This window comes from Pongo pygmaeus, chromosome 7 (assembly GCF_028885625.2).
Source record: "Pongo pygmaeus isolate AG05252 chromosome 7, NHGRI_mPonPyg2-v2.0_pri, whole genome shotgun sequence".
NCBI classification, from domain to species: domain Eukaryota; kingdom Metazoa; phylum Chordata; class Mammalia; order Primates; family Hominidae; genus Pongo; species Pongo pygmaeus.
In genome coordinates, this window is record NC_072380.2 from 94,011,794 (window position 1) to 94,083,882 (window position 72,089).

Consider the following 72,089-nt stretch of genomic DNA (forward strand, 5'->3'; position numbering starts at 1 on the left):
AAGGGATTCTGTTTTATTCACTACTGTATTATCAGGGCTTGGTATATAGAAAGTATTTTTTTTTAAGTGTGTTGACTAAATGAATGATACCATTTTTATAAAATAATGACAGAAAAACATTCTTTATGCCTTTGCACACATATACAAGTAGAATACATTTTCATTTATGTAAAATGATATACACACATATAATAAATACACTTACACATATACATATATACATGGATACAATACACATGTATATATTATACATGTAAGTATGTATAAACACAGACACCCACATATATCTCTAGTGTATCTATGCTTATACACACACACAAACATTAATAATAAAGGGAAAAACTTTTATCTACAAACTTATAGAATGCTTTATGATATATTGTTAAGTGTGTGAAGAAGATGGTTTGTGAAACCCGACTGCCTAGTTTCAATTCATAGTTCTCCAATTACTAGCTATGTTAATAGAATGTTAATCTTTTTGGTTAAGAGTTAATAGTGCATAACTTATAAACTTGTTGCAAGGATGAAATATGTTGGCAGACTGCTTCAAAGTAAGTCTTGTAGAAGTTTTTACTGTTATGTTTTAAGCAATAGAAGAATTGCAAAGTAATGTAAGTATTACTGAATACTTGAGAGCAGGTCTTCTCAACTTTGTCACTATTTACATTTTAGGCCAAGAAAAAATTCTCTGTTGTCGGCCTTGTCCTCTACAATGTATGAATTTAACAGCATCTCTGGCCTCTACCAACTAAATACCAGTAGCACCCCATTCCCAACTGTGACAACTAAAATTGTCTCCAGACATTGCTGATGTCCCCTTAGGGAGCAAAACTGCTTTCAGTTAAGAATCGCTGCTTTAGGGGATGGAAATGGATGAGAGACACAGGAGCGTGTGTTTTTTCTCCATACGCATCTTTTGATAGCTATACTTGTTAAAAGCTTATACTACCTTTGCAATTTTAAAAAATCAAATAAAATTTCAAAAAAGGAAAATATCAGGGGTAGTCAATAAAACAAGAAAACTGTAATCAATTGTTTCTAAGCCATCAGAACAAATTCAATACAAAAGGAAAGAGAAAGAGTCAAAGAAAAAGGGTGATGAGCAGAAAATGTATGATGGAAGAAATATGTTCAAATACACCAATGACCACCATAAACAAGAAAGGATTCAACTCACCCACAAAAGAGAGATACTATCAAATTGGTTTAAAAAAAACAAAGTCCAGCTATATGCTGCTTACAAGAGACACCCTAAAACAAAACAACAAAAAAAGTTGAAATATAAAGGGATGAAAAAATTACATACTTGTTAAATATTCACCAAAAGAAAGCTAGTGAAACAATATTATAATTCAAAATAGGTTTAAAGGCAAAATTCATAAAGAACATATAACAATGAAGAAACTCTATGCACTTGATAATACGTAACTCTACAAACCGTTAGAGTTATATAAAAAAATTAGCAAAACCACATCCATAGTAGGAGATTTTAACCTGAGAAAGTGATAAATCAAGTGGACCAAAAATTAAGTACACACATATACATATGGTACACAGACAGAGAGAGACAGCAGATGATAAAGCAAACAGGGCAACATAAAAATAATTGGTACAATTGGGTAAAGAATATGGAAAAGTTATTTGTACTATGTAACTTGCCTGTGTTTGAAATGGTAACAAAATAAAGACACCAAACAAGTATATTGTTACACCTAAACAAGTATATTAAAAATAAACAAACTGCCAGGCACGGTGGCTCATGCCTGCAATCCCAGCACTTTGGGAGGCCGAGGAGGGTGGATCACGAGGTCAGGAGTTCAAGACCAGCCTGACCAACATGGTGAAATCCCATCTCTACTAAAAATACAAAAATTAGCCGGGTGTGGTGGTGCACGCCTGTAATCCCAGCTACTCAGGAGGCTGAGGTAGGGGAATCACTTGAACCTGGGAAGCGGGGGTTGCAGTGAGCTGAGATCGCACCACTGCACTCCAGCCTGGGTGACAGAGCGAGACTCTGTCTCAGAACAAAACAAAACAAAAATAAAATCAATAAATTACCATTCTATGTGAAAGGCTGGAAAAAGGTCATCAGAGAAAAATCTAAACAAAGCAGAAGGAAATAATATAAAAGCAAAAATTAGTGAAACAGAAAACAAAACACAGAGGTCTTTAAATCCAAATCATGGTTCTTTGAAAACACTAAGAAAAAATAAGGATAAACTTCTAGCTGTTCTGTCTAAAGGGGAAAGAAAGAGAAGTACAAATGAAAAATATTCAGAAAGTAGAATGACTAAAGACACATAGAGATTCTGAAGTATAACAGAATAACCTGAACAACTTGATAATAATAAACTGAAAAATCTACATCAAACAGTTTTTTGGAAAAATATTTACCAAAATTGACTTCAGAAGAAATAGATTATCCAGATAAAGCAAGATGTAACACATTGGAATAGTATTCAAAATTCTCCAAGAGTTACTACAACTGAGTGTTACCAAACCTTTAAGAACAAATAATTCCCACCCTCTACAACTACCTCAAAGAATAAAAGAGAGAAAGCTACTCAACTAATTTTTGAGCATAATCTTGCTATTAATGTCACTAACACACACTAAATAATATGTTAGCAAATCAATTTCTCAGTGCATTTTAAAAGAACTATATACCAGAGTCAGTGACTTATCCTGAAATATTTGATGATCTAACAACAGAAAAACTGATTGATAAAATTTATTACATTGATGAGGAAAAAATGATCATCTTACTAAATGTAAGAAAAAAATTTACAGTAAAGTTTAATATCCATTCATAATGTAAATTCCTAGCAAACTAGGAATAGAAAGAAATAATAGTATCAAGAAAAAGGCTACTTACAGAAATTTACAGTATATCTAATACTTGATGAAACTTTAGATACATTTGCATTAAAGTCAGAAACATGATGAAGATTCCTTCTATTGCCCATATTATTCAACATTGTTCTGAAGATCTCAACATTAAGACAAACAATGCTAATGAACAAAAGAGAAGAGAAAATCTGTAGAAAAAATCCACAAAAATTGGCATTTGGAGAAGATATGACTACACAGAAAATAGCCCAGAAAATCTACAAAATATGGGAACTATTAGGAATTTATTTGCTGGATAGAAGGGCAACATAACATTAACCAACAATAATTAGCTAGGAAAATGTAATTTTTTAAAAAAGGTATTATTTATAATGACAGCAAAAATTATAAAGAGCCTAAGAATAAAACTAAGTAAAGGTATGTAAATATTTATGGTAAGCATTACAGAATGTTACTTCTATAATTACACATAAAAGAAAACCTAAAGAAAAGTTGGAAAGGTATACCACAGACATAGATGAGAAGAGTCAAAATTCTAAAGATGTCAACTCTCTAATCTAAAATTCAGCATAATTCCTATCAAAATCATAATTTCACCGAACAGGGCAAAGTGATCCTAAAATTTTTATTAAGGAATAAATGGCCAAAAATAGACATTGTTGGAAGCACTAATAGAAACAGACAAATGAGTACAATCACGGACAACAGGAAGTTGACCATATCTAGTAAAGCTGAAGATCAGCAAAGCCCATAATCCAGGTTTTCTATTTCTAGGTATACTCACTAAAGTAGCATTTTTTAAACGGTAGTCTCAATCCATCAGGGATTGGAAAATCAACCTAATAGGTTCTAACAATCTTTTTTGTTTGTGTGTTTGTTTGTTTTTGGTTGTTTTTTTTTGGATGGAGTCTCGCTCTGTCGCCCAGGCTGGAGTGCAGTGGTGCGATCTCAGCTCACTGCAAGCTCCACTTCCCAGGTTCACGCCATTCTCCTGCCTCAGTGTCCCGAGTAGCTGGGACTACAGGCGCCCACCACCATGCCCGGCTAATTTTTTTGTATTTTTAGTAGAAATGGGGTTTCACTGTGTTAGCCAGGATGGTCTCAATCTCCTGACCTCATGATCCGCCCGTCTTGGCCTCCCAAAGTGCTGGGATTACAGGCCTGAGCCACCGCGCCTGGCCACAATCTTTAAAACATAATAACAAATACCATAATATAACACATATAACACTCAACTGTGTTAAGGTATGTGTGTGTGTGTATATATGTGTATATATATATGTGTGTATATATATATACACACACACATATATATATGGTTGTTATATAAAATAATTGATATTGTGAAGTTTTAAAGGAACAGTCCTAGAGAAACTCTTCTACATATACACAAAGATGGTCACCATAGACAGTTTATAATAGCAAAAAATTGAAAAAAATCTGAATTTTGTTGACTAAATGTCTCAGCATGGATAAATGTTAACAGCACATCCCAAGTGGGGAAAAAAAAAAAAGAAAACCTCAAAGAAGGATATGGTTCACTATCATATGGTTCACTATCATGTCTATAGAGTGAAAAAACTCATAAAACTGTGTATTATTTATGCAGACATATACCATGCAACATTAAGAATGATACATACCAGGTTTAGGTTAGTTGTTAATTGATGGGAAGGAGGAATACAAAGAGGACTTCAACTATATTTGAAATTTTTGTGTTTTAAAAAATCTCTAAGACCAACCTGTGGTAATGACTTATCACCATCAGCATGCATCTTTAATTTCATCAATGCAACCTTTGCAGCTGTTTCACTATTTTTGGCACCTTTCCGTCGTTTACTTGCTGTTTCTCCTGTCTTGGAATCTAAGAAGTGTAAGCATGTAATCACATAAAACTTTCACATTACAAATAGAGTTTTATTATAATACACTTATTAATTATGGCTCTGAAACATATATAAATTATACACAAGAGAGATATACAGAGACCACATTCATTGTATCGTTATTGTATTTACATGGTCAATGGAAAAATATCATTGAGATTGATCTAAGCAATCTCCACATCAAAAAATTCACTATAATGTGCTTCTTTCCAATTTAAGCCTATTTAACCTAAAGCAGTCATTAATGCTTCTACAGACAACCTTAAGATTTGGTTATGCAAGATTGTAATAAAGGTACTAGCCTTAATATGGAATAAAAATTCTGAGCTAACATACTGGCAGAGAGACTGATTTAAGTCACAGATACATTCATTCCTGGTATCTCTTATTATCAGCAGCATTCACAGAACAGCTGACTAGGCTTAGAGTTTAGTCTGTAGAGAAAGCAGCCGACTACTTCAATCTCATGAATACCATTTCTAGCCCGATGGTTAACTAGCTAATCTAAGTGGCTCAGCAAAAGAGATAAGTACTTATGGTGGAGTACCTCCAAATAATTTCCAAATTTTCATTGGTCAGGCAGACCTCATAAGAAATACTGTCACAAGAATATCATCAAAATACAAGTTAATACGAATACCACTGGGGTTATTAATGATGCCTCCCATAACTGGAAAGTAGACATAAGAAGCAGGAGCTTTGGAACTAGGAAAGCAACAAAACACGCTTTCTAGATACTTACCAACAATGCCTTTAACAAGTTTCTGAGTGGCAGCCATGTGAGGCTTTGGGATCTCCAGTTTTTCACACTCATGATCTGACTGATGACGGTGTCTATGAGCAATAGAAGAGGGACACTAGTTCATGTGTTTGTATAGTACTTACACAGATATACAAAGTGTGAACAGCCTAAGTGATCAATCACCTCAGGCAAAAATTCTTCTCACAATAAGGACATATAACTGCCACAAGTTCTCTCTCAGCACAGTCTTTGAAAGAGCATGGGTAAGATGTATGTTGATCTGTCTTCAGTCTCTCATTGATTACAGTCACCTGAAAATGCAAAAAGGAGGAAATGTATTACATTTCAGACCTAAACCAAATCAATGTGTCTATTCTAGAAGGCAGCATTCATATTATTTTTGCTTAAACTTATTAGAGCAAGTTACTTACTCTCACATAAAGATTATAAAGAATGTTTTGTGTGACAAATGATTACTATGCTGACTGTACCACATTCTCATAATTTTCCTACTGTGGTATATTTGTCTTCTAAGTCAAGTTGAAATGACTATGTAATTACACTCTATAATTTTAACCTGCTTTGTAACAGTCTCATACAAAGATGTCCCCATGATATGCTCAGGTAATTATCTCATCAACCCTCAAATGGCAAGTCAACCTAATTTCCACACTAATTTTAGGAGATCAAACACTTAACTCAGAAAATAAAACACTTAAAAAACATTTATTTATTTGTGAGATAAAAGGTTAAAGACAGTTTTCATAATCATGTATTATTCTCTATGCCCTATTTCATAGTTTTATTACCAGCAAATACTCCACCACAGGAAGAAAAGATTTTATAAGACTAAAAAAAAAAAAAAAAATTCTAGATCAGCCAGGCTATTCTGAGCATTAACAAACTAGGTTTCTAAAGATGAGTAAACTTAGGGAAATAATTGCTTGAAAACTACAACCAAAGGGAATTCCTTTTTATAAATAATAGTTACATCTTGTTGGAATTAATTTAAGTATCTTTTTGAACTTGTTGCAATGGCCTAATGATGTTTCAGTATTTAATTAATGAGATCTAATTATCTGAGAGACATTCAGAGAAATCAAATTATATCCTAAGAAAAAAGAAAACACAGGATAGATTTATAAACTGCAAGAAACTTCAGTAAGTTTTACTGTATGACTGAATATTTCCTCCAATTAATGCTGCATAAAATCAACATGCTAGGTAATTCAAATTTTCCTCAAATAGATCACGTAAACTTCAAAGAGTCAGATTTTGACTGATCATTTAAACTCGAAAGAATCAGATTTCAACTGAACCTCATGTAACTTTAATAACTTTCTATAACTGAGAGAAAAGATGTGAAAATATTTGGTAAAGCACTTGGTAAATGGTGAGAAGGAATAAATGTCCACAGAAAAGTGTTAGAACACATTGAACATGGTGGGCTTAGCTTTCTGTCTTACTCTTGGAACTGAACTGCCTTCAGGGAGAAAGCCTAACCTGGTCCAGTACTGCTGTGACTGCTGGGCAAGTCTGCCTAATTCTGGATTTTCTTTGCAAACCCATTTGGCTCTATGCTGAGCTTCATCATTCAACTTATCTTTACCAGTAATAAGGGTAATATTTTGACTTCTATTTGCCAGACCTTTCTTAACTTATGATTTGTGCAAAATTAGGGTAGGAATTTTATTAAACTATAGGTTTCTTCCTGGTTGTCTTAGGTCAACTGAGCCAGAATGATTTACTACCACAGATCCTATCAGCAGGCATCAGTGAAAATGTACACAACAGTGAAGGACACAGTGAACTGGAGGGAATATATAAGGAGGACATTAACTTAAGTATATATTTATAAATATATAGCCTTGGCCGGGCACGGTGGCTAACACCTGTAATCCCAACACTTTGGGAGGCCAAGGCGGGTGGATCACCTGAGGTCAGGAGTTTGAGACCAGCCTGGCCAACATGGTGAAACCCCATCTCTAGTAAAAATACAAAAATTAGTCGGGCGTGGTGGCGCATGCCTATAATCCCAGCTACTTGGGAGGCTGAGCCAGGAGAATCACTTGAACCCAGGAGGAGGAGGTTGCAGTGAGCCGAGATCGTACCACTGCACTCCAGCCTGGGCAACAAGAGCAAAACTCCATCTCAAAAAAACAAAACAAAACAAACAAATATATAGCCTTATACTGTAAGTGGACTACCTAAACAAATGTTAAGGAATAAGAATTATGAGGGTAAAAATTTACAAACACCAAGTAAAACAATTTTTCTTTCAAACAAAGAAAAATAATATAAATGAAGCAAAAGCCTCTTTACCTAATCAGTTTAGTATGCCAAACTTTAATCTGTGATACTGACTGGCTTTAAATCTAATCAAATTCTGAATGAAAGTACATAAATACAAATACATTTTATCAGATTGGAAAAATATTAACATACCTCAGGACAACCATGAGACTCCTTGCTTCTGTGTTCAAGGCTTAAATAATAATAGTAAGTGTTTATTTAAATAACATACTTAAAGATAACTGCAGTAATTTGTGATATTTTAATGTTCAGTATTCTTTACATTATGCTCATACTACATTAATAACTTTGAATATGAGAAAAAACTGAAATGTCAGATAAATTAAAGATGGAGCATCTATAGTCTCAAAAGTTTTAAAACACAAATGTTCAACTTCAATATGAGTAAAAACAATTCACCACCCTAAATTACGTTTACTTTGAATGCTTGAGGTTGAATGAAAATATAAACATATCTTTCAGCTCTTTTTATTTCTAAAAGATCATCAGTAGTAAAATATGAAAAGTTCTCTAATTCCAAATAATTTAAAAATATACACTACTTTTATTTACTTCCAACAAATCATTCTGAATTACATTCTGAAAAAAATTCATTCTTTCAGTGTTCTATTTTATAAATTAAATGCTTGATATTTTAAAGTTTAACTGTAAGGAAAATCCATTTTCCAAAATTCTTGATTAATTCCCAGGTTTTACTTGGCATGTAATGTAGTCAAATGCTGTGATTCCTATTTTAAGGCATTTATAGGTTGGGCTCTTTTCATTTTATTAATTAAAATAAAGAGCAATAATTATAACTGGATTTTTACCATATTCTTTATATTGTGAATATTATTTTCTCCTTGTAATTAAAAGACAAAAATATAACTTTTATATAAAATTCACATACATAACCCCACTTTTGGAAGTTTAAAAATCAGTCACATATATGAAGAAGTAATCAGAGCCTATAACTATACTAAATATCAATAATCAATGGCTAAAGTAACAATTATTTTAAATCATTCTACTTTTCAGAAATAACCTCATATTAATAAACACTAAAATTACTCCCAAATCCTGCATAAAAACTTAACTTACCAAAATATTCCTGAACAATCATCACACACAAATGGAAGAAAATCTAAAATTGAGAGAAAATGTATATACTGGTCAGTATCTGATTTTGATTTAGTTTTCTTAAGCAAGACGACAACCTCTATGGAAAAACTTCCCATTTTGACTAATATCCTAGTGTAGCAAGCACTATGTAACCACTCTAACAAAATTAATCACAACTTCAATAACTGTAACAGAAAGTAATTGGATTAACATAAGGTATTAATAGATGTTACTTGTAACTTTACTAAGTCAGACAAAAATAAGTTCTAGTGGTTTTCTTTTTCTTTTTTGTTTTGTTTCCCAGATTTACTAGGTGTTGTTTTTGATGACTGTATACTGCAAAAATTCCACATTTGGAGTTAAAAACCTGGGATTCAATTCTGATTCCACTGCTTACTAAGTAACTTACTAAGGCAAGTTACTTAACAGTAAAACTTTGGATATATATATTTTTATATATATCCAATAAATATATATATTTATATATATATCTGTGTACTAATATATATCTGTGTGTGTACATATATATATATATAGCCAAAGCTTGACTATATTCAAATATATTTATATATACACCTATAAGATTTATGGTATTTCAAATATATATAATTTGATGTAATATATAGTACAGTTAGTATAAAGTATATGTGTGTGTGTTTCTATATATGTATGTTAATAAACATATACAAAACCAAAGCTCTATTATTGGGTAAAAAAAATAGAAAGATATAGACAGGCAGATACAGAGACAGATATAAAGATATAAGCACATCCTTTCTGTGTATATATGTCTATGTGTGTGTATGCATGTGTATCTATATCTGTGTCTATGCTGTATGCCACACCGAACTCACAGTGTACTTACAGAAACCAAATGAGATATAAAAGATCAGAATAGTAATACAGTAACTATAATTAATAAGAATAATACAACAATTAACTTCTTTTGAGTATACTCAACTCAGAACAATACTGCAAGGGGCCGGGTGTGGTAGTTTACGTCTGTAATCCCAGCACTTTGGGAGGCCGAGGGGGGCGCATCATCTGAGGTCAAGAGTTTGAAAACAGCCTGGCCAACATGGCGAAACCCCATCTCTACTAAAAAATAAAAAAATAAAAAACACAAAAAAATTAGCTGGGCGTGGTGGTTCATGCCTGTAATCCCAGCTACTTAAGAGGCTGAGGCAGGACAATTGCTTGAACTCAGGAGGCGGAGGTTGCAGAGAGCCAAGATCGCGCCACTGCACTCCATCCTGGGCAACAGAGCCAGAGTCCATTTCAAAACAAAACAAACAAACGAAAAAGAACAATACTGCAGTGACTGGGTGGAGGTGCTTAATATTTTGAGACTTTTAATAATGAAGCATTAGATGCAAACCAGAAGGACCCAGGTGAAAGAATTAAGTCAAGACAATTTCCCAGCACCTAATACCATCCTTCAATCCCTCCAGAAGGTAGATAAAATTTAGGATATACACTTGACGTAGTCTAAATCTTAACTGCTTTCCACTAGTCCCAAAACAGATAGGCCTGGCCTCATCTCAGTTATTGACACTAAAGACATATATAGCTGGAAAGGAAAATGAACTATGTCATGAATGGCATATAATGTGTATTGGACTTACTAGCGGGGGATCAGGCATAGACACGCATAATTTACAGTCAAAACCCAAATGGCTAAGCTTCCACATGAAAAAAGTCACACTGGCTTGTTATTACAGCCAGTGGTGAAAGATACATAGATAGAGGGCTATAAGTAACAAGAACCTAGAAGGGATTGTGTCACCTGTCCTATCACGCATTCCCACAGTAGAAATCACTAATCAGTTATGGAACTCCACTGAAACTGGGCTAAATCTCAGAGTCCTTGACACAGTAATTCAGGCACTTGATACCAATGACTGAAGTTGCAAGGGGAGATTAAACCTGTTTGCTACCTTATGTAGTGTGTGAAACACAGTAACAACGACTGAGCAGTCTGTGTGGTTTTAATGCTTCAAAAACTTGTCCTTTCCAGGTGTATGGCATCCTGAAGCCAGTGCCACATTACCTTGGACTAGGTATATCTCAAAGTCTCAGTGCAATGGGGAGAGCCCATTGCCATATTATTAATTAATTCTCTCTAAAATGCAGCTTACTAGTTGGAAAGGTCTTCTGTGTAAAAGACTGTAGTTTACACCCTTGTGTGGTCCAAGCACCAAAATCAATAATCTGTAAATGTTTGTTCAAATAATAATAATGAGAATCAGGGAATGACAGAGCTGGGAGAGCATGATGACCATTTGGTGGAATAATCTGAGGATCAGGATGCCTTTGATAATTTGATGAAAGCTAAGGAAGGGCCTTCTTCCGGACACACATCCACGTGAACACTAGTTGGGCGAGTTGATCTCGCCCAACTCCTCCTGACAGCTACGTAACAGATAAGTAAACAAAAAGTTTGGGAAAGTAGCTGGCCGTAGGTCGCAGTGGCAAAGTCAAAAGACAACAGTCCCAGACCAAACCTACGCGTCCCCATACCCGCGCTCAGCAGAGTAAGTGTGCGTCACGCGACCCAGCAGTGGGCTTCGTGCACTGCTCGGACACGGCACACTCGAAAACCAAAATAAACACTGCAAGGTACGTTTTCAGGAATTGCATGGCTTCCTTCCAAGGAGACCACAAGTCATTTCAAAGGCTCACGGCCAAAAAAAACCCGCACCAGCCGATCTCACTGCAGCCCCAGAAGAAACGCTCCCACCCCGCTTCTCAGGCCCTGCCCAGCCTTGTGGCCTCCCTTCACCCGCCGCCACCATCCGCGGAGCCAAAGCGGAGCCCCGGTCTCCCGCGGCCGGGGATGGGGGCTGGAAGCTCTCCGATCACCTCGCTGCCGGCAGTGCTCCACCTGGCAGTGCTGCCCGATGTCCAACTCCGCCATCTCTTCGGCGCCGCAAGGGGCGGGGCACAGCCTGAGGGGCGGGGCAATGAGCGCGCGCGGCGCCTGACGGGAGAGTGGCGGACCCAGAGGCGGAGTCTACAGGTGGGGGCGGGGCCCGGAAACCAGCTATGCATTTGTCCTAGGTGCTTTCGCCCTGACAAGGAAAGGCCGCTGTTCTGTGAGTGTTCTTCTCGGAGCGGAAGGCCTGTCGCCCAGTCCTTAAAGAAATACCCACCTGCAGCCGGGCGCAGTGGCTCACGCCTGTAATCCCAGCACTTTGTGAGGCCGAGGCGGGCGGATCACCTGAGGTCAGGAGTTCGAGACCAGCCTGACCAGTGTGGAGAAACCCCCGTCTCTACTAAAAATACAAAATTAGCCAGGCGTGGTGGCACATGCCTGTAATCCCAGCTACTCGGGAGACTGAGGCAGGAGAAACGCTTGAACCTGGGAGGCGGAGGTCGCAGTGAGCCGAGATTGGACCATTGCACTCCAGCCTGGGAAAGAAGAGCGAAACTCCGTCTCAAAAAAAAAAAAAAAAAAAGAGAGAGAAAGAAAAAGAAATGCCCACCTGCCTTTCTGGACGATTGCATACCGCGGTTCCCTGCATAGGCCACGAAAATCGACAACGGCTTCACAGGAATTGTCTTTTATTTATTTTTTTAAAAGTTAATAGAACTCCAGGAACCATAACAGTGCCGGGCACACAGTGTTGCAATAATCAAGCAAAAGAGACAGACATGGGTTATTCAATTCCCGAGCCATCCCTCAACCAGTGTTACTTGATTATATAGTGTAACATACATGCTCCTTGCAAAACAGTCATCAGGCTTTTTAAGAAGTTAATATTTCTTTATCTTGTACTTTTTTTTTTTTTTAATTCTGGTAGGGGGAAAAAAAAAAGTCTTAACTCCTGAGCCCTTGAATGTGTACTGAACCTTACATAGTTCCTCAGAGAACCCAGACTCATTTAGCACAACTACCTGAAGAAAGCTTATGGGATTCCACTGGCATGTAGGGGAGTATCAGGTGCCTGGTGAGCTACTGCAAAGGTAGTGAAGGAGAGGTACTTCTGGGTGGGGTACATATGAATGCGATTCCACCAATGTGATGCCAGGCACCATTCAGCGTGGATGGGTGACAAGCACCTGCACTCCTGACAGGAACTAGAAAAGTATTCGATGCCTCCTATATACCTTTGGAGATTCCCAATCAATAATCACTGAGGAAGGGGGAAGGGTGACACTAGGAAAGAGGAATCATTTCTTCTGCATTTGCTGTTGAGTCAATCTATTTAAGATTTCCATCACAGAATTGCTTGAGTCTCTGGAGAAACTTTAAATTTTAGAGCTGGAGGCAACCTAAGATGTCATCTGGCTATCCCAGCTTCCATAGCTTTTCTTTTATTAAGATGAGAAAACCAGTTCATAGACATTAAATGATTGGCTCACATTAGTGGATGAACCAGGACAAAAAATGCAAGTACTAAAGACTTTTGGTATTCTTGGATCTAGGGACCAGTGGCTTACCTAGATTTTATGTTTAAGTTGATCAGATCAGTCAATAACAGGTTTCCTGGAATTTTACTAGCTGTTTGGAATGTTCTAGATACGTGGCAAATATATGTTTTATCAGTCCAATTATTACGGATATATTTTTATTTTTTCAGTTATTGGACACCTCATAGAACATCAGATGATTAGCGTAGCCAAGATTGCAGTTGCTACCTCTGCTTTCTCTATTTAGTCTCCTTTGCTGATTTCTTCTCTAGGTGCTGCTTAAACACATCTATTTCACTACGTTTATGTCTTTGGTCCATTTATCAATTTACATCCTCATACAAGTGAAATTCCCATGGCTTCCATATTAAAGCCTCTCATACCCATATTCTCAGCCCTGAGAACACTTTACCAAACATGAAGTAACTATCTCCAACTGTCTGATAGATCTATCTATGTGCCATCATTTGTCATGGTGTCTTAAGTCCAAAATGGGATAATTTCCTACGATATCATCCCCTTTCTAACAAAGGCAGCCTACCACATACTTGTTTCATTCAACCAATCAATCAATCTTGGATTTATTCTCCACCTCTCCTTTCTTACTTCTCATGGAAGTAGCCATTAAACACTATCAATTCTCCCTCAGAAATGTCTCTTAGGCCAGGCGCGGTGGCTCACACCTGTAATCCCAGCACTTTGGGAGGCTGAGGTGGGTGGATCAACTGAGGTCGGGAGTTCAAGATCAGCCTGACCAACATTGAGAAACCCCGTTTCTACTAAAAATATAAAAATTAGCCAGGCATGGTAGCACACGCCTGAATTCCCAGCTACTCAGGAGGCTGAGGCAGGAGAATTGCTTGAACCTGAGAAGAAGAGGTTGCAATGAGCCAAGGTAAAGCCATTGCACTCCAGCCTGGGCAACAAGAGAGAAACTCCATCTCAAAAAAAAAAAAAAAAAAGAACTTAGTCTCTGTAGTTATCCTCAGTGACTATCAGTGACCATCCTTTAAAAGAAAGTTATGATTGCTGAAGAATAACATTTAAAAATTAAAATTAAGAGGGGAAAAATGCCTCATGTGTTGTCATACATTTGAAAAGAAGGCCGTGATGTTTATATTAAAATTCCATATTATAGTGATCACTCACTATAAGTTATATTATTATGTATAGATTTTAAATCTCTCATATGAAAAATTTCTGCTAAATATTAATAAATGTGGATAAAATAGAAGATAGTTGTTAATTGAGGTTATTATCCCTTAATATGAAATTTAAAAAGTGTTATGAACTAGCAGGTGTGACTTTGAATTATGGGTCAGCAAATATTTCTTTCCATCCCATTGAGGGCAGAGTGTACTTTACCATCTCCTTAATTTTGAGCTTGGCCATGTAACTTGCCTTGGCCTATAGAACATTGGCCGATTTGACCCAGGTAGAGGCCTTACATGAGGTTTGGCTTGGCCCTTGTGCTCTAGTGCTCCATCATGGGAGGAACATGGAGCAAGTAGCTACTGCCCTTCAATCTGAGCCCTAGAATGAACACATGTGGAATACACCTGAACCCAGCCCACAGACTGGAAGTAAGTTCAGTCAATCCACAGACTGTAGAAGAGCTACCAAGCCAAGTCTTTTCTAGCCCAGTGAGATCTCATTAGACCTGCAGGTCTGTGAGCATGAATATAAATCCTTTTGTTGTATGTCCTGAGGTTTTGGGATGTTTTGTTACACGGCATCATCATGGCAATATCTGACTAATATACAGGCAATGAATAAAACAAATAAAAAGAAAGATATTCCATAGTTCACATGACAGAATCATTTTTCCTTTCTGGATATCAGTTTATCTTGCATATTATGTTCAAAATCAAATCTTGAAGATTCTAAATTCAAACTTTAATAATAACAGCTGCAATTCTTGTTATTACTTACTATGTACCAGGCACTTAAAAGGATTATTTTATTTAATCTTCACAACAACGCTTTTAGATACGATTATCCCCATTCTATAGAATGGCTTATAAAAATGACTCAGCTCCTGGCTCCCTCTCTCCCACATCTAAAACTACTCTCTCCTTTCATGTCCCCATTGACCTCTTAATTATTTGGACTTACTGGTTGTCCCCCTGCCCAACTTCAGGGACCAGTCTATAGTCTAGAATGCTTTCTTCTTTCCCCACATTTGTTTGGTTCTGAGAACCATACTTCAAATGTGAAAGAGGCAAATTGGGGCATATATTTAAAGGAAGGCAGCAGGATGGCGAAGGAACTAAAAACTATTATGAAAAACTGAGAGTTTATAATGTTTACAGCTGAAGCAGTAGAGATAAATAAGGGTGTCAAGCAAAGGAAAACCTATCATCAAAACTACAATCCCTACTATTATCATGGCAGCAGTTGGGTGGGTGAGTTTTGAAAAGCATTATTTTTTTTAAGCAATAGTTTGCCTTAGCAGGTAACTTTGTAACATTTTCTCAGGTAATTATTCTTTAGAGAGATAAATTTAGTAGTCCTGATAAGCATACATAAAATTATTTTGAAATGATGGCTTAAATTGCATTTTGGCACTAATGGGATATTCAAGATAATTAATCTAACTATAGAAAAAAATTCTGATGTTGCAACAACACCTGCTATTAATGTTACTCCTTAAAATTCTCACCAATGAAAAGAATCAAATATTTAAAAATATGAACTAGTTTCTAGAGAGTATATTTCCTTCTTCTTCTTTTTTGTTTTTTTGAGAGGAGTCTTACTGTGTTGTCCAAGATGGAGTGCAGTGACACAATCTTGGCTCACTGCAACCTCTGCCTCCCGGGTTCAGGTGATTCTCTTGCCTCAGCCTCCCTTCTCCTGCCTCAGCCTCCCGAGTAGCTGGGACTACAGGTTTGTGCCACCACACCCAGCTAATTTTTTTGTATTTTTGGTAGAGATGGGGTTTCTCCATGTTTGCCAGGCTGCTCTCAAACTCCTGACCTCAGGTAATTCACCTGCCTCGGCCTCCCGAAGTGCTGGGATTACAGGTGTGAGCCATCTCGCCCAGCCTAGAGAGTATATTTCTTATAAGAGAAAGTGATCGCCTCCTTCTCTAATGCTAGGTGCAATATCTGTCCAAAGTTTTTTTTTTTTTTTTTTTTTTTGTGGGGTTTTTTGCCCAAATTCAGGTGGGCCAGACATTTTGTGAGAGTCTTTGCAAACTGGTTCTAAGATTTGATGCTTAGAACTATAGGTGTCTTCTTTGTATTATCAGAATAACACAGATTCTTGGATCTAGGAAATGTGTTTCCAAATATTTTCATATGCTGTACCATCATTTGGATATTTTATCACTTATGTTGTATTTCTTTATTCATTCATTTATTCAACAAATATTGATAGAGTGTCTACAATGTTGCAGGCTCTGTTGTAGGAACTGGGAAAATACTGGTGAAAATAAAACAAATAAAAATTCCTCCACTCAGGGCCAGGATTCTGGGGGTGGTGGGGAAGCAATGGAAAATAAAAATTTAAAAATGCGAAACAGCATAAGATAGATAGTGGTAAGTACTATGGAGAAAAATAAAGCTGAGAAAGAGGATTAGAGTTCTTTTGGGGTACAGAAGTGAGACGATAAGGTTGCAGTTTCTGATATGGCGGTACAAAAATATGATAAAGATCTAAAGAAGGTGAAGAAGTGAATGAAATGGGTGTCTGGTGGCAGGTTTCTAGGCAGAGGAGCAGCCTGTGCAATGAGAGTATGCTTGGTGTACTCCAGCCAAAGTGAGGACACCAGTGTGGCTGGAGCAGAGTGGATGGGGATGTATGGAAAGGGAGACACAGGTGAAGTAAACTTAGGGGTCAGTATTATTTCATGTAGGAGCTTGAAGATATTTGTGAAGACCTTCGCTTATAATTGGAGTAAGGTGGGAAGTCACTGGAGGTTTTTGTCTCAGTCTCCATCTGTTTGCTATGTAGGGAAACTGTAATAGGGTCAAGGTGCTTGTAGGATAGTCAGAAGTCTAGTGGGATAATCTGGGTGAGAGATGACAGTGGTTTGAAGCATGGTGTTAGTTATATTGGTGGTGGCTAGCGGTCAGGTTTCCATCATAGTTAGAACTTACGGGATCTGCTGATGGGTGGGATGTGGGTCAAGGTTGACTCCAAGGTTTTTGGCCTGATAAAAGGGAAGCCTGGAGTTATTAACTAAGAAGTAGAGGAGCAGGATTGGAGAGATTAGGTGTATTTCTTGATTAGGTACAAATCTCGTGATTGTACTCAGGTATAGTGAAACTCTAGAGGTAAAGGAAAGTTTAGAAATCAACTTTAAGTAGGTAATGCAATAAGAGTAACATTGAGGTAGGGGGCTATATTTCACTTTATATCCATTAAATGGTTTACATTTAAGTTTGATGAACCTTAGGATCTTTTTTTTTTTTTTTGAGTTGGAGTCTTGCTCTGTCGCCCAGGCTGGAGTGCAGTGGCACGATCTTGGTTCACTGCAACCTCCAACTTTCAGGTGCAAGCAATTCTCCTGCCTCAGCCTCCCGAGTAGCTGGGATTATAGGCGCCTGCCACCACGCCTGGCTAACTTTTGTATTTTTAGTAGAGACGGGGCTTCACCATGTTGACCAGGCTGGTCCCGAATTCCTGACCTCAGGTGATCCGCCCGCCTCAGCCTCCCAAAGTGCTGGGAATACAGGCATGAGCCACCGTGCCCAGATGAACCTCAGGATCTTTAACTTCTTTCTGATCAGGGATGAACAAAAGTCTGAAACACATGAATAAAGAGCTATGCAGGCAAAACCCAGTCATAGGCACCATCTATCTTCATTAAGAATTAGGATAATCAAACTTTTAATTTTGCAAAATTACAATTTTTTAAATCATAGCTACTTTTGTACTCAGGTGTGATTGAGTATTATATACAATGGCTATTTGGTTCTAAGAAACAAAACTGCTGATAAAAAGAATGTGTACATGCTTTTTGAGCTGCTTAATAAATAACTATTTGATGATGAATTCTGCAGTATGTTTAAAGGACAATCCTTCTTCTGCTGCTTTAGAGAGTTCATTTGGCATTGTAAAAGTGGACGTAATTTCAAGAGGTGGCCAAAATGTATCAATTAGCCTGACAACTAGGTCTTTTTAACAGATCTATAAATTTTCAATTTCCTTTGCCCTGTTAACCATGGCAAATCATCCTGAACAAGATCATTCTTTTGAACAACAGCCTCCTTATTAGCTGAGATCAATTGAGATTAGAAAATGAAAAATACACTAGATGCTAAGAACTCTTTATGAAACCACATTTGTAGGATGAGTATTGAATGAAGATTAATGTGTTATTTTCGGCTACTAAATCAGTGATTTAAAAACTTATTTTCTACATCCCACCGCTGGATTAAACACTAATATATATTTGGTTGGTTTACTTGCTTGCAAGTATTATCTTTTCCTCTTTGAGCTTATGTATTAATGGAAGGAAATGAGTTTTAATTTAAATGTATCTTGCTTTGCACACCAATGTGTTTCTGAAAGAGCTACACATTAAATTGGTTAAATTGATTATTTTTTCCTATGGAATTACAAATTAATGACTAGCTTCTTTGTTTTAATGTCTGATTGATTTTCATTTGCTTTTTGAATAAAATACAGGATCCTTAGCACATCAGGTGGACCTTATGTGATCTGGACTCTGTCTACCTTTGTAGGCGACCTCACCACACTCTCCTACTCTCCTCTTCTGTCTCCAAGAGCCAGCGACAGTGACCTTTTCTCAACCCCTAGTACTTCAAACTCAAGATTTTTGCACATATTGTTTAAAATTTTAATACTCCAACATTCTTTGCTTTGTTTTTTAAAATATAGTACACATAGTACATTGCTTTCTTAATTGTCCACTTCCCTTAGCTAGAAAGTAGGCTCCAAAAATGAATGTATTTTTGTCTTTTTATTCACTGCTGAATCTCTACATCTAAAAGTGATGAATAAATGAATGAATAAATGGGTAAATGAATAAGGAATTCCTTATAATGGAATACAAATTTCTCTTCTCTAAAACCAGGTATCTTCTATTCATCATTCAAATTCTAGCTTAAATATCACTTTTTCAGGCCACTCTTCTTTGACCCCAAGACAAGGTCGAGTTCCTCTATTATTTATTCTTATAGATCCTGTACTTCTCTATATAATGTATTAGAACCCCAACTTATGAAGTTTATTGTTTGTGAGATAATTTGCTTAATTTCTGTGTTCTCCCCTAAGCTGTAAGCTCTGTTGGGACAGACAATGTTTCTAACTCTTACCTGTATCCCCAACACTAGCACAATGCCTGGATCCTAGAGACACCCAATAAGCATCAGTTGAATGAAACCATGGATGTGTGGATTAAGCAATTCCTCAGTTGTAACTTTGTCTCTCTGTTCTACTGTCCAACGTTCTCACAACAAAAAAAGTAATTAATGAACCCCAAAGAATGGGTTAGTATTCTGGATAAGTTCTTATTTAAATGTACTCCTCCATGAATTCAATAATGCTTGGAGGATCCCTTAAAGATAATGCCTAATAATTACCTCTTCACTGCGTGCTATTTAATTAAACAAATACTTAATGAGTTTTTCCTCTAGTCCAAGTTGCACAGAGGGAGATACCTTCATGTAAATAGTGAAAAGACCATGCGTTTTCAAACAGAAAGATCTCTTTCACTTTTGCTGCCTGTTAAATTTGGTTAAGTTATCAACTGAGCCTTGGGTTCTTCATCTGTCTAACAGAAATAGCAATACCTATTTTGCAGGGTTTATGTAAGGATTAGTGATAAGCATATATTTATTGATAAGCCTGACACATAGTCAGTGCTCAAAAGATGGCAGCTGTTATTACTGTCAATGGAAGGTAAGTTCTTAGAGGGCAGACTATACTTGCATTCCCTGTACCTTACACTCAATGAAGGCTGGTTAAACTGACTAGCAATGGGAACAATAGCAGAATACGTGCTACTTCTCAACTCTCAAGGGCCTTAAAAATCTAATCAAGAAAATACACTTCAAAACTTACTCATGAAATATTTAGATAATAAAGAAAAACAATACTTATTACAACTTATAATACACATGAAATTAGAGCAAAATGTGTGTTATAGACCATACATACTTTACATGGCCAGCCAGGAAATGATAGGAGGTGGCTGGCTGCAGTTACTGTGAAATGATAAGTTCACATGTTTGTGTGTTAGAAGATGTTTACTGTAAGGCTCCTATGAAAGTGTTCAATTTCTTTGGCAAAATTTTATGCTATCTATGCCAATGTTGGATAAATAGATTAACTTGCTGCTTTGTGTTCGTATGCTTGCAGACAAAATTGGGTTATTGATCTTGGGTATCAAGGTGAATTTGTCAGAGTAATGGGTGTTTTTTTTTCCCCTCTTAAACAGTGGCTGGCTAACAATTAAAAATAGGTTCTGGTAGTGTTGGGTAACGTTGCTCAAATAGGGCTATATTATGCAGAGCACATGGCAATCCTTGAAAAGTAAAACATAGATAATTCCACTTCTTTGTAGTGTGCTTGGCACAGGTTTGCAGTAGTATTGCATCATCTATAAGCATTACATATGGCTGTCCTTTCATCTTACTAAATTCTTTGCCAGCAGATCTAATAGATGGGCTGAGATAGCGAGCATGAACAAAAGAATGTTTCTCTTCTCCAGAATATTCTCTACTTTTTGTTACTTAGGTATCTATGTAATAGCATTTGACATAGAGCCAAACACAAGGGCAGCCCCATTTAAGGTTTTTGATACATTGACGATCATTCAGAAAACTTCGGATTCGTAGTTATAGAATTGAATCCAACCACCAACACACTCCACAAGTCCTGACATTAGGAAAAGAGATGGCCACCATCTTTCACCCACTTCAAGTCCTGTAAGGATGATCTAGAATCTACTCTGTGCCAACTAGCATCCAGGCACACATCAACCTGCCCGGACTATCAAATGCAGAAACAAGCCCAGTAGGAGCGGCTGCTCCTAGCTTGCCCACACATCTGCATCCTAGTGGCAGACAAATATCCTGGAAGCCTTTGTGCCCACACACTCATACCTACATGACATACACTCTAAGTAGAGGAAAAGATCTGAATATTCTTATTCCCAGGAACAGAGGCCTGAATACAGGAACACTATGCTCACGCACACACAAAAGACACTCATGGAATAAAGCATTTTGCATGTCCAGTCTTGCGCACTTAGACTTTCAGGTCCTGCACAAGACCCCTGGACATCCGTTTGCTTTTCTTTGAGCCATTCACAAACTAGTTCCTCGTTCCTGGGACCGTCCCTAGTGTGGATAAAAGCCAACTTCCCACAGTCTTTGTCGGTCTTTTCAACTTTTCTCTGCTCTCGCTCAACTCCCAGAGGGCCGGGTGGCGCCGGCCAGCCGACGTCCCAGCGGTGCCCTCCCCGCCCAGCCGCTGTGCCGCGGGGCGGGGCCGAAATGGCAGCCAGGAAATGCCCTGGAGTGTGTGTCACCTGTCCAGGACGACTTGTTGATTCCCAGGAGCGCCGCCTTTCCGGTCTGGGTCCCCGAGAGGACTGCCTTGCTCACCTGTCCCCTCGGCGCGGCCCCGGGGAGCTCCCGAGAGGCCCCCGGGATCGCTCGCCCTCCCAACTCCACAGCAATGAGCAAGTTGGGCAAGTTCTTTAAAGGGGGCGGCTCTTCTAAGAGCCGAGCCGCTCCCAGTCCCCAGGAGGCCCTGGTCCGACTTCGGGAGACTGAGGAGATGCTGGGCAAGAAACAAGAGTACCTGGAAAATCGAATCCAGAGAGAAATCGCCCTGGCCAAGAAGCACGGCACGCAGAATAAGCGAGGTAGGCTGAGGTCTGGCCCACAGGCGGGAGCCCATCTGCCTCTAGCCTTTCCTTTGGGGACAATGGGCCCACACCACCGAGGTCCCCAGGTGGCCAGGCTTCCTCCTGCAGTCTTTTCTAGGAACTGGTAAGGGGCCCCTAAAAATCTCAGTAATCAAGATGAACAATACTTTAATGCAATACCTAAAGGACTCAGAACCAATGCCAAAAAAGAAATGATGAAGAAAATATCAAAATTTTAAATAAAGACAGGATTGGTATTGATTTTTTTCATTTGCCTCTAGCTCTTATATTGTTATGTACAGCACTTCTTTATTTAACATTATTTTTTATAATGTGATGATTTGTTCATTGTGGACTTTTTAATATTAATTTTGAATTTAAAAAATATTGCATTAAAATATTATTTGTCTTGATGACTGAGTGTTTTTGCACCCCTGTAAATTTTGCTCCTGGTTCAGCTTTTTGTAGGCCAGCCTTGCTGACTCCAACACTAACCATGAAGTTTTCTGCTGTATGTTTGTATATTAAATTACACATTTTAACTTGCATGTGAATCTTCAGAAAAGGATATTCTAGTACGTTGTGGTTTACCTTGCTCCTCAGCTGTGGAAAGCTTTAGCTGGACGTTCGGCAGTTGAAGTCTTAAAAAAAAAAAAGGTAGAGGAATTAATTATTAAATTTCCTATCACTGACTTTTGGCACACACAAGAGACTTTGAGTCAGTAATGATTCTTGGTGTTCCTGTTGCACCTTGAACACCTGTTCTTTGCCAGAGTTAACTGATTTCTTCAGTATACTGCTCCTTCTGTTGGAATACCTCTAAACAGCACCTGTGGCACAGATAAAAACTCAGTGAGAAGTTGAAGTGATTTGCTCTTGTAACACCAGGTTAATGGCAGACCCAGAAAAGGAAGTGGCAATATAGAACTCTGCTTACCACCAAACCCAAACATTTGCATCCTCAAGTTGGGCTTCTTTAGTCATAATGAAGCCTTGGGGAGATTTGGCTCACTCTACAGGATGCTGCCATTGTTTAATGCAGGAAAGGAATGATGTCTCAAGGAGGTGAACTTGAGAACTCTGCCTCTTTCCGTAAAAGTGTGCCAGCTGCGTTTATGCCCACTTACTACCAACAATAAAAAGGCCATTATATTGCGTATAACTTTTGTCCATATTATAGCCTGTTTTAGAGGTAAGTACTGATTTCTACTTTTACTTTGTGTCTGAAAATATTCTGGGAAGTTATTCAATGGCAACTTCTAAAGAAAGACCGTGTCATTATGGCTTGCTAAAAATGTTGTTGGTCATTTTGTTACTTGGCCCTTCCTCTTCAGTCTGATACACACTCTGACATTTGCTTAGTGTCTGTCAAGGGTTTTCTTCCCTTTGCCATCTATTTGGATCTGTGTATAGCTTTGTCTACCATGGTTGCTCAGCAAATATTGGTGGTTGTTGTTGTTGTTTTGAGACAGAGTTTCACTCTTGTTGCCCAGGCTGGAGTGCAATGGCGTGATCTTGGCTCACCACAACCTCTGCCTCCCAGGTTCAAGTGATTCTCCTGCCTCAGCCTCCCGAGTTGCTGGGATTACAGGCATGTGCCACCACACCCAGCTAATTTTATATTTTTAATAGAGACGGGTTTTCTCCATGTTGGTGAGACTGGTCTTGAACTCCTGACCTCAGGTGATCCACCTGCCTTGGCCTCCCAAAGGGCTAGGATTACAAGTGTGAGCCACCGCGCCCGGCTGACGTTGGTTTTAAAAATCTGAAAAATTGACCATTTCCTTCTAGGAAGTGGTAAAAATGTAAATTTTTGTTTTCAAAGACAGAGTGTAAAATAATGTGGGTTTTATTTATTTTTTTCAGAAGTACTCTTCAATTGGCAATGCATAAAAAATCATCTGAATTTGACTTTATGAATAAAGACAAAAAATTTAAAGACAGTGCTAATTAAGACTACCAATCTAACTTCCTTAAATCAAGAACGTTATAGATGCAAGTATGAATGGCAAATAACTTTTTTTTTTTTTTTTTTTTTGAGATAGGATCTTACTCTGTCTCCCAGGCTGGAGTACAGAGGCAGGATCTCAGGTCACTGCAGCTTCCAACTCCTGGGTTCAAGTGATTCTCCTGCCTCAGCTTCCCGAGTAGCTGGGATTACAGGTGTGCACCACTACGCCCAGCTAATTTTTGTATTTTTAGTAGAGACAGAGTTTCACCGTGTTGGCCAAGCTGGTCTCAAACTCTGGACCTCAAGTGAACCTCCTGCCTCAGTCTCCCAAAGTGCTGGGATTACAGGTGTGAGCCACTGCACCTAGCCCCAATTTTTAATAGAAAAGTCATTAACTCTGTCCTCAGAAGCTTCATTGGTGTTAGTGTCTAGAAACTCCCAGAGCTTCTAGAATGACTCTGGGAGTAAGAAGAGGCTGGTTAGCATGAGGTCATCTGTAATCTAAGCTATGGAAAGAATTCAATCTTAGGCTCACACGTTGGTAACACGCTCAATATCAGAAACTTCTAAATAAACCAGATAACTTAATATACTTCATAACTTCATATACACAGTTAACTGTCTTCTATTAGCCACCAGGTGATATAAAATAGTAAAATAAAACCTGATATACTTACTACTAAATGGCCCCTGTGTGGCACAATGCAGTTGCTAGAATGGCTGTAATTTATATGATAATCAGGGTGACATAATTTATGTGCAATTGAAGTTTTATTATTGGAGATGGTTGGTCAGCTAATATATTCTCTGAATGGCCAGGTAGCATTATATCAGAAAAGGCCACACTCCTAGCCACTTCAGATTCTTCAAAGATCAATTTCTTTACAACAACAGAAGCTTTGACAGCATTCTAAACGTCAAAATGAGTTTTACTGGTAAAATGAAAAATTTTAATTAGCATAATAAATGTTAGAAATGGGGCAAGACATGGTGGCTCATTCCTGTAATCTCAGCACTCTGGGGGGCTGAGGTGGGCAGATTACTTGAGGTCAGGAGTTTGAGACCAGGCTGGCCAACATGGTGAAACCCCATCTCTACTAAAAGTACAAAATTAGCCCAATGTGGTGGTGCGTGTCTGTAATCCCAGCTACTTGGGAGGCTGAGGCAAAATAATTGCTTGAACCTGGGAGGTGGAGGTTGCAGTGAGCAGAGATCGCGCCATTGCACTCCAGCCTGGGTGACAGAGTCAGACTATGTCTCAATAAATAAATAAATAAATAAATAAATAAATAAATAAATGTTAGAAACGGGATCTCACTGGTGAATTTTTTGAGACAGGGTCTCGCTTTGTCACTTAGGCTGGATTGCAGTGATGTGATCAGGGCTCACTGCAGCCTTGACCTCCGAGACCCAAGTGATCCTTCCACCTCAGCTTCCTGAGTAGCTAGCACCACAGGCACGCACTACCACACCCAGCTATTTAATTTTTTTTTTTCTTTTTGTATAGGTGAGGTCTCCCTATGTTGCCCAGGCTGGTCTCAAACTCCTGGGCTCAAGCAATTCTCCTGCCTCGTCCTCCCAAAGTGCTGACAAGAGCCACTGGGCCTGGCCTCACTGGTGAAATTCTACGTATTCTAAATATGTGGATTGCTAAAACAGTTTAGAGACACTTCCGATACCCTCCCCACCCACCCCATGTATGAACAGGATGAATCTATTAGGTGTGTAATTAACTGAACACTAGAATGGTGCCTGAAACTAGATCTCAAATCAGTGCAGTGTCCAGTCCTTAGTTTAGGTGGGTTTCTGATGGTGTGCACCTCTAATAGGGCACAGCGCCTGCCAGGGAACGTTGCTGTCTTCCTCAGTGAGCCTTTCATGCAGGGTGAATTGGAGCACCTCAAAGTACCTAGAGTTGGGACTTCATTGAGCTCATGGGACAGGTTGGCAAATTATTTTTTATGCTTGCCAGTGTATGTTTGTTTAATAATGTATATGCGGAATTTAGTCTGAAACTTGCTTTCATTACAACTCATAGCAAGGTAGTACGGGGGTAGCTAATTCTCCTCCCTTCAAATTTATTTGGCAGTTACCATCATCATCCAGCAAAAAGAACTTGAGTAAACATGAACAAATTGATTTTTCAACAGTTGCTATCCAAGGCTCTATTGATCCAAAAGAGTAACAGTTGGAGCTTGAGTTATAATTTGGTTAAAAACTTTAGGAGGCCAGAGATTCTTGAGTTTATTTAGATTACTGTGCTATAACTCTTGCTTTATAGGTGGTAATCTACTTTGTGCAAAAGCAAACTTTTTATATATTACTTAATTTTTTGTTCTACTTCTTCTGAGCACTGTATCTTAAAGTCACCTGGATGCATGGGGCCCACCCCCATTTATTCTGATGTAATCGACTGGAGTGGGCATCAGGCATCTGTTTTTTTTAAGTGCACCTGATTCTGACCTGTGGGCCAGGGTTAAGGATGGGAAGCCTAAACCCATAGGAATGTTAAGGAGGTGGAAAAACAAGATCTGTTCCTATCCCAGTGCCTCCGGCCTTGGGAGCTAAAGGGTATCAATATCTCAGCACACTGCAGAACTCTCCTGCCACACTGATCTGGCAATACACACCGATCTGGCAATACACACCTTACAGGTCACTATTCCAGCTTTATTTATTTATTTATTGCTTAAATATAATATCCCAATCCATTTTTTGCACATTTAATAGAAAGTATCTTGGTGTTGTAGTTAAGAGCCTGGGCTTCAAAGCGGACAGCCAAATAAAGTCCTACGTTTGATTTCCATCCCTTCCTGGCCACTTAGTAGCTCAATGACCCTAGACCAATAATTTGGTTTGTCTAATCCTGTTTCCTTATCTGCATAATGGCAACGATGACATAAATCCTTGGAGTTGCAGGGATGAATGACATTATTGGGTAAAGCATTCAGTGCAGTGCTTTATAAACATTAGCTCTTGGTATAAACTAATTACATTTTTAAAAGCTGTACTTGGCCCAGTTTTTGGCCAAATTTGGTCTTCTGGAATACCATCAAATAAATCTACTTCATCTGTCCTCTGAAGGCCTTTCACGTATTTTATGAGAGCAATCAATTCTTCAAGTCTCCTGTTCCTTGCCTACCTTTTTCACCCTCCTCAGTGACTCCTTACTGTGCTGAGGTTTTCTCACTAGGGGCAGGTCAAGGACGAGGCAGGTGAGATGCCTAGGACACAATTGTGTGACCCTGAGAGTGAGTGCCTCCTTGCAATTTGCACCCTACCTGCCTCTTTTTCCCCCTCATCCCAGTCCTAGCTCTATTGCTTGCCATATCCCAGGCTTAGCAGCAACTCCAAATATGTAAATATGTGAAAATGAGTGGATCTAGTCTGGGGTTATTTGTGGACTGATAAGGATTAAGGGTTGAGATGGAGAGAAAGCAAATTTGGCCAAAACCCCTACTCAGTATCATTACACACGATTCCAGTGAAAATTGGGTTCAGAAGCTGTTCTACCTCTTCATCAGGTGTCTGTTTGGTGAAGTGAGTCTCCAGGACAGAGAGTCCTCTATTGAATAAGCTCTCTCACTTTGAAGCCTGGGCTGTATTGGTAAGGAAGAATTTGCTTTCAGAATCATGATGTGGACTTGATCTTCTTTGGAGAGGAGTGTGCACAATCCCACACTCAGCTCAGTGGGAAGAACCTCCTCGGTCTCCTAATTTTGCTTTTTATCATAGTTGTCATAGAGCTCAATTCTGCAGTCCTCAGACACTGCAGATCAGAAGGACATCTGTGTAAAGAGATCAGCTAGTTGAATGTCAAACTAGTGATAGCAAAACCATGGCTCAGGTAAAACGACACAGCCATAGACTGCAAGAGCTTGATGGAAGTTCCCCTGGGAGATATAACTTACCTAGTAACCTCCATTCTTAAGACAGTCTCTCAAAATGTGGTACTCAGATCACCTGCATCAGAATTCCTTCTGTATATTTCACTCATAAGTATTCACTAAAGATTCTAATTTTTAGGTTAATTATAGGGTCCAGAAATTTGGACTTTGAACAAGTAACTCAATGACTGCTCCCCACTTTGAGAATCTATGAAGTATTATTCAATGAGCTGTTAAACTGGAAGGGATTACTATTTATTCTATTTTCTTCCTCACCCATTCGTATTGTTTTTCCCTTCCTCTATCATCACTCAGATAACTGGATGAAATATCTATCCACCTTTCTCTCTGCTTACTCTTTTTTTCTTTTTTTTTTTTGAGACGGAGTCTTGCTCTATCACCAGGCTGGAGTACAGTGGCGTGATCTTGGCTCACTGCAACCTCTGCCTCCTGGGTTCAAGTGATTCTCCTGCCTCAGCCTCCTGAGTAGCTAGGACTACAGGTGTGCGCCACCAAGCCCAGCTGTTTTTTTTTTTTTTTTAATTTTTAGTAAAGACAGTTGTCACCGTGTCTCAGACTTATCCACTATTCAAATGAGAATCAGTCATTAAAATACATTGCTTTGTGTGCCTTTGATTTTCTGATTATTTTGTACCATACTCAGTATTCTAAGGCCTGGAGGGTGGGGGGGTGGAAAAAAAAATGTCTTATCCCTGGGGCATTAACAACCAATACCTAGGCCAGATCTTACTCCCCAGTCAACTACCTCTCTCCTGGAAAAGATAGATCAATGGAAACATGATCCTCCCCTCAACCTTCATCCCTAATTTCCCTCCCTTACCAGAAGCTCCGCTTGGGCTTTCATCCCACAGTGGGGAAACCTGAGACCTGGGCACCTAGCCCTGGGAGCCCTCTTCACTTAAGTTGTTGTTTTAAACTTTGAGCTTCCCCACTATCTCCCTCTCTTCTCTGAGCCGTTGCAAGGATCCAATACAGACTAACACTGCACTTGCACCCTTAGTTACTGGCCAGCACAGAGTGGCCTGGGCTTGTTATTTATTTTGTTCTGTTAATACAGTCTCAATTTGAATATGATTTTTCAGATACCCATTTCACTTGCTTTTTTCCCACTGGATGTGGAAAGAGTTAAAACTCCCAGCCAAATTACTCCCCACACTCCCATGGAAATCAATATGTTCAGCTGCATTTAGTATTTGACATTTATTTCTATTAAATATCCTCTTATTTTCAGTTGTTTTAGAATTAAGATTTTAATTCCAATTTTATTGTCTTATATGCAAGCTATTTCTTTGAGTTAAATTAGCCACAAATTTGATCTGCAGCCTCTATTGTTGTTGTAGAAGTTGTTGTTAAAATATTGAATAAGATGGAACCAAGGACAGAACCTTGGCATGCCACTAGAGACTTCATTTCAGGATGGCCTTTGCATGATAGCAACCGTGTTTCATCCGCTGAGGCGGCAGTCTCCAAACCTTTTGGCACCAGGGACCAGTTTCATGGAAAACAATTTTTCCATGGCTGTTGGGCGGGTAGGGGGAATGGTTTTGAAATTAAACTATTCCACCTCAGATCATCAGGTACAGGATTATCATAAGAAGTGCACAACCTAGATCCTCGCATGCGCAGTTCACAATAGGTTTCTCGCTCCTATGAGAATGTAATGCCGCTGCTGATACGACAGGAGATGGAGCTCAGGCAGTAAGGCTTAATGGCCTGCCGCTCATCTCCTGCTTTGCAGCCCAGTTCCTAACAGGACATGAATGGGGGTTTGGGAACCCCTGGAGCTAAGGCATAATCCCAGTTAGACAGATCAACACTCAATGAATTCAGATGTTCATCTAGCTATAAATACACCTGACCCACATTTCTAGTCCTTATCATCTTATTTCTCCAGCTTTTTCTCTTTTATTCAGCAATGCCCTCAATATTCCTTGTGAATAATATTCCTAAAACTGAACTATATTTACACACCTGGGGTTCACAAATGCTGGCTTCTGAACTGATAGTGTGTTACCTTCATCAGATTCTCCGGAGAGCTTTTTAAAAATGTCACACCAGGAGATTCTGTTTCAAGGGATCTGGAATAAGGTTCAGGATCTTGGTACTCAAAGACTGAGTGATTTTGAAGTGTGTAATGCTTGGAGGCTAGTGGATGATCTACAGTTTTTCCTTGAGTCAGTATCCAGCAACCAAAAGAAAAGAAGCCTATGAAATTATTTTGGTATTTTTCGTAGCTGTGAACTCATATTGGCTTAGAGTAATCATCATCTTCTAACTCCTCAGAAACTGGAGTATTTTTGTTCTAGAATTTTGCTTTTAGTGTGTGTGACACAGTTTGCTGATGGATTGTAGCAACTTCTAGAAGGGCAATTGCTACTGTTTCTTATGTTACATAACATTACATCTAGTTTTTTTTCACGGATTTGGAGCAGTATTGTAAATATTTAAACATTTATTATTATTCATTTAAATTCCACAAGGATGAAAGGCACCACATTTTGGGGAAATATTTACATTAAGCAAATAATATAATTCCCTTCATTTATACTACCTTGCAGTTTATTGAGTCAACGAAAATAAGGTAGAATAAGTTAGAAAAGGTATTACTAACACCATGATTATGCCAAAGTCATAGGATTTACACAGTTTCAAGGAATTATGGCAAGAGAGTACTGTGAGCTTACCTACAGATGTGCTTAGTACTACTGGTTTATTTCTCAGTACTTAGGACCACTTATTTCAGGTGATTTTTTAAGATAAGGGAAAAGTACCAGATACTCTAACCAGTGGTAAATAAGACAAGGGATCTAATACTCAGTTAAAAAAAATTATAAGGTTTGGCTTTGGGGGTCAGCTTTGGAATGGGTAAGAATGATCTATTTTGACATTCATTTTTTGTACTATGCCTAAGTACATGTGAATCTATATGTACTTTTAAGGAATAAAATTATCACAGAACTTAAAATATACAGATGATATTGTTGATTTATTTTTAAATGTCACATTCTCAATCTGCTTTAGTAAACTTAGCTAGTTTCATACTTTTCATGCGTACTGGTAATTTTAGTTTCTCCTACCTTTTCTGCTTATCATTTGATAGAAGTTTTAACAAATACACAGTTAGTTTAAAAGTTTGTAGAAGAAGAAAAAATAAAATTAAAACAAACAAAAGTCTGAATTAAATATGAAACATACAGTATGCCACTCTTTGAATAATTGACTTTTCCTGTACTAGACATTTTGATTCTTTACTTCAAGCAACTGGTGCTGATAGGGAATTGCTTGTTGGAAAGATTTAGGACCCTGTCCAAAGCTTCTGAGATCATGGTTTAAAGCAGTAAGAGCTATTATACCTAGACCAATGGCTTTTTTAACCACCGCTAAGCCCTTTTTTCAGGTATTTCTCATTTGTAGGAATTTCCAGGTAGCTAGAAGCCCCCACTACTATCGCTCTGCACAACCTCCATCATCTCTTCCCCAATCTACGAATCTAGTGACTTAAAATACCAACACTGTAATCACTACTTGCAAAACAAAACAAGCCCCAAAAAAGCAAGCAAACGAGAATGGTAATTTTAAAATTACAGGCAAGGGAAAGTAGGTCATTCTCTGTTAACAGTTTGGAAGCCTTGCATTAAAAGTTAAATTCTTGATTTAAAAATTAAAATTCAATGTCAACTATCCAGCTTAAATGAAATAAAGTTTACATGTGTATGTTTAGTCTAGATGGAAATTTAGAGGAATAAAATTATGCAACTAAATATCTAACAAGCACTTTGGACATTTTATTCTTTATTTAAATATGAAGTCTTAGTGAATCTTTTTGGCTCTATCACATGGTGTTATATGCTATATAGTCATACTGGGTGTGTCTTATTTGCTGTAGCACTAACGTTGTTTAACAGGCCTTGCTCGCTTAGCAGTGCTATTTACATTATCATTTCTTTCCATATATTTAGTATATATAAAGTGAAAGTAAATATAACCTTGGAGTTTGAACAAAGATATTATTGTAACTCAAAATTTCTACTGTGTTAACTGTAGAAAAAAATTATGATCATGGTCAACTAATTTGCAAGTATTTCAAAGACCCCATATGTAAGAGCCTATGCTTTATCATTTTGTGAGCAGTTTGAAAATGTTTATTTATGAAAACTATATTGATTTGTTGGTATTACTTGTATTTGAAAACATTAAAGAATAGTATAGTTCATCATCAATTTCAAGGTAAATCTATTCTTAAAGAATTTCAAATACTAACAGTTAACTTGAGGAGCTATATATTTTTAAAGTTTTTTTGACATTAGGGGCTCAAAGGAATAGTCATAGAACCACAGACAGCGAGAACTGAAAGGGGCTAAAGGAATACAGTTTGCTGGTTCTCGAACTTCACGTGGTAGAGCATCTGCAAGCCGCAGGCACAGTGCTATGATATATTGCTGCATCATATGACTAAGGAATACTTTTTTACAAGTAGATAATTGAATCATATTAAATATATACATAATATATGTAATAAATTACATCTGTAGGTACAGACATCTACTTTGTAAAATTAAGCATAATCAGCTATTTCTGAGTTTTTCTGTTCAATATATAAATATGGTTTCATATTTATACTTAAAAGATATTCCAGATGATAACAGGCCCACAAAATTTACCAATTTCTAGGGTTATTAATAACACTAGCAGCAAATAAAAAACTCATTTATTCAATTAGTTATATATTCTGACTGGTATCAAACAATTAATTGGATTTTTACAAAGAATATCAAATAGATTTTAATTAATGTATTGGTATGTTGGTCAAATATGTTAATTTCTCTTGCCCAGCAATTGACTTCTGAAGCAATTAATTACAAGAGATGAGAATTTTAGTATTTAAAATAAGTCTTTTATGCAAGCATTTCTTCCTTTTTTGACAACTCAAGGCACTTTTAGATCATGAACTTCCCTTCTCAGATTTACCTTTTTTAATATTCTCTTGCATGATATCCTGATAGCAGGAATTGCCTCATCTTCAAAAACAACCTCAAGCTCTTTAGAATAAGGAGCATCATTTCGGTTGGAAAATAACCTTAATTTCCTTTGCCCATTTGCTATCTCTCTGGAGAAGAGGGAGGGCACTGATCAGCCAGCCTATTTTTCTCCTCTTTTATACTTTATACTATTAATCAATCACCTTTTTTAAACACAAAATTCAGTCCAAAGTTACTAGCTTGCTTATAGCAATACTGCACTTCCAAATGCCATTAGAATATCTCTTATTTACTTTCTGAAATCTCATTGGTTTTTACTGCTTTCTCAGGCATCTGCTTTAGCATTATATAATCCTATATATCACTGTTGTGTGTTGGTCTTCTTCTAGATTGCTATTTACCCTCCATGTGACATTTAATATTGATGAGACCTCCAAAAATATGAAGGTTACATATAAGGTTCAGCTGCTGTGGCAAGCAGGAGTGCAAATCTTTAAAATGAAGATGTGCTCTATATTTGAGGCTTATAGTTCCCAATTTCTAATATATCTCAGATGGAAACTTTTCATTGGTATGAGATTTGTAGTAGGAGAAAGGGTTGGGAGATGGAAGGAACCCATTGTGTAATACCTTTTTCGTCATTCATGTTCTTTATTTATCAATGTGTTGAGTATACATATAGAGAGTCACTGGGGACTTTATCTACATAGAAGAAATGTAGCCATATTTCTTTCCATATGTGAAAAGAAATGGTAATGTAAATAGAACTGCTCACCGAGTAAGGCCTGTTGAACAAGGTTACTGCTACAGCGATGTCTGTGAAGCCTTCCCTTACCCTCCAGAGAGAGCCTATAAATTACTCTGGGTACCCACTGCACCTTGTACATATCTCTTCTTATTCTTCTCTACATCTTCTCTACTACTTGAGGTAAAGAATGTAACTTACACGTTAGTATCCCCAGGAACTGTGCCTATAGCATAGTAGGTGCTTAATAAATGCTTGCTGAATGATGAATAGGTGATTGCCCATTTCATATTTTGTCTCTCTCTGAGACTGGAGCCTTATTTCTTTGTCCCTCCAGTGCCTAACACAGTGCCAGGCATGTCATAGATCTTTAATACATACTTGTTAAGTGACTGAAATGAATGAATAAAGAGTATTTTTTAAAAGTAAAGAAGTTCAGTGAAATTCATAATGGGATGCCTCTGGCCAAATGTGTGTTAAAATTTTCTATTTCCCCAGTTGTTTTCAATCTCACCTGTGACATTGAGCAGATACATTTTGTTTTTTTTCCATTTGGGAAATGTCTATGATGATGCTTATTCAGATTGTGCTTTTTGAAAACCAAAACAATGTGCCATAAATAGAAGGTATTGTTTAATTAATGAGGTGATTTGTATATGAGTAAGAACAGGGCTTACACCAAAGTTCCTCAAATAAAACATGATCACGAGCCTTCCCAGTTAAAAGCAAAAAATGACATAAGCAATTGTGTGTGACATGTCTCTTAAGCATTCTCATATCTGGGCTTACTCTTTAAAGCCTCACCTTTTAGCCCTTTAGAGAACATTGCTGGGACAGAGAAAAGCTATTATAATGCGGTTTCACCTTTCGAAAACAGGTTTGTCTGTGTTCACTGGATATGATGGTTCCTAAAAGGTTCTTCCTGTGTGCTGACTAATGGATTAACAATGTGCACATTTATGCACCCCAAATGAATGAAGAACAGGTTGACTTTTAACACCAAAACACTCTATACATTACATGAGCGATGAAATTGAAACTTTTTTCTGCTAGTTTAAATTATTTGGCATAAATGACTGAAAGCCTTCCTCCCTTGGCAGCGTAGTGGAGTTGCATAGGAATAGTTAAATTTTGGTTCAAATGGGTAATTTTTGCATTTTAGTTCCAATCCCCAATGGGCTGCAGTAAGGACTCTTCACGTATCGTGTTAGCAATAGTACATAAAGGACATTATTCTGCAACTCCACTGCTGAAGGAACATCACTCTTATGCAAGGAGACAAAACCCCTGGCTGTTTCTCTACCACAAAGGAATACAGTAGATTCCTTTGTCTTAGAAAGAATGTTGTCCAGGTCTCATCAGCTGCTTAAAAGCACATACAGGAGTCTGGAAGATTGAACTGCACCTTCTACACAGGTTAAATTTCATGGCTCTGAAAATGTCCTTTTTGGCCAAATCAGGAGCAATGCTTGATTTGCAGCATTTGTTGCATGCCTTTGAAAAAATACAGCTGCTTCTTTCCCAAGTTGTTTATTAGGGAACAAGGTTAAGGCCTGTCCAGCTCATAATGTATCAGTGGCATCATCATTTCGTATAAGAAACAGCTCACGGAGACTCACATACTCTTCTTGGCTATTTGAAACGAAAGCCTCCTGTCTTAATGTTTGGGAGAAGCTTAACGTGCCAGGCAGAAATCATAGTAAATGTCAGGTATCCTAGGACCTGATCCAGCCATGCAGAAGTTACTGGTTTCATTCACACAGGTTTTTAGAAAAATGTAAAATAGCACGTAAAAATTGGGGAATTTTGCATGGAAATCCGGATTTCTTGCTTCTTTTGAACATGTGGTAGTCTGGGACTACAGGTCTGCAAGGCAGCCTGGCACTGAATCCCAGCAGTGCTGCTTCCATTAGATCAGGTTTATGCTCCCAGATCACTGGGGTCTCCAGTTCTTCCTCTTGATTCCCTTATACTGAGGCCAATGTCTGTTGCTCTATATTGCCACCATTGCACTAGTTTTTATTTTTATAGAAGAAAAACAGTTCTCTCTTTTTCTTTCTTTCTCACAGGACAAAAAACAAAGAAGACCTTTTCCCTGACATTTTAGCTACTTCACTTAATTTCATTATCTGCCTGGCTCCCTCTGAGTTTGGGACTCTGGTTGGGCCAATATGTAGTGTGTGGTATGGGAATTACAGTGTAAGTTGAGACCCCAAGTATTGGTGAATTTTAAAAAATTTCCCAAATATTTTGAAAAGCAGAAACCATATGCTAACATAAGCGTTTAAAATTATGTCCAAACCAGAACTGATTATTACTAATGACTAACAATTGTAAGGTTCAGTGTCATACCATGAGAGTCTCACCATGTGGTTCTGACAACCTACAAAGGAAATGATGATGATAAAGGTCCCTAATATTTAGTAGTCACTCACTATGTGCCACTGCACGAAACATTTTATGAATACTATTTCATTTACTTCTCAACAACTAAATGAGTTATATCTCCATTTTTCAGTAAGCAACTTATGTAAAGCCACATAGCCTTACATGTGAATGAGAGAGCCCAGATTTGAAGGTAAACAACCCTAGAGCATGATGTTCTATTGTTGTCTTCTAGGTACTGTTGTTCTTGTCATGCAGGTGAGGGAACGTCACTTAAAATGAGTTCAGATCATGCATTACGATTATTACACACAGGTATTAAGTGGTTTAGGTAGAATTAAAACGTAGGTCTAGAGCTTCAGAGCTCCACCCTTTATACCAAATTGCTTTTCTAGATTTTCAGAAAGTTATCTAAAATTAATTTTTACTAAGAAATATGACATATTTTTTAATGGAGAACTTAAAAAGTTGCTTAAAAAAAAAAAAGAGTGATGCTTAGGGTCAATGGGTACCAGTTCGGTTCCAAATGTGTATAGGCACTGAACCAGCCTGACGAGATAGGGAGGATGTGCACTCTGAAGATTCCACTTCCGGGTATGTTGGGTGGGGATGTATATTTGGAGTTTAGCTTCATAGGATACTCTGCTGAATAATACTGTTTGCTGTACCTATTGAAATGTAGAAATGTTTTGTAATATTATGTTTCTGTTATGATGAGGTATGGTAAAACAAATGGGTAATTTGTTATGCGGTAGTCTCAGAAATAAGATATGCAAGCTTAGGGCTGGGCGCGGTGGCTCACACCTGTAATCCCAGCACTTTGGGAGGCCGAGGCAGGCGGATCACGAGGTCAGGAGATCGGACCATTCTGGCCAACATGGTGAAACCCTATCTCTAATAAAAATACAAAAAACTAGCTGGGCGTGGTGGCGCATGCCTATAGTCCCAGCTACTCGGGAGGCTGAGGCAGGAGAATTGCTTGAACCAGGGAGTCGGAGGTTGCAGTGAGCCAAGATCGCGCCACTGCGCTCCAGCCTGGTGACAGAGCAAGACTCTGTGTAAAAAAAAAAAAAAATAAATAAATAAAAATGCAAGCTTAGTAATTATGAATGTTGTATAAATTGCTACTATTTATTTAGTTGCTACATCCCTACCATTCACAGGGACTATATAAGGTGTTTTCCATAAATTATCACTAATTCTTATAATCACCCAGCCTGATATAATCCCCATTTCCAGAACAGCAAACTAAAGCTCAAAGAAGGGATGTGACTTGCCCAAGAACACACATCTGTGAAGTAATGGAAGAGGGATTCGCACTCTGGTGTTGAATCATGCTGTCCTTGTTCTATGTGCAAAATTATCAAATTTATTCACGTAATGTCTGTTCATTTTATTTCTGTAAAATGGCCAATATCTACTCTTGGGATTCTTGTGAGAATTAAATGTCATAAATCACATAATGCACATAAAGCACTTATCACCAATTTAACATATGGCAAATAATCCATAAATGTTAGTTTTTGTTATGTATTTTGTTGGCCAGGTGCCAGGAACTGGACAACAAGGTGCTGGCGAAACAGGTAAATAAGATGCTGTCTCTTTTCTCCAAGGGCTTATAATTAGGCATAGGAGAGGTGAGGTAGGATAGATTTTAGAAATAATTCTACTATAATGTGATAAATGCACCAGCAGATACGGATCCACAGGTCAGTTGGTAATTCTCCCTGTGTGGCGGAGAAAACCCTCACACAGCTCTGATTTAATGTGGTAAGCCTCTTTTTTTTTTTTTCGGCTTTGATTTTAGGTTCAGTAGGTACACGTGCAGGTTTGTTACATGGGTAATCCACATTGTTGGTGTTTGGTGTACCATGATTTTGTCACCCAGGTAGTGATCATAGTACCCAATAGATTGTTTTTTGACCCTTATCCTCCTCCGACCTTCCCCTCTCAATTAAGCTCTGGTGTTTATTGTTCTCATTGTTGTGTCCATGGATACCACTCCCACTTATAAGTGAGAATGTGCAGTATTTGGTTTTCTGTCCCTACATTAATTCACTTAGGATAATGGCCTCCAGCTGTATCCATGTTGCTGCAAAGACTATAATTTCATTTTTAATGGCCACATAGTATTTCGTGGTATATACGTACCACATTTTATTTATCCAATTCATGGTTTGATGGGCATCTAGGTTGATTCTTTGTCTTCGCTATTGTGAATAGTGCTGTGATGAACATGAGGGTGCATGTGTCCTTTTAGTAGAGCGATTTATATTCCTTTGGGTATATACCCATAATGGGAGTGCTGGGTTGAACGGTAGTTCTGTTTTAAGCTCTTTGAGAAACTTCCCAACTGCTTTCCACAGGGGTGGAACTGATTTATATTCCTACCAGGTCCATATAAGCATTACGTTTTCACCACAATCTTGCCAACATCTGTTACTTTTTGACATTTTAATCATAGCCTCTCTGACTGGTGTGAGATGGTATCTCTCATGATTTTGATTTACATCTCATGATTTTGATTTACATTTTAATTTGATTTACATTTCTCTAATGATTGGTGATGTTGAACTTTTTTTAAATATGCCTGTTGGCCACATGTATGCCTTCTTTTGAGAAGAATCTGTTCAGGTCCTTTGCCCACTTTAAAATGAGGTTACATGTTTATTGCCTGTTGAATTGTTTAAGTTCCTTATAGAGTCTGTATATGAGACCTTTGCCAGATGCATAGTTTGTTAATATTTTCTTCCATTCTGTAGGTTTCTGCTTACTCTATTGATGGTTTCTTTTGCCATGCAGAAACGCTTTAATTAGACCCCACTTGTCTGTTTTTGTTTTTGTTGCAATTGGTTTTGAGACTTTATCATGAAATCTTTTTGCCAAGCATATGTCCAGAATGGTATTTCCTAGGTTTTCTTCTCGGGTTTTTATAGTTTTAGGTCTTATATTTAACTCTTTATTTCATTTTGAGTAGATTTTTGTATTTGATAGCAAGAAGGGGTCCAGTTTCAATCTTCCACAAATGACTAGCCAGTTATCACAGTATCATTTATTGATTATGGAGTTCTTTTCCCATTGCTTGTTATTGTTGGTTTTGTTAAAGATCAAATGGTTGTAGGTGTGTAGTTTTTACTTCTGGGTTCTCTATTCTGTTCCATTTGTCTATATGTCTGTTTCTGTACCAGTAGCATGCTGTTGGGGTGCTATAGCCTTGTAATATAGTTTAAAGTCAGGTAGTGTGGTACCTTTAGCTTTGTTCTTTTTGCTAAGCATTGCTTTGGCTATTTGGGCTCATATTTTGTTCCCTATGCATTTTAGTATGTATTTTTTCTAATTCTATGAAAAATGATGTTGGTAGTTTAATAGGAATAGTATTGAATCTGTTAATTGTTTTTTAACAATATTGATTCTTCCCATCTATGAACATGGAATTTTTTCCATTTGTTTATAGCATCTCTGATTTCTTTCAGCAGTGTTTTGTAATTCTGTGATATGGTTTGGCTGTGTCCCTACCCAAATCTCATCTTGAATTGTAGTTCCCATAATCTGCAAGTGTCATGGGAGGGACCGGGTTGAGATAATTGAATCATGGGGGTGATTCCCCCATCCTGTCTCAATAGCAAGTTAGTTCTCACAAGATCTGATGGTTTAATAAGGGATTTCTCTCTTTGCTGGGCTCTCATTCTTGTCCTTCCTGCCGCCATGTGAAGAAAGATGTGTTTGCTTCCCCTTCCACCATGATTGTAAGTTTCCTGAGAAACTCCCCAGCCCTGCAGAACTGAGTCCATTGAACCTCTTTCCTTTATAAATTACCCAGTCTCAGATATGTCCTTATAGCAGTGAGAGAATGGGCTAATACAGTAAATTGGTACCACAGGGAGTAGGGCACTGCTGTAAAGATACCTGAAAATGTGGAAGTGACTTTGGAACTGGGTAACAGGGAGAGGGTGGAACAGTTTGGAGGGCTCAGAAGAAGACAGGAAAATGTGGGAAAGTTTGGAACTTCCTAGAGACTTGTAGAATGGCTTTGACCAAAATGCGGATAGTGATATGGACAATGAAGTCCAGGCTTAGTTGGTCTCAGATGGAGGTGAGGAACTTGTTGGATACTGGAGTAAAGGTCACTATTGCTATGCAAAGAGACTGGGGGCATTTTGCCTCTGCCCTAGAGATCTGTGGAATTTTGAACTTGAGAGAGATGATTTACAGTATCTGGTGGAGGGAATTTCTAAGCGGCAAAGTGTTCAAGAGGAAGTACAGCATAAAAGTTTGGAAAATTTGCAGCCTGATGATGGAATAGAAAAGAAAACCTCATTTTCTGGGGAGAAATTCAACCTTGCTGCAGAGATTTCAGGGAGATTAAAGAGGCAATTACATCTATAAAACAAGAATAGGCTGCCATTAAAAAATGAGCAACTAAAGAACAAGTTTTTAGAAGTTAGAAACATAATTTTTTAAAAAAGCGTAAAAAAGTAGAATGAATATAGCTGAAGACTAAATTAGTGATCTGAAAATAAAGTCAAGGAATTCTCCCAGAATATAGATCAAAAAGACAAGGAAGGCTGGGTGTGATGGCTCACACCTGCAATCTCAGTACTTTGGGAGGCCAAGGGGAGTAGGATTGCTTGAAGCCAGGAATTTGAGACCAGCTTGGGCAGTATAGCAAGACCCTGTCTCTACAAAAAAATTAAAAAAAAAAAAATAACTGGGCATGGTGACATGTGTCTGTAGTTGCAGTTACTCTGGAAGCTAAGGCAGGAGGATTGCTTGAGCCAGGAGTTCAAGGCTGCAGTGAGCTGTGATTGTACCACTGCATCCAGCCCGAGTGACAGAGTGACACCCTGTGTCAAAACAAAAAAATATATAGGATAGAGCCAAAGAATACAATGTTTATCTTATATTATAGGCATTTCAAAAGAAAGAAAACAGAATGTTTTCAGGGTGTGTGTGTAATTGTATATATAATTAAATAAAAATAAATAGAAATTTCAGAAGATAATAGAAATACAGAGGAGAAAAGAGTGATAAAAGAAATAATAAGATACAATTTTTTCAAGCTGAGGGAAGATTTGAGTCTTCAGATTGAAAATACTCACCGAATGCTCAGCTGGAAAAAGCAAAAAACAAAAGATACATACCTAGATGCATACTGGTGAAATTTCCTAACTCTAAAATGTAAAAGAAAGTCTTTAACATTTTTGGAGAGGAAACAAGAAAAGAGATTACCTGCAAAAGGATGAGAATAATTTTATTATCAAACTTTTAAAAAAGTTAGCTATTCAAAGATAATCTTTTGAAATATTTTGAACCTAGCATTCTGTAAAAATCCAAACTGTCACTCAAGTTTGAGGCAAAATAAAGACACATTCAGACTTATAGGCATTTAAATAATTTATATCAATTCACCTTTTCTGGAAAATATAATACTGTAAATTTTACTCCAGTAAAATAAAGAAGCAATCCAAGAAAGAGGACAATATAGAATATAAGAAACAGTAGTAAGAAATTTATAAATGATTGTTAAAATAGTGTCTGTGAAGCTTATGCTTGTTAAAATTGTGTCTGTGAAGCTTAGGGCAATTGTTAAGAAAGATTTCCTTAAAATTGGAAATCTTTTTAATTAAAAAAACTCTATGAATCATCAGGAACTAATAAAATTGCAGATTATTTCAATCAAAACTTTCAGGGTTTGGAGTGGGGAGGGAATCTTATTTGGGAACAATAAATTACAGATACTGATTAATTTTCAACATAGAAGAAAACTTGTTTAATTATGTGTGTCTTAAGGGTATCCATTAAGAGAATAAATTCAGTATATACAATTGTCCAACAATTAAAGGGAAAAAATGAACAAAGACAATTTAATCAATCTACATAAAGACAGAAAGCAGAAAGACAACAAAAAGCATAACAAACAGAAAACACAAAAAAGATGACAATAAAGAGACGGTATTGATAGCATACCAGTTACTACAATAAATGAGACTGAGTGAAAATCTTACATTAAGTAACAGAGACTATCTAAATGGGTCAAAAACAATCATAAAAACTAAACACTCATGTAGCGTAATATAGGTGTCTTTAATATGTATATAAAAATAGAATAAAACAATTTTGAAATAGTGGTCTATGTAAAAATTTTTACAGACAAATTGTAATAAAAAACTGGCATATTAATATAAAACAAAATGGAATTCAAGGCAAAAAAGGATGAATTGGATAGAGAGTAATACTTGATTACAATAAAATCCACCAAGAAAGTATAATGGCTATGAGTCTTTGTGCACCATAGAAAAAGCACTGGAATGAACCAATCAAATTTGTTGCAATTACAAGAAGAAATGGATGAAAACAGTTAGAAGAGAGACTTCTCTCCAAAATCTCTGTTGTGATAACTTACCTGCTTTACTTTGAAACCGTAAAACCATTTGAGTTCTTTTGCCAATTCCATTTAATTATCACTTATTTTCGTATTAACATTCTGCTGCTGCTCTTTTCCCGCTCTCTCCCTAAATGCATTATCAAAACAGATATTTTAGGGCCTTTTTTGGTTGCCTTCCAAGTTGCTACAGTCAAGAGGGCTCTACTTCTTTTGTGGTTTTAGAGTGAGGCGTTAGGTTATCTTGTTAAAATGTTAATGGGAAGATTATTTGGTTATCATTTCTCTGAAGGCCCTGCTCTTTTCTCTCACCATTGTGCCATCTGATCCTTGAATACAACTCCAGCAGTGCTGAATTCATGGATGCTCACAGTTAGATGTAACCTCAATAGCCATCTCAAAATCATTTCAGACCAAGACATACAGCTCAGCATTCTAAGTTCTTGTTCCAGCTGCCACTGTCTGCCTTTAAGCAAGTCGCTTCACTTCCCTGGTCTCAATGAACTTGCCTTTAAGAAAATGGGGCTAGAATCAACGGTCTTTAAGGTCTTTATGTTCTCTAAAGGTTTACTTTTTTACTGCATGATTTTTACTCATATTTTTATCTATCCTTTTTCTAAAATCCGACATTGACAAAACATTTCTATGGCATATGTTTTGGAACAGGAAAACTGACTTTCCATCCGCTTACACTTGCCAGATCTTTGGAAGAAAAGAATAATAAAATGTTGGAGATGGTACTAGTTGGCGTAGGTAATTGAGAGAACAATGTGAGTTGTTTATTTCTCAGGTTTATTTTGGTATACTCATTGTCCTTAGTTATCAGCAGGTCTAAGTCAATAGTGGTGCTGAGCAAACATCTCTTGAGTTAGTGTCTCTTTCTCTTTCCTAATAAATGTGGCTTCTCTCTTATTTAGCTGCATTACAGGCACTAAAGAGAAAGAAGAGGTTCGAGAAACAGCTCACTCAGATCGATGGCACACTTTCTACCATTGAGTTCCAGAGAGAAGCCCTGGAGAACTCACACACCAACACTGAGGTGTTGAGGAACATGGGCTTTGCAGCAAAAGCGATGAAGTCAGTTCATGAAAACATGTGAGTGACTCTGGTCTCCCTCTGAATCATAAATTCCCTCAGTGTTGGGAAGAACCTTTGGAACCATATGATGATTTTGGCAGGAATGGGTTTACTCATTTGAGGCTCTTTGACATGTTGAATAAAATACCGTCTCAGAGAAAGATTAAAGGTTATAGCAACAACAACAAAAAAGACCATGAAAAAAGAAAGGGCATTCATTTTTGCCTGTAATGTTTCCCAGTTACTTTATGATTGCTGGAAACTGTACCTGTAAATATTTTAATTCTACAGTTTAAAAAAGGCTTTGATTTCTACCTGTGTGAGGGTGTTGGATTTATAGGATAGTGGCTGTCAAACTTTGGAGGGAATCAGAATCACCTGGAGAATAAATAAAGAGAACACAGATGCCCAGGCTACTTCAACTTGCAAAGTGTTTGGGTCCATGTGATTCCGATGCTAACCAATGTCTGAGAACCACTGACACAGAAGAATAGTCATGAGCATGGATTTGGGGGTCAAATTTTCTGGGCTATAATCCCAGGTCAACTGCTGACTATCTCTTGGGCAATTTATTATACTTTATTCAGTTTCCTTATATGTAAATTAGAGATTATAATAGTACTTACTTACCTTGTGGTTATTGTGAGATTCGATGAGATACTAGATATAATGCACTTAGTATAGTTCCTGGCACAAAGTGAGCACTCAATAATTAATATTCACAATTTGCTTTACATTCACACTGGGAAATATGTCTGGGACCTGATCCTTTCCTTATACTGGACGTGATAGTGCAACCTGGGGCAAGGATGCACAAGAGCAATGAGTGCCTAAGAGATGTAGACAAATTTCTGTAGAGTGGGAAAAGGTGAAAAAGGGGGTGGCTGGGGGCAGTGAAGACAACCTTGCTAACATTTTCTTTTCTGAACAATTCATTAACAATCAGCCTCTATTTTGACAGCTTCAGGGAGACATTAGATCCGTTATCAGAGTCAAAATTCTCTATTGCTTTTGGATACTAAAATGTGTCACAAAATCAGCCTTTCTCTCCAGGCAGCTTGGCAGCATCATATCATTGCATTACATTTGAGAAAAATTTGTTCCCAGGCCCAAAGTTGAGCCATACATTTTTTCATATTCCTTTAAAAAATATATTTGTTTTATATTCAGTATAAATAGAATAATAAGATTTAAAGATAAGGGATGGTCAGAGGGAGGTAAAAGTATTCTTTTTGATTATTGCATGAAACTATGTCAAAATAGCTCTTATAGAGTCAGAGAAACTCACAAAAAAATTACTTCCACTGGGAATCAAACTTTTGATATTTAGGCTACTTAATAATGAGGGACAGTGTCACTTCTCTTATATCCAATCAGTTTGGTCTAGTTTCAGAGTTGGAGGAATTATTCATAGACAACCTACTATAGAAACATACCAGAACCTGGCATGTAGACACCGACATGCTTAGGCGGGTGTTTAGGAGCCAGTGAAGCTCAGGTGTTGGAAAATGTCTTCAAAGCAGCTGTCCATCCTGAGCAAGTGGCTACCTAGATTTATTTGCTGCAGTTGCTAATTCTTCTGAGGGCTGTATAGGTTTAATCCTGCTCTCTTTAGCAACCTCTCAGGGTATCACCGTTATGTGAAAACCCTCAGGGAGCCAGGATCTCAGAGCCACTAAATGTTACAGAAAATAGATCTCTAGACTCAGCGTTTAGCTTCAACAAAGGGCTGCTGTCAGATAGGGGCTCCTAAGAGCTGCCAAATCTCATCTAGTTACAGTGGTCCTGGTGGTCTGTGGCAGTGTTTCCTGCAGAGTTGATACACAGCAGCATGTATTTAAATTTGTCATATGCCCTACCAGACAAAATTTCAAAGTGGGTTTATAAATACTGATAGTTATAAAATACTTTTATTTTTAGTGAGTTCCAAATGTAATAGGTATTTACTTAATGTTTATAATATATGGATTATTAAGTTTTTTAAATATGTTATCTTTAAAGTTTATAAATATCATCAGGAATATTCATCCTACTCAAATAACTAAGAATTTATATTAAATGAACTGACTTTTTTATATAGGATTATATCTAAATTCATAATTATAAGTTAAAATTCTAAAATGTTCAACAAAATATGATTTCCCAGGGATCTGAACAAAATAGATGATTTGATGCAAGAGATCACAGAGCAACAGGATATCGCCCAAGAAATCTCAGAAGCATTTTCTCAACGGGTTGGCTTTGGTGATGACTTTGATGAGGTATGTAACCCAATATGAAGAATGCAGGATTGCGGCTGCTATAAAGAGTAGCTTCCCGTCATATACAGTAGGCAGGTTCCCTTACTACTGAAAGAACAAGTGATATTTGTCAGAAAGGTACTTCCCTTAAGAGAAAAATAAAGTGTTGGTAGCTCTGATTTAAAGGAAAGATTAATATAGTTTGGCAAACAGCCGCCTAATTAAGTTTTCAGCTATTAAGGAAAGAACAGCATGTGATTGTGTAAAGTTAGTGACTTTTAATGGTTGAAGCCTAAACAGCCCCATTACGAGGAACTGAGTGCTCGCACATCTGGGCAAAACAAAGTAGACGTTTTCATTCTGCATGAAACAGACGTATCATGCTCTGTAGCTGTTAAATTAGAGGTTAGGCTGCCTCTGTTTATTACTCAGGCTATGAAACCAAATAAATGTGGAGTGGCATTATTAACACACACATTCCATTTAGATTAACCAGTCCAATAATACAGACAGACTATAATTATAATGGTGATGTCTGCACTGTGAATTTCAATTGTTCTGCTCAAAGCACACACAAGTAGGACTAGTACACATTTAGAAACATTTCCAAAGCTTGGATTAGCATGGTAAAGAATCCAACTTCCTGCATCTATGTGATATTAAAAATAACACATTTAGCAAGTAAGACCTGGTTCCGTGGAATCCCCAAAAGTGAGAATGGGGTATCAATACCTTTTAAAAATGGTGTAGACAATGGGTCAGCAAAAATATGGCTTGCAGGCCAAATTCTTCCCATGACCTGTTTGTAAATCCCATAAGCTCAGGATGGGTTTCACAATTTTAAAGTGTTGTAGAAAACAACGACAACAACGGAGACTATGGGGCAGAAGAAAACATGCAGCCTGCAAATCCTGCAATATTACTATTTGGGCCTTTACAGAGAAAGTTTTTCAACTCCTGATGTAGACTAGTAAACATCTAATGAGTACATTATGATATGGTGGAAAGGAATCTGGGCTTATGTGGATATCTGGGCTCTATCATTTTTTAAAAACTTTGTGTAAATCTCTTTTACTTTTCTGACTTTTAGTTTGCTTATCTGTGATAATGAAGATTATTGGATCCCTGGATTATCTCCAAAATATCTTAAGTTCTAAAATTCTTTTCTCAATGGTCAAATTAGTGTTTGGTACCTAAAGGATGAAAATGATGGAGGAGATGATTACTCTGTTGTTATCATATGTTATATCATAACATATAAAACATTAATATGTTTCTGCTGCTGTTGATAATGATCATGCACTATTGGCAATTCTGGTCATACATTCGGCATAGAATAGCTTGTTCTGCCATTACTATATTTATGGTATTTGTCCCTAATTGTTTTGTGAGCCGAAATAGGACACCAGGGTATTCATTCTGATGCCATTTTATTCATATAGCCTGTGGAGATCCATCAAGTACACAACTATATTGACTGTGCTATTTCATACGGCCCAGTGCTATACACCTTCATATTTTCTTTTCTTTTTATGAGGCGAATTTAATAGAGGTCAGACAATTTTTAGCTTGCTGCAATTCTGATACCCACTGACTTAATCAAATGTTGTAGTTGGCTTAAATATCTTCTCTCTTTCCCCACAGTGTTATTACTCTCACTTTAATATTGGATAATTATTTGTTTATGTGCCTTCCCTGCACATTTGAGTGTAAGCTCCTTGAATATAGTGAGTGTTGATTCAACTTTGCATCCCAGCACTGAGTTCAAAATCTGTCCAGGAGTGAGTGCTCAATACATTTGTTGAATAATGAATGAATGAATTCTCTCATTCGTTATTCATCCATGAAAGAAAAATCTACTTGGTTGAATATAAGGTGTCCCAAGTCATTTCTAATAGTGACAACCTCATAATTCCATCAATGACAAGTTCAGCTGTGACTCCCAAATTCTCTCTGAGAGGGGTTGGACTCTACTTGAGGACTTATGGAGCCAGTGAGATCTGAACTATCTGAGTCATCTCAGAATTGGCATAAGGTGACTTACATCTTTAAGGTCTCAAACTAGCCTTGTCTCTCAAAAGTTTTTGGGACAGAGAATAGTTTAAGATTAAGCCAGTCTCTCTCGGACTATTGCTAAAAGAAAGAAATACAGTATACCTATCTTGAATTGAACTTTTCTTAACCCAAATGCACAGCATAATTTAGATTGGCTTTGGTGATTTGATAAAAGAACCATAGTATCTTTAATTCTTTTTACTTTCTGTATGTTATGGTTTTGCTATACCTGTTGTTTTACTTTCAATAGCATTAGCCCAAAGAAAAACATTTATTTCCACCAATTAACATTTTGTGGATTCTAAACAGTAGAAAAGAACACATTGGAAAGATGACAGGCAAGGTGTAAGTTTCCCAGAAACTGTGGGGAGGTTATATATTCAGCTAGCACAAATTACTTGAATGGCTGTTTACTGAAGTATTAGAAGATTAACTACAACAAATTTGCACAACCCAGAATATTCATTTTTTAATCAATCATTGCTCAGCGTTGCAAAAAAGACTTAGTTTTAAAATAAATATTCCATTTCACTGGGTTCTCACATATCAATTGGGTAGCAGATGTTCTTGTTATTGTGTTTGAGGGAACCCACGTCTTGAAACGTTAACTCCATAATTCTTCCTTTCTCCTGTGTTCAGGATGAGTTGATGGCAGAACTTGAAGAATTGGAACAGGAGGAATTAAATAAGAAGATGACAAATATCTGCCTTCCAAATGTGCCTTCCTCTTCTCTCCCAGCACAGCCAAATAGAAAGCCAGGCATGTCGTCCACTGCACGTCGATCTCGAGCAGGTCTGTTACCCAGCTCAACTACATGTGGTCAGATAGTTGCCTGAAATGATAGCCAGGCCCATACTTTTTAGCACATGTTTTTGATTTCATATTGAACACATTTTTATATGTAATTCATACCTGTTTTCTATGCTGAAAGTGTGAATGTCACCAATTACTAATTTTTATCTATTTTATGTTCCAGCATCTTCCCGGAGGGCACAAGAAGAGGATGATGATATCAAACAATTGGCAGCTTGGGCTACCTAAACTAAAATACATTTTTGATACCTAAATTAATGAGCTGTAGATAAAATATAAAAAATGTTTTTGCCAAGTTCAGAAGTTAACAAAGACTCTGCTTTATAATTATATTGAATGAATAATTGTGTTTTAAGCCTCCTAATTAAAAGTAAAAGAGGAGTCATGTGTATACATAGAATCAGTGATGGAGGCCGGGCATGGTGTCTCATGCCTATAATCCCAGCACTTTGGGAGGCTGAGGCAGTTGAGACCAGGAGTTCAAGTCCAGCCTGACCAACATGAAGAAACCCTGTCTGTACTAAAAATACAAAAATTAGCCAGACATGGTGGCAGGCACCTGTAATCCCAGCTACTTGGGAGGTTGAGGCAGGAGAATCGCTTGAGCCCAGGAGATGGAGGTTGCAGTGAGCCAAAATCATGCCACTGCACTCCAGACTGGGCAACAGAGGGAGACTCCATCTCAAAAACTAAAAAAAAGAGATACATTTAGTATAGCGGGGGTTGGGGGGGGGGAAGTAACGTTATTTCCTATGCGAATGATGTGTATCCATGTACCCATGGTAAATGTAAATATACTGTGTCTCTTTTGGGAGCACCTTCTAGTAGAGGAGTCTTATATGAGTCTCTACATAAGTAGTTTCACTTGAGTTTTGCAGTTTGAAATCTTAAAGGAGCTTTAATTGACATTTATTATACCAATTAAGCTTGGAATGGGGCAATGGATGCATTTCCCAAAATGTGTGAAAGCACTAACAGCTTACATTGCTGAATGAGAATCTCCTGGGTGTAATTTAGCCACTTAGGGAACTGCGTGAACACTCCCAGGCCATTATGATGCTGTTACAGCTTCAGTGTATAAATGCATGAGTATTCTTTCTGTTCTGTTTTGTGCTCTCTTGTACATTTATTTACCCTTTACAGAATATTCCTTGTAAATACATAAAAATATTGGCAATTAAAAGTATATCTTGAATAAGATGTTGGCCGTTATTATTTTTAAATGAAAATAAATTACAAAATTATGTATTACCCATAATAGATCATGGACCATCAAATGACAAATATCATTTAATAAGATATTTTAGTGTTCTCTACATTTGCTTACCAACATGGTGGAATGGAAAGAGCACTGGACCCGATGGTAGGAGTCCTGGGTTTTAGTCCCTGCTCTGACACTAACACAAGCCTTAGACTCTCTGAGCCTTTGTTTCTTCACTGGCAAACTTAAGGATTGGACTGGATGATTTCTAATGATTCCTTCCTGCCACAGGCCTTTTGCACATTCTGTTCTCCTTGGCAATCTTCCTACCCTGCACAGCGCAGGTACCAATCTTATTTATTCCTTAAATCTTAGTTAAAAATGTCCTTGTTTTGGGAAACTTTGCTTGATTGCCCAAAGTCAGTTTTTCCCTTATATGCTGTTGCAGTGCTCTACCTCTGTCATTTCTTATCGTGGTTTATATTACATATTTACTTGAACAAATCTTTAATTATTGTTGCTCTTCCCTGCTGAGCTGTGCTAACCATGAGGGCAGGGACTGCATTTCTTTTAGTTCAATAGTTGATTCCCAGCATTCTGCAGTTTCTCATGAGCAGGCAATCAGTCAGTATTTATTAAATGAAGGGCAATTAACAGTTTATATCTTTTGGGCCATGATAGAATAACAGGACCTAGATTTAGCTTATGCTCTTAAACAACTGGAAAACTGGACAAAATACAGGAAACAAAATTTTTTCAGACATTGGACAACAGGCAGCACTGGACAATGTTTCCCGGGAAGGGAAACCAGTAATGTGAGCACTTCCATGACCCCAGCCCCTGCCTACACAGGGAAAGGGAAACCAAGTAGAGCCTGGTGGTCTTGCTGAGTTGAGAAAATTTGTGGGGAAGAGTGCTAGAAAGGAAGTTTCTGCAGAGATTGAGAGAGAGAGAGAGATTGAGAGACAGAGAAAGAGAGCCATAAGCAGGAGGGCGTGAGCTATCTGTGGTCTGAATGTTTGTGTCCCCACCCCCTAAATTCATGCATTGAAATCCTCACCCCTAAAGTGATAGTATTAGGTGTTGGGCCTTTTGGGAGTTGATATTATTAATGATCAATGAGATTAGAGCTTTTATAAAATAGGCCCAAGGGAGCTCATTCATAACCTTCCTCCATGTGAGGACACAATAGGACACAATAAAGAAGGTGCCATTGATGAACCAAAGAGTGAGCCCTCACAAGACACCAAATTTGCTGACATCTTGACCTTGGTCTTCCCAGACTCCAGAACCATGAGAAATAAGCTACCCAGTTGATGGTGTTTTGTTATGGCAATCCCAGAAGACAGAGAAAGAGAGAGGGAGACAAAAAGAGAGAGAGAGACAAAGAGGGCAAAGTGGTGGTGGGGGGATGGGGGAAGAGAGAGGAGACGTGAGAACTCTGGAACTCAGCAGGAGAGTACTTTCAAATCTTCCTCTGAGAACCAATCTGCATACATGTGTGAGGAAACTACTGACACCAAGAAGAACTGCTGGAAAGACAGGCAGATCAATCTCCAGAGCACACACAGGTCCAGGAATAGCTTATATGTCCACTAGCCAGAGTGGAATGACCTTCTAATACAGGGGGCATTAGGTTCAGTTCTCAGAAGGGTATTGCTTCAGTAGTGGGGCCATATTACACCTAGACTAAAGGGCACACCACACAAAGCCTAAAAGCAAACCTCAAAAGTATCAAATGATTCCAATTGACTAAATTGCATCCCAGAAAAAAGCCCCTAAATACTTAAAGAAATATAAAAACTATCAATTAACGGTAACAAAATGAATAAAACCTTGGCATCCAATAGCATAAAATTCACCAAGTCCAGCATTGAGTCAAAAATGTTCAAGCATGCCAGGAAGCAGGGAAATACAATCCATAACCAGGAGACAAACAGTAGGAACAGACTGTGAAATATGTCCAAGAAAGGAGACGAAAAGCATGATTGTGTTGAAGAGAAAAGTGGAAAATATTTTAAAAGACCCAAATTGAAGTTCTGGAGATGAGAAGCACATGATCTGAAGTGAAAAATGAGGAATATCATGGATGACATTAACAGCAGATTGGACACTGCAGAAGAAAAGATGAGTGAACTTGAAGACATAGCAACAGAAACAATTCTAAATAAAACACAAATAAAGAAAAATACTAAAAAAAAAAAAAAAAAGGAAAAAAAAACAGAGCAAGAGTGAGCTCTGGGACCACATCAATCAGCTTAACATGCAGGTAATTGGAGTTCTGAAATGGTGACGGTGGGCTGGGTGGATGAGGGGCGATTTGGCAGAGGAAACAGAATAGAAAAAAACCTTTGAAGAAATAATGGCCAAAAAATTTCCAAATTTGTTAAAAATTATAAACCACAGTCCAATGAAACTCAACATACCTCAAGCAGAAATCCCTGTGTCCTTCAATAACAAAAGTTATTGTAGAATGTTAAAATGTCAAAATCTCATGAGTGAAGTCTGGGAGATGTCTGAATGTCTCTCCTCACTCTAATTAAAATACCTAGCCGGTTTAGCTAGACCTGTGTGATCCAAAGAGTATGCATTAACCACATGAAATGAGCATTCAATAAATGCTAGTACAATTGAGAAACTGAATTTATAACTCCATTTAATTTTCATTAGTTTAAATATAAAAACTGACATGATTCATTTATTAAAAAACTTTAAGTATGTTCAGAACTCCTTGGGTATGTGAATTGACTTTTTATTTTCATTCTTTCTTTCTTTTTATTTATTTATTTATTTGATATGAGGTCTCACTATATTGCCCAGGCTGGACTCAAACTCCTGGGCTCAAGCAATCTTCCAGCCTCAGCCTCCCAAGTAGCTGAGACTATAGGCATGTACCATTGAATCTACTTCTTTTTTGAGATGGAGTCTTGCTCTGTCACCAGGCTGGAGGGCAGTGGCGTGATCTTGGCTCACTGCAACCTCTGCCTTCTGGGTTCAAGAGAATCTCCTGCCTCAGCCTCCCGAGTAGCTGGGACTACAGGCGTGTCCACCACACCCAGCTAATTTTTGTATTTTTAGTAGAGATGGGGTTTCCCCATGTTGGCCAGGATGGTCTCAATCTCTTGATTTCGTGAACTGCCTGCCTTGGCCTCACAAAGTGCTGAGATTACAGGCGTGAGCCATTGTGCCCGGCTGAATCTACGTTTTCAACTGTAAAATTTATGAAGTCTTTATACAAACCGAGCACTTCAAATGGAAATTTGCATCTCATTTAAAATGCACTCTAAGTGTGAAACACGCATTGGACTTCAAAGACTTAGTATATTAGAAAGAATATAAAAATATCTCATTAATAATTGTATATTGATTACACATTAAAATATTATTTTAGATGCATTGGGTTAAATAAAATGTATTGTTAAAGTCTATTTCACCTAGTTTTTAAAACTTCAATGTGGCTCATGGGAAATTTAAAATTACGTTAAGTGGCTTACATTATTTTTCTATTGAGTATTCCTGGGCAAGACCAAATCCTGGCTACCAGCAAGTATACAGGTAATGTATAACTTGAAATACTAAGATGCTAAAGTATTAAAAGGAAATGTTTATAAAACATGGTATTTTACCTTGAAATGGAATAAAAAAACTTTGATATAAATCATAATGCTGCTCCTCTGTTGACAATAAGGAAGAATTGAAACATGAGAGAACAGTTGTAAAAGTAGATCATCTTTGGACTGAAAGTTATTAAAAAGAATAAAGATATTAATCAGACTTCTAACAGCATTTTTGTTAGAGCATCCTTAGAATGGGTAGACTTGTTTGGAAGTTATAAATTCTGGTATGTTTGCTAACAACTGGTCCTACTTCTTACAGGGACACCTCAGTGGTAGACCTCAGTTTGGGCAGTGCTGGATAACTAGTCTTTTGGTATTCTGTCTTTTTAAATAAAATGTTTTCTAATAAATAAGGTTTTTGTTTTTCTTTTTGGTTGTAGAAGTGCATTCAAGATAACTTAAGAGAAAAAAGTTGTATTTATTGGAAGGGATTTGGATATTCCAGAAATGAAAGCGATGTTTAAAATGCAAAACTGAGGAGGGTCACAAACCAGGGAGCTCTGGAGGTCAGGGTATCTCTGGAGTTACTCCTGAGTATTCAACTTTAGGGAAAGTAAGCTATCACCATTGTGAGTAAGCTGTTCTACTCAAGAGTCAAATTCCAGATGCAGAATATTTGATTGGCCAAGCTTGGTTTATGTAACTGCCTCTGAAGTCAGCCTTCTGAACCCTTATCAACTGAGAAGTAGGAAGGAGAGTGGCTAAAGTATAGTGAAGATGATCCCACTTTAAGAAAGGGGAATGCACATTGGCCACCTAAAACCTAAAACACTACCTACAACGATAAGTGTCCGTGCAATAATGGAGAATAATTAAATCTGTATTGCAGTGTTTCCTCCTTCTTGGCAAACATAGAATCTGAGCAAAGACTTCTTTAGCAGAAACTGGGGTAGCAGACAGTTTATACACTGCAATTGTATGTGTCCTACTAAAACAAGATGGATAATGTATTAAAGTTAGCAAGCATAGCAAAAAGAAAGAAGAAAAAAATGAAAAACCCAAAGAAGCTAGGACTAATAAAGACATCTTAGTACCATTACATTACATCCTTAGGGAATAAGTTGATAAAATGTTAGTCAATTTCTATTTCATCTCTCCACTTCCTTTCCCCCATCTCCTGAATTTAAGATGGACATTAATGTTTCCATTGGAGAAAGTGTTTGTTAAAGTAGCTAAAATCCTCTTCTAACTTCAAATTCACTTTGCATCATTTGTTTATTTGCTTACCAGAAGTTTTATTGCGCTATATACAGGATACTTGAGCCATTTTTTCAGAAGAAAAATGCTCAGTATACATAAAAGGAGTACAGACAGGGCAAAGGAATGGATTTGTTACTTAGAAGAGAGATGTACAAACTCTGAGCAAGTAGGCAATGCTTCTGATTATGAACTATATTTAATTATGATATCAGAAGAATTAAGTGTTGCCTTTCAAAAGTCAGAAAACACTCCAGTTTAGGCTTCTCTGTGGTGCACTGAACCAGTGATATGTATGTGATTGATTATTTTGATTATATAAATACACACATATACACACATGCATAAATATGTATGTATGTAATCTATGCTTAGATGCAAATTTTATATACTCTGTATATATTGATACAATATGTATGTGCCCTGTGCTCTTTTGATAGTCTACTGCTCTTTGTCTTCAATTGTTTTCTTGTATTTTCTTTCTTCAACCCTTGCTTTTCTTTCATTTGCCTCATAAATGCAAATCTTTCCCATATTTTCCATGGTTTAGTTATTTGTGGTCTCTCCTTTCTATAGTCTCCGTAGATCTTATTTTAAATTATAGCTTCAACTATCACATCTATGGGAATGATTTATAGTGCATATATAATTTCATTCACTCAATCAATATTTGTTAAATATCTGTTAAACCCTAAGATCCAAGCTAAGTATGAGCAGTAAAGTTTAATAAAACATGGTCCCTGTCATCATGTATATTTATAGTCATGACCTCTATCTCAAGCTCCAGCAAATTAGAACTTAGAGATTTCTTCTAGTTTTCCTGCCATCTCTTCAATAGCAGTATCTTTGTCTTCAAATCTATTTTGTCTGATATTAGTATAGTTTCTCTAGTTCTCTATTGGTTACAGTTTGCATGGAAACTTCTTTCATATTTTTACTCTTAACATATATCGGTGCTTTAATCTAAAGTATCTTGTATACATCTTATAATGTATCATGCTTTTTTATCTATTCATCAATTTCTTTTTCTTTTTCTTTCTTTTCTTTTTTTTTTTTTGTGTGAGATAGAATTGCACTCTTTTTGCCCAGGTTGGAGTGCAATGGCACAACCTCGGCTCACTGCAACCTCTGCCTCCTGGGTTCAAGTGATTCTCCTGCCTCAGCCTCCCGAGTAGCTGGGATTACAGGCGCCTGCCACCACACCTGGCTAATTTTGTATTTTTAGTACAGATGAGGTTTCACCATGTTGGCCAGGCTGATCTCGAACTCCTGACCTCAGGTGATCCACCTGCCTCAGCCTTCCAAAGTGCTGGGATTGCAGGTGTGAGCACCTTGCCTGGACAATTTCTACCTTTTAATTACAGAGTTTAATCAACTGGTATTTAATGAAATTACTGTATCTGCTATTTTTCTTTTTGTTTTCTGTATGCTTACTGTGGTTTGAATGTTTGAGTTCCTCCAAAATTCATGTTGAAACTTAATCCCCATTGTGGTACAATTAAGACGTATGGTATTTTGGAAAGTGATTAAGTTGTGAGGGCTCTGCCTTCGTGAATGAGATTAATATCCTTATAGAAGAGGCTTCAAAGAGCTGCCTGGCTTCTTCAACTCTTCTGCCATGTGAGGACACAGCATTTGTCCCAGTTTCCTCTTTTGTTCTTCTGCCAAGTGAGGACACTGTGAGAAGATGCCCTCCCCGGACACTGTGAGAAGATGCCCTCCCCAGACACTGAATCTGCTGGTGCCATGATCTTGGACTTCCCAGCCTTCAGAATTGTGAGAAATAAATTTCTATTGTTTATAAATTATCCAGTCTGTGTTATTTTGTTATAGCAGCATAAATGGACTAGAGTGATACATCTGTTTTGTTCATTAATTCCTCCATTTCTTCCTTATTTTGTGTTAAATATATCCTGAAATTACATTTCAATTTTTATTTAATTTAGCTGACCACTAATGGAACAGAGACTTCAAGGGGTACACACAATGAAGAGTGAAGACTTACAAAATTAGTTTAGAAAAGTAACTAAATAAACAACTACAACAAGAAGTAACAACAAACACTATGGAATGGGTTATAATATTCAAATATATACTATTCCTAATATTGCTTTCAGCAAAAAAATATGAGACACACAAAGAAATCCAAGAAAATATGGCCCAGGCACAGAAAATATATTCTGCAGGAAAAAGTACTATTTAATTTTTTTTTTTTTGCTACGTATTTTTGGATTATTTTGTTAGTGGTTCCCTTGAAGATTACAATTAACACCTTAATTTATAACAAACTAGTTTGGACTAATACAAATAATTTCAATAGTATACAAAAACTTTATTCCTATAGAACTCCACTCTTTCCCTCTTTTATACTGTATAAGTTACATATTTATACATTATGTGCCCATCAACTAAGATTTATAATTACTGCATTATGCACTTGTTTTTTAATAAAATTTTAAAAGGAGGAGTTATAAAAAATGCATTAATACTCTCTTTTATAGTTACTTATGTAGTTACCTTTGCCAGTGTTCTTTATTACTTTGTATGGATTCAAATTACTGTCTAGTGTCCATTTATTTCAGGGTGAAGAACTCCCTTTAACATTTCCTGTAGGGAAAGTCTACTAGCAATAAATTCCCTCAGCTTTTGTTTATCTGGGAATGTCTTAATTTCTTCTTCATTTTTTTGAAGAACAGTTTTGCTGTTTTGGTTGATAAGTTTCTGATGATTAATCTGTTCATCTTTAAGTATCTCTTCTTGTACATAATGAGTCTTTTTTCTCTTGCTGCTTTCAAGATTCTCTTTGTCATTGGCTTTTGACTGATTACAATGTGTCTTAGTCTCTTTGAGTTCATTTTATTCACAGTTTGTTGAGCATGTTAGATATTTATTTTCATGTCTTTAATTTGGAAGGAGTGTGATCATTATTTCTTCTTTCTGTTCCTCTCTTTTTGGGGTTCTCATTATGTATACATTGGTAAGCTTGATGGTATTACACGGGGTTCTTAGGCTCTGTCCACTTTTTCTCCATTTTTTTTCTTTCTGCTCCTTACACTAGAAAATCTTAATTGTCCTGTCTTTAAATTCACTGCTTCTTTCTCTGCTGGCTCAAATTTTCCATTGAATCCCTCTGCAAATTTTTCATTTCACTTATTATATTTTTCAACTTTGGAATTTCTATTTAGTGCTTTTTAAATAATTTCTTTCTCTTCATTGGTATTTTCTGCTAGGTAAGAAGTTTTTCTCATGCTTTCCTTTAGTTCTTTAGAAATTGTTTTAGCGCTGAATATATTTGAAATCAATTACTTAAAATCTTTGTCTAATATGTCCAACATCTGGTCTTCTTCAGGAGAAGTTTCTATTGATTGCTTTTTTTCATATGTGTGGACCATATGCTTTCTTATTTCTTGGTGTGGCTCATACTTTTCGTTGAAAACAGGATATTTTGAATGTTATGTATTTGAATTTTATAACCTATCCCTTAGTGCTTTTTTTTGTTGCTGCTTTTGTAGTTGTTTGTTCAGCAAATTTTCTGAACTAATTTTATGATATCTGTATTCTTTGTTGTATATTCCCCAGAAGTCTCTGTTCCATTAGTGATCAGCTAATAATTGGACAAAGATTTCCTTAAATACCTGGAACTAAAATATATTGTATAAAACAAACTTTGTATAAAGTGGTGAATAACACTCTCTGCACTTTTTATCAGTTCCCAATGATAATCTAAATGATTCCTTAACATTTCAGAAAGACTCTTGTTGCCTTGAATGTGACATCCAAAGTCTGCACTACATGGGAAATGAAGCTTATATTTGATTTATGCATTCAGCTGTTAATGTATCCATCACCAAGTACTACTTGATGACAGGTGTTGTGAATTTAAACAAACACGAATTCTGCTCTTAGACAGATCACAATCTAGTTGTGTGACTCTGGGAAGGTTCCTTAATCTCTCTGAGGCTTCAGTCCTTCCACGACATAGTAGGAATATTATTGTCAATCTCATTGGATTGTTATGAGAATTAAATGGGAATATGTATGTAAAGATAGTGCTATATCCGATATCAAGTTAATGCTTAATAAATGTTTTCTCCCTGCACTTGTCTATTAGTGCAACAGAGGAACTTTAAGCAGCAACTATTATCATCTGTCATGTGCTATTTATATGCCAACTGAGTGCAAAGGGTCTCATTCAATATTTTATTCAGTTTATTTAAAAATGACTATGAAGTAGGTGTTAATATAGTAGTTATTAATTGATTAACATAAGTAGTCATTAAAAGAACAGCTGAAAGTGGCTCAAAGACATTAAACAACTTCCTGATGCCATGCAACTGCTACATTAAGATTAAGAGTTTGAATTCAAGTCTCCTTGAGTCCAATATCTACATTCTTAACCTGTTCTCTACATTTTTGTTGGTACAAGTGCTTTCCTCACAAAATGACACAAACATAAAATTCTTAAGGAAGTAATAGTTCCAGAGTAGTAGTTCCATAGAACTGATGGAAAGACCTTTTCTTGCCTTTCTTTGGTTGCAGAGGGCAACAGAAAGCCAGAAAAGTCAGCATAGCAGAGAGATGGAATATGAAAAGAGTGAGTACCTCATAGTGTCAGCTTAAATTCTAGCCTCTCTACTAACATTTCTCCCAGAAATTTATTTTAATTTGGACAATAAAAAAAATATAGGTTTAACACTGTGCAGTAAGCTTCCAGGAAACTGAGCCAGACTGACCGGCTCTTGACATTTTAGTTAGCTAATTAATTTTTCTGACAGAGTTTTTAAAAGAACATTCCTCAATTTTGCAAAGACAGAAAGCAAACCTCAACCAAAAAATTATGACAATAACAGTTCAAGCACTGGTAAAGAATGCTCCCTGCAGCACCTATTTGAAAAGTTAGCCCTTCTGTAGCTTAGTTCTTAATCAAAGTTGAGAGTTCAAGATCAGAAATACGTATGTACCTATGTATGTCTGTATGTACGTATATATAATTTTTATTTACCTTCCGGGGTACATGTGAGGTTTGTTACACAGGTAAACTCGTATCACAGGGGTTTGTTGTACAGATTATTTAATCACCCAGGTATTACACTCAGTATCTGATAGTTATCTTTTCTGATCCTTTCCCTCCTCCTCCCCTCTATCCTTAAGTAGACCCCAGTGTCTGTTGTGCCCCTCTATGTGCTCATAAGTTCTTATCATTTAGCTGTCACTTATAAGTGAGAGGATGCAGTATTTGGTTTTCTGTTTTTACGTTAGTTTGCTAAGGATAATAGCCTCCAGCTCCATCCATGTTTACACAAAAGACATGATCTCATTCTTTTTTATGGCTTCATATACCATGGTGTATATGTACCATATTTTCTTTATCCAATCTGTCATCGATAGGCATTTAGGTTGATTCCATGTCTTTGCTACTGTGAATAGTGCTGCAGTGAACATTTGCTTGCATGTGTCTATATGGTATAATGATTTATATTCCTGTGAGTATATACGTAGTAATGGGATTGCTGGGTCAAATGGTAGTTCTGCTTTTAGTTCTTTAAGTTCTTTTAGTTCTTTACTGCTTTCCACAATGGTTGAATTAATTTATGCTTCCACCAACAGTGTATCAGTGTTCCCTTTTCTCCACAACCACACTAGCATGGTATTTTTTTTTTTTTTGACTTTTTAATAATAGCCATTCTGACTGGTGTGAGATGGTATCTTACCGTGCTTTTGATTTGCATTTCTCTAATTATCATTGATATTGAGCTTTTAAAATATGCTTGTTGACCATATGTATGTCTTCTTTTGAAAAGTGTCTGTTCATGTCCTCTGATCAGTTTTTAGTGGGGTTGTTGGTTCTTATCTTGTAAATTTGTTTAAGTTCCTTATAGATGCCGGATATCAGATCTTTGTCAGGTGCATAGTTTGCAAATATTTTGTCCTATTCTACAGGCTGTCTGTTTACTCTGTTGATAGTTTCTTTCACTGTGCAGAAGCTCTTAAGTTTATTTAGGTCCCATTTGTCAATTTTTGCTTTTGTTGCATTTGTTTTTGGTTTCTTTCCAAGATCATGTTTTAAAACGAAGGTTTAAAGGTATTTGAACTGTCTTTACTCTGGTCTGTTTCCTGAAGAGGTCTGTTGGCAGGATCTAGAGCACTCTGCCATAGCCAAAGGCTTCAGGTGGCTATAATGCTTGAAGTCACCAGCACAGATTTTAACATCTAGGGAGGCTAAACTTGTGGCATGGACAAGTTCTGGGAAGATCTACGGTCATTAGGCACTCATGAGAGCCTTTTCTTTTCTTCTCTTAAAATGTTTTTCTTTTTAATTGCTTTAAAGGTATTTAGAAAAATAACAAATAAGATGTGGATCAGGCTTGTGTTTAAGAAGAAAAAATATCATTGCTAAAATTTTGGGTTTCTAAAAGCGCTGTTAAATAAAACAAAGCTTAAACTTAGAGAATGTTTGTGTCCTGTTTGAAGTAATTAAACTTACATTTATTGACTTGATCTTAAAACCATGCCCTTTAGAATACAATTTTCCTGCCCCTTCATGGCCAATAGACTAGATTGTGAGGTTCTTGAGGGCAAGTACCCTAAACAAATGGCACCAACCAACTAAACAAACAAACAAAAAAACAGATGAAACAGTGAATTGACAAATATTTGTTGAGTGCCTATGCTCAGTATCTATGTTTTACTAGCTGTGTGAGTGCCACAGGATTCCCTGGGGAGCAGAGTCTGAGATGGAGAGAAGAGTGCATGAGGCTTGTTAAGGAGTGCTTTTGCAATTGCAACAACAGCAAAAATTGGCAAATTTGATCTAATTAAACTAAAGAGCTTCTGCACAGTAAAAGAAACTATCAACAGAGTAAACAGACCAACCTACAGGATGGGAGAAAATTTTCACAAACTACGCATCTGACAAAGGTCTAATATCCAGCATCTATACGGAACTTAAATTTACAAGGAAAAAAAAACTCCATAAAAAAGTGGGAAAAGGACATGAAGAAGACATACATGTGGCCAACAATCATATGAAAAAGCAGCTCAACATCACTGATCATTAGAGAAATGCAAATCAAAACCACAATAAGATACCATCTCACACTAGTCAGAATGACTATTATTAAAAAGTCAACAAATAGCAGATGCTGGTGAGGTTGTGGAGAAAAAAGAACGCTTATTCACTATTGGTGGGAGTATAAATTAGGTCAACCTCTGTGGAAGACAGTGTGGCAATTCCTCAAAGACCTAAAGACAGAAATACCATTTGACCTAGAAATCCCATTACTGGGTATATACCCAAAGGAACAAAAATCATTCTGTTATAAATATACATGCACGTGTGTGTTCATTGCAACACTATTCACAATAGCAAAGACATAGAATCAACCTAAATGCCCATCAATGATAGACATGATAAAGAAAATGTGGTATATATACAATGGAAAACTATGCAGCCATAAAAAAGAGTGAGATTATATCCTTTGCAGGGACATGGGTGAAGCTGGATGCCATTATCCTTAGCAAACTAACACAGGAACAGAAAACTAAATACTGCATGTTCTCATTTATAAGTGTGAGCTAAATGATGAGAACACATGGGCACAGAGAGGGGAACAACACACAGTGGAGCCTATTGAAGGGTGGAGGGTTGGAGGAGGGAGAGGATTAGGAAAAATAACTAATGGGTACTAGGCTTAATACCTGGGTAGTGATATAATCTGTACGACAAACCCCTATGACACACGTTTACCCATGTAACAAACCTGCACATGTACCCTGAACTTAAAATAAAAGCTATAAAAAAGAGTGCTTTTAGCATTGAAGTCTTTTAAAGAAAGAGAAGGAACTGAGATTGGATACAGGAAAAGTTGTGTCTCAGAGGAGGCCTCTGAGCTGACCTCATGAGATACTCTGAATTGACAACTCAGTTGAGGTAATCTCTCATAGGGGTCAGTCATTGAATGTGCCCCAGAGGGCATAGCCTTGGGTAAAGAGTACCATGGACAACAGTCCACACAGAATAGGCAGTAAGGCCTTTTTCTCTTTTTTTCTTTCTTTTTTTTTTTTTTTTGAGACGAGGTCTTGCTCTTGTCGCCCAGGCTGGAATGCTATGGCGTGATCTCATGTCACTGCAACCTCCGCCTCCCAGGATCAAGCAATTTTCCTGCCTCAGCCTCCCGAGTAGCTAGGATTACAGGTGCCCCCCACACACCCAGCTAATTTTGGTATTTTTAGTAGAGATGGGGTTTCACCATGTTGGCCAGGCTGGTCTCAAACTCCTGATTTCAGGTGATCCGTCCGCCTCGGCCTCCCAAACTGCTGGGATTACAGGCATGAGCTACTGTGCCTGTCCGGTCTTTTCTTGAAGGAGAATTTGGAAGGTACATTACAGCTTCTGCCATGGTGACCTCAGATAATTTAACTTTGTTGACCCTTTGTTAACTTTGTTGGCCCTCATTTTCTTCATTTATAAAACAAACATTAAAAATATCTTCATAGGGTCAGTATGAAGATTAAATATAGCCATACATGTAACATCTTTGTAGTGCTTAGCAGAGGGTAAGAAGTGTTCTCCATTATCATATTTTCTCAACTTCTCCAACAAATATAACAATCTGTCTGTAGGGCATTAGGTTTTCAGAAATGAACATCAACAGTTTCTGCCCTCAAGAAGTCTAGTAGGGGAAGAGGCAGACATATAAAGACAATGGAATGCAATGTGATCCTTGTTCTAATGTTGCCCACATGCCTTAAGCTGACCTCCTGGATGACCTGTTGCCTAAGCTGAAGACTGAAGGAATTAGCCTGAGGAAGTGGTGAGCAGTAGCTAAGGCAGGGAGGTGTGGAAAGGAATGTTGATGTCTAGGATGGCTGGAAGATTGGGTGAACAATGGAGAGTGGGAAGAGATGAAGCTGGGAGGTTCTAGAAGCCAGATGATGAAGGTCTTGATATCCTCATGTAGGAGTTTGGATTTAGACTGAAAGCACTGGGGCGTCAATGAAGGATTTTTAGGTGGTGATCAATTTGCATTGTACAAAGCTCAATCTATCACAAAAATACAGAATTTACTGGAAAGGGACAACAGGGAGAACCACTGAGAAACTGTAGAAATCATCATGGCAAAAGATGATGAAAGGGTGAACTGAGAGTGAAAATGGGATTTGGGGGAGGTTAATGGGGAGGGAGGAATTATAGTTATCCCCCAGTTCTGGTTTGGGTGGCTCAGCAGATGGTGGTACCATTTCCTAGGAGATAAAGGATTTTAGGAGGAGGAGCAGATGTAGGTGGGAGGAAAAGGATCCGTTTGGTTTTCAACATCGAAGTGGAGATGTTTAATGCCAGTTTATTACTGTAGGGCTGGCACCCAGGGGATAATCTGTGGAAGAGCCAGGGTTTGGTGTCAGCAAATTACTTCCTTGTAGAGAAGAGGATAGAGTGGAAGGGGGCTAGCTAACATCCAGTTAGTGGAAATTGCAACTGAGGAAGATAAGTTGGATAAGTAGTAGAAAATCCAGGAAGTTTCTGTTTCTATGATGTGTTTTGACATTATAGAAAAATGTCCAGTTTTCAGCTAGTCAAGTAGCAGCTTTCTATATTTAAAATTCTTTGAGCAAAGCCACTTCTTTCAATTATACTCTTCCTCTAAAGGAAAGTATAGAGTAAATAAGAGAGATTTTATTTTTCCAAAAGAAGGTGACAAAAAGTTATTAACTATAACCCTTTCAGAAAACTAGCTGAAGTAAAAAAATTGAGCTAAAGAATAAGGAAAGTTTTCAGAAAAAATAAACAGAATGTGAGAAAATATAAAAGGGTAATATTAGGAATAGTTCTGGTACAGAATTATTAAAATCTGTTTGAAACAAACATATCCCAATGGTGTGTAGCTGGATTCCTAGTGAAAAACAGATAAAACAATAGAAATGAATAAATTGAAAGTTTATGAAAATTCAGCATTCTCAATAATAACCTTTAGTATTTCGAATATGAACATTTCTAAGGAAAAGGTCAACTTCATGCTTCTGCCTTATGAAAATAAAGGGGAAAATTTACCAAAATATTCTACAGTAAATGAAATACACTTCTATTTAGGATGTTTGAGAGCTAAATAAGATGAATATCCTGATGCAGCTAGGACGCCTTTTTAGATGAGGTAGTCACCTTGGGATATAGCTCATTTAGGTCAAGCAGGCCCATAAAACAGCAGCCCATCACCAGGACCTTGGGACTTTCTATTTACAACGTTCGCGACGCCTCCCTTGGTAGTTTTTTCCTCTACAAAATGTTGTCACTGCTGCCGCTCGTTGTTCCCACTAGGCGGCACTCCAAGCTCATGGTCAATGCGAGGACCGAGCACCAGCTAAAATCTGCGGCAGGCATCTCCGTTGTGCAAAATTCGTAACAGTTTGGATTTTATTCATCGAAACTTTAGAATGGAAAATGATTGTTCTAAACGAGGCAACAAGGCAGGCCATATGGTTTGACTGCGTCTGAGAGTATGTGGTCTTTGGAATCCTGTTACTGCGTCGTCTCCATCTAGGGTGCATCATCTCAGACCAGGAAGGCAAAGCTGCCGGGGACAATAATAGGGTTGCAGTGACACCTGGGGGTGGCCCTCTCCTCAGTGCTGGTGCCTTGGGACTATAGGACCTGGGAGATGCTTTGGTCGCCTGGAGGTCTACTATTGCTTATAAAACCCAAGTTTATAAAACCCAAGGATCTTGCCCAGCCCTGCGCATGCGAATAGAGGTGACTTCTCTAACCCGCAGCCTCAGAAGGAACGCTTTTCACTCCAGGAGGACAGAGGGGAGGACGCGTAAGGGACTGTAAGTGGCTGTGGGGCTCACATCCCAGTTAATTCAGAAAACAGCTCCCCTCCCTTCGGAGGTTGCAGGCACTGAATTAAACTTTCTGCATTCTTCATTGCATTTCATCTTCACAGGAGTCTCTTAGGTAGCGTATATTATCTCTACTTTTATAAATAAGGAAATGCAAGTTCAGAGAGCTTCCCTCTAGCTTGCGAGTTGCTAGGGTTTGGGCTGTGTATGGTTTTCTTATTGTTGCTATAACCAATTACCACAGACATAGTGGCTTAAAACTACACCAATATATTATCTTATATCTCTGTAGTTCTGGGTTCCCTTGGCTAAAATCAAGGTGCGGTAGCATGCATTCCCTAGGGGAGGATCTGTTTCCTAGGGCAGGATCTGTTTCCTGGCCTTTTCCAGCTTGTGGAGGACATCCGCATTCCTTGGCTCATGGCTGCTTCCTCCCATCTTCAAAGCCAGCAGCTCTCTGACCCTTCTTCCACGATCATATCGCTCCACGACCATAGCCATGAAATGTTCTCTGCTTTTAAAGACCTATACAGTTTAATGAGGCCCACCCAGTTAATCCAGAATAATCTCTCAATCTCAAAGTCCTTAACTTTATCAAATTGTCCAAGTTCCTTTTGGCATGTAAGGCCACATATTTACAGGGTCTGGGGATAAAGATGTGAACATCTGTGGGGGCGGGGAGGGGGCATTATTCTGTCCACCATAAGCAGGAAAGTTTTTTTTTCAATTTTAGAACTTCTTAAAGCATATAGGCATTAAAATCGAGTCATAGAAAGAAAACCGATAGGGTCAAATCTCTTAGGCCAACGATGAAGTGTGAAAAAATAAAAAGGAAAATTACAGGATCCTATAAGTAAAATACATGATACGACTTGAGTACAAATCACAAAAATTTGAAGCAAAAATAGGATAGCCAGGAAAAACTGAATTTATTTGTGATTTAATGCTTAGTCAAATGTGGAGCAATTGACTATGAAGACAAAAACAATTATTCTCACAATTTAAATGTATTTAAAGACAAGGCCCATGCAGAGAACAACACATACTGGTCTTTAATTTCCTTTCTTTCTCTCTCTCTCTCTCTCTTTCTTTCTTGCTTTCTTCTTCTTTCTTTTTCTCTTTCTTTCTTTCTCTCTCTTTCTTGCTTTCTTCTTCTTTCTTTCATCTTTCTTTCTTTCTTTCCCTCTCTCTCTCCTTCCTTCCTTCCTCCCTCCCTCCCTTCCTTCCTTCCTTCCTGCTTGCTTTCTCTCCTTCCTTCCTTCCTCCCTTCCTTCCTTCTTTCTGACTTTTATTTTATGTTCAGAGGGTACATGTGCAGGCTGATTATACGGGTGAGTTGTGTGTCTCAAGGGTTTGGTGTACAGAGTATTTCATCACCCAGGTAATAAGCATAGTACTGACTGGTAGTTTTTTCATCCTCACCCTTCTCCCACCCTCCACCTTCAAGTAGGCCCTGGTGTCTGTTGATCCCCCCTCCTCCTTTTTTTGGTCTATGTGTACTCAATGTTTAGCTCCCATTTAGAATTGAGAACATGAAGTACTTAGTTTTCTGTTCCAAGCAGTGAAGCTTAAGTAGACAATTGTAGTTTATTTTCATGAGTTGTAGTCAGTTTATGAGAGTAAGATTCTGTTTAGTATTTTGATTTTATATAAATATAAGTTAAGATGTAAGACTTATTTCTTGTTAACATGAAAGCATCTAACCAATCTGTATAGTACCTTCTGAAAATCTAGCTAAATGTAATTATACAAGATTTATTTATTAAACTCCTACTGTCTTTCAGGTATATTAATTAGGTGGTGGTCATGCAATGGTAAAAAGATAAGGTCTCAACCTTTAATACAGTTGAGAAGAGGGAATTATATAAACAAATTAGTGTAATGAAGTGATATTGGTGCCACAAGAGAAACCTGCACTAAAGAAAGTTACATTGAAGGAGAGTTTAAAACTAATATTCTACAAGTTCTCACCCAACCATCTACTCACTGTGCTTAGTCAACGTTTCTCGTAGCCCCTGTGACAAGGAGGAATAAACCTTCCCGAGAATGTGTTATATCCACATTAAACTATCATAACCTTTGATTACTATGTTTCTAAATGTTGAATGTCCTGTCTGAATTTGGAAGGAATCTCTGCAGATTGATAAGAGGGTGGAAGGTTCATATTCTGGTTTGTCTGAAGGAGGAAAACAACTCTTAGATGAAGATTCATTCACTGAGATAAGTCATGATCCACCCATCGTGTGCCTCCCTGCATTCATGCCTGTTGGGTCTTTGTTCATCAGCTGAGGCTATGATATGCCCATGGGGCAACCATGGGATTGGCTTGTTAACCCTCTCCCAAGACCTCACACAGAGAGGGTAAAGAGCACTGGCTCACTCTCTGCTGCTAAACCTGAAGAGCAGGGGCCTCAATCCTTCTTCAGGAACCTTACCTGGAAGTGAACGTGGAGTCTGGGGACAGAAGTGGGGAGTTGTGAAGAGACAGACCTTTTTAAGAGTGGCTGTGATGTCAAGGGAGGGTGCTGGATATTGTCTTGCCCCACCTTCTTCCTATGTCTGATGGAGTTTCCTCTCTAAGTAGCCATTTTATTCTGCTGACTCACCCTCTAACTCCTGGTCTTATTCCATCCTGTCTCAGGGTCTGTGGTGTAGTCATTGCACCTAATGAGGTAGCATTTGTTTAGTGAGATCAGGGTGACTCTTTATTCAAAAGCTGTTGGGCCAGTGCGTGCATGAATGGCATTGGAATGGGCAGCAGTTTCACTGTAGGGAGGTGGGTATGATGCCTGCAGCTACCTCAGGCTGGATGGAGGTTGTTGACCCTTGGTTGATGGTATTAAAATATGACTCAGCAATCTCCTTCATCATCCTAGGCCCAAGAGGTAGAACTGGAACCTGGAACAGGGACAAGGCTGAGAACTCTCCTTCCACTGGCTATGGTGGAATCATAATTCACAGATAACTGCCCTGATCCATCATCCATGAAATGTTCACAGATATAACCAAATACAGGAGACATTTGTATGAAATAAAGTATTATTAGGCTGGGAGCCAAAGAGCTTTGTTTTCCACTCACTGTGTTCATGTCACCTTGCTGGTTTGTGATTTCATCTGTAAAATGAGAGGTTTGGAGCAGAAGACTTGGCAGGCTCCTCAGGCATGAGCATTATAGGGTTTGAATCTGGCAAGGTAGATGCTCTCTGCAAACTGTCACCCTATAGCCACTTCAGGAGAATTTTCCAAATCACAGTTGCTTCTGTGGGAATGGCAGGCTTGCTATGAAAGGAATTTTTGCCCTGAGGGTCAGTGTTGACATCTACTTTCTAAAGTACTTCTAGTTATGAGAGTCCCTGGATCCATGTTACTTGAGAGCAGATTATAAAGTATTAATTGACTGGGATCTAAGACTTCCATATACCCTATTTTGAAATGTTATTTCCCAGACGGGTCACAATCTGCTTGTATGTAACAAATATCTATTGAGCCTCTATGGTGTACACTCCAGCACTGTGATGTGATAAGCAGTGAAGGGTTGCTTAGGGTCAGCCTGCAGTAGTAATGGACTCAAGATAAATGAGTTCAGCCCAAGGTGGTAAGTGGTCCACCACAGGAGGAGGTTACAGGTGCTACAGGGCTAACTTCCTGGTTATTATGGAGTGAATAGAGCATGCAGAGCTGGGATATAGCATGTCCTGAGCTGGGACTCTGGGTGGGGATTGGTTGGCAGAGGAGACTGGAGAAGTAGCGGGTTAACAAAGGGCCTTGTTCATCTAGCAAATGTCAAGCCCATGCCCTACCATGCAGTAGATGGTCAGTAATGTTTGCTGATTGAATGCCTGGATGTATACAGATTACAAAGTGTTGAGTAATTGAAAGCAATGCCTAAAATGTTTCTGAGGTCTTTCTGTAGACAGAACCCAAGGTCAGCAGACATTGTGTTTTTGTTGCCGTTATTTTTCTAGAAACTCCAGGCACATAAACAGTAATCTCAACATGTACAGGTATGTTGGTTGAATTGAAGGGAATTCTTATTTCAGTATCTTTAAATTCAATTCTTTCTTTGAGTGTACCCTTCCACTTCAACAGAAGCTAGTGACCAAAAAAAGTGGAATCAGGTTTACTCAAATAATATTTACTTTTAAACACTTTAAAGTTTAAAACTCCTAATGTAATTGGGTGAGGATCCAACTAATGCAGAAAGGCGCACCGTATGTTTAGTCACAGTGACCATTTTGTATCTTGAAAATAAATTTAGGAAGTGCCTTTCATATCAGATTTTTATGCCTTGACAACACACAAAATCAATATTATTTTTCTGATATGTTTGAAAGGTGAGACTGAGCCAAAAGAAAAATGTTTCCAAGAAAAATCTTAAGGGAATTTGTGACCTGACCTTAAATAGATCAACTTCCTTAATTTCCCTATTTCTTTATGTCCTTAAATACCATTCTTATTTGCTTGATGCATTTACATAGGAAGTTGTATTTTAACTTTCAGTGTTTATAAAACAATTATTAAGCATCGCTTAATAAAACAAGATTTACTGGAAAGCCTTCAGAACCAGGAAGTTGAGATTTCCCTAGCTAAGGTTTGGCTTTCTTCTTCTATGGAAAGAAAATGTACAGCAAATGTTGTGTTTGAGGGTTTTGAGGTGGGAAAATGTTTAGAACACTCATTGAGCTGAAAAAGACTAGTATGGCTGATGAATCAGAAAAAGCATGACAGGAGATGAGATGGAAACGATGAGCTCCAATGTATTGTCAACTTGGGTGCAATGAAAATGTGTTTCTGTGAAGCTATCTGTTCGAACACAGAGCCCATCATCACCAAGTAGGTCTACAAGCTACTATAGGACTATGGACAATTCGGCATTACAGTTAGCTTTTTCTTGTTTCCAGGCTGTGACTGAATTGTTATCTCTTCATAGCAGCTTAGCGGGCACTGGATGAGGCATAAATCTCTGACTGGCAAACATTTTTATGTGGGCATGGAAAACACACACTGCCCTGCTTAGCACCTGCACAACATCCACACTGACCTGCGGCGTCAGTGCAGTTTCCTAAGCAACAGCAGATGCCAAGCGCTCTGTTGAATACTTTACATTCTCTTTACCTGTTTTTCTTTCAATAAACCAGATTGGGGGGCACTATTATTGCCTCCCTTTAAATGAGGACTGAGGCTCAGAAATGCAAAGGAATTTGCACCACTTGTTAGAAAGCAGAGTCCAGACTTTAAGTCTGTGGAATTTTAAAGTATACTCTGAACTAGAATTAGATTAAGAGGCAGGTGAGCTTGGAAGGTTGTAGGCTGTAACAACTGGGGAAAATTAGAAAACATTTTACAGACGTAAAATGCTTAAAAAAGTAAACTCAATAGATTTTTTTTTTTTCCTGAGATGGAATCTTGCTCTGTCACCCAGGCTGGAGTGCAGTGACACAATCTTGGCTCACTGCAACCTCTGCCTCACGGGTGCAAGTGATTCTCCTGCCTCAGCCTCTCGAGTAGCTGGGACTACAAGCCTGTGCCACCATGCCCGACTAATATATATATATATATTTTGTATTTTTAGTAGAGACAGAATTTCACCATGTTGGCCAGGCTGGTCTCGAACTCCTGACCTCAAGTGATCTGCCCACCTTGGCCTCCCAAAGTGCTGGGATTACAGGCATAAGCCACCAAGCCCAGCCTCAACAGATTTTTAAAAAAGTTGTTGAGCAAGGTATTATAAATATATCCATGTAAGCAACATCAACCTTTAATGAGTAATTATCGTCTAGCTGGAAAAGGAAAGGCAACTGTCTTTTATTTTATTTATGTTTTTGAGTACATACAATAAAGGTCTTATTTAGAACATAAAGTTGTTCACATACTACAAAAGCAATTTCTCTAAGACTCTACTAAAATCCCTGATACACCAAGTTGAAGATTAGAGGACTGGCACATACCACATTATAAACCTTCCAGACTGAGTGAGTGCCTTCTTGCTTTTGTCTGGCTCAGCTTTACCTGCCATATTCTCCTGGTCATCTTTCTTTCCTCTCAGGTGCTTGAGTCCATATGATATTGTAACTTTTGTCTTCTTTTACCATGCATACTTTTATTAATTCAGTTGGAGGCAAACCCTCACTTCTTCCTCTGTCTTCTAACTCCTCTTCAGCCACCACAGGAATATTTTTATTCCATTTTAAGTAAAAGCACAGCCTTTATTTTGATTAACAAGCATAAAATTAAAGCTAGTGATTGACAGACTTATGCAAAACACAAAAATTAAAACCATGTGCAATGTTTTTATAAGCCCCTGTGCAGCAGGCCATGATATACAAGAAGCCCTTACAAGGCACTAGGTCAACCCTTTACGGTTGATACGCTTCACCCCAGCCTCATTACACAAAAGGCAGGGAAGGACGCAGTGGTTGCATTGCTCCTGTGCACTGTGGGAACCACCAAACCTGCAGTCAGCTTCTATGGGGAACCAGGAAGGATTTGGGAAGCTATCTCCTTGCTTACTTGCATCCTCAAGGCCTAATCTTTTGCCTTGTTTGTTGACCTATT

At 37.8% G+C, this 72,089-nt stretch overlaps 2 protein-coding genes across 4 annotated transcripts in view; one reads left to right on the forward strand and one right to left on the reverse strand.

Annotated features, from left to right (window-relative positions):
• ZFAND1 (zinc finger AN1-type containing 1) overlaps positions 1-11,851 on the reverse strand; it is a 19,888-nt gene extending 8,037 nt beyond the window's left edge. For 2 of the 3 annotated variants that reach the window (XM_063668939.1, XM_063668938.1), the window contains exons 1-6: positions 11,755-11,836; positions 8,872-8,914; positions 7,924-7,963; positions 5,662-5,789; positions 5,479-5,570; positions 4,593-4,714 (exon numbers count right to left, since the gene is read on the reverse strand). In XM_063668939.1, coding sequence (XP_063525009.1) covers positions 4,593-4,714; positions 5,479-5,570; positions 5,662-5,789; positions 7,924-7,963; positions 8,872-8,914; positions 11,755-11,809 — 480 coding nt within the window. In that variant the 5' untranslated portion in view covers positions 11,810-11,836. Of the gene's footprint in view, positions 1-4,592; positions 4,715-5,478; positions 5,571-5,661; positions 5,790-7,923; positions 7,964-8,871; positions 8,915-11,754 lie in introns of all 3 variants that reach the window. The other variant, XM_054498408.2, reaches the window with a different exon arrangement.
• Positions 11,852-21,755: 9,904 nt separating this feature from the next.
• On the forward strand, positions 21,756-49,884 carry CHMP4C (charged multivesicular body protein 4C). The gene is made up of 5 exons (XM_054499547.2): positions 21,756-22,147; positions 43,418-43,595; positions 45,724-45,838; positions 48,512-48,665; positions 48,850-49,884. Exons 1-5 carry the CDS (start codon positions 21,958-21,960, stop codon positions 48,912-48,914), a joined length of 702 nt encoding a protein of 233 aa, XP_054355522.1. The 5' UTR covers positions 21,756-21,957; the 3' UTR covers positions 48,915-49,884.
• Positions 49,885-72,089: the final 22,205 nt, after the last annotated feature.

Excerpts from the sequence above, each read along its gene's own strand:
- CHMP4C (XM_054499547.2), top strand. The coding sequence starts at position 21,958 with ATGAGCAAGTTGGGCAAGTTCTTTAAAGGGGGCGGCTCTTCTAAGAGC. Across the intron at positions 45,839-48,511 it reads TTGGTGATGACTTTGATGAG|GATGAGTTGATGGCAGAACT; the intron begins GTATGTAACCCA and ends TCCTGTGTTCAG. Across the intron at positions 48,666-48,849 it reads TGCACGTCGATCTCGAGCAG|CATCTTCCCGGAGGGCACAA; the intron begins GTCTGTTACCCA and ends TTTATGTTCCAG.